Here is a 72,089-nt window from a genome sequence, read left to right on the forward strand (position 1 = left end):
CGGAATGGAAAACCCCAGTAATAGGGTACTTTATGTGATTGCAGATGTGTGGTGATCGGCTGTAGGCTTCACCTTTTTGCCAAGGTGATAGGAGAGAGAACATTAAAAATCTGCACTTTATCCCCCTTATACTCAATGTGGGAGCAATTGCAAGTTGCCAGAGTGAGGGCCTCTTTGCTGTTGTTATAACCTGGGGCAAGGGACCTATGGGCTCTGTCCAGGTTCCAGTCTATATCAACAATATCAGGGTCAAGAAAGTTAAACAGGCCTAGGGGATAGGTACGGAGATTATTGTCATTCACAGTCTCTGACACCCAGCGAATGTTTAGGTTTTGGCGCCTTTCTCTGTTTTCCAGGTCCTCCAGGTGCAGTTGTAATTGTGGCACTGAGTGTTTAAGGGGGGAATTCTCCTCTTCCTGGGCATGCACATACTGAATCATATCATCATATTTAGTTTCCAACATGTCCGTGCGTTCCCCAATCTGGTCTATCCCCCCCCAATTCCTAAGGTATTTTACCAACCTCCTGTGATATGTTGCGGGTTAGCTGGAGTAGCAGGACCTGGAGATCTTCATCCAGCAGCTCAGGGGTTAATAACAATTTGGAGGGGGGCCTCCACACACTGGTTGGGGGGGCAGCATTTTTCTGGTTGTCTCAGTCATAATAGTGCTAATACTCTCGGCTGGGTCATCCTGAGAAATCAAGGCTGGGGATGCAGGCCTAGTAAAGAAGTGCTCCATAGTGTTAACAGGCCATCGCTCAGATTGGGACCGGGGTATGGCTTGCGATAGCCAATTTTCACCATGGAGGGTCCAGATGGGGTTGTGGGCCATAGTCACTCACCCCTGTAGTGAAATAAGGCATTTGTAGCTGTGCAGAGGCCATGGAGAGCAGAGCGGTACCGGAGCTCACTTAAGGTGCTTCCGCCATCTTGAAGAGCCATGCAGGCACCCCAGCACACAACCATTTGTTTAAATGGCAGGCTGTACACTGCACCTGGGATGCCTGGGCAGATGAAATATACCAGCAATGCTGAACGGGGCCAATCAGCCTGTGTGCAAAAGCTTATAAGCGAATCACTTACAATACAAATGATGGTCTTGCATTTTTCTACCTGTATTGTTCTTCGCAATGCTATGTTCTTTATTAATAAAATTATTGAATGAATACATATCTCCTTTTCGATACCCCTAAAAAATGGTGTTTAAACCAGAACTGTGTCAGGCACACTGGAGACAGCATGAATATAAGCACATTTATCAACAACATGGTTGTCCAGTGAATGGTGTACTTTCTTCACGTGTCTTTGTATAGACTCTATTTTATATGTGTATTTTTTTTTTCCTTTTTTAACATGTATTAATACAATTATGCTTTTTAATTAACAAATTTTGGTGATCTTGTCGCCCTAAAAGCCCCATTTCCAAATGGGGGATATCTTGTTTTCTTTAACATAGAGAACATAGGATTGATATCAGAGTATATTATACTTGCCCGTCTTCCTTTGTAATTTAGGTGATCAAATGCCCATGTGGGCTTCTCTATGTGGGTGAGACTGGACCAAAAGTTAAAGATCACATAGCACTCCATAAAAAAATGTAATAAGAAATAATATAACTCGATTACCACTGGCAAGGCATTTTGTTGATAAAGGGGTGGAATCTGACAGTTAAAATTCATGGTCATAGAAAAGGTCAATAGTAATAGGAGAGGTGGCAACTGTGAATAAATTCTAATGCCCTGTACATACGGTCGGACATTCTGACCACAAAATCCATCGAATTTTTTCCAATGGATTTTGTTCAAAACTGTTGTTGCATACACACGGTCGGACAAAGTTGTTGGAAAATCCGATCGTTCAGAATGAGGTGACGTTTGTTGAGTACGACGGGACTACGTAGAGGCAAGTAGCCAATAGCTTTGGTCTCATAATTTAATCGGCGCATGCATGGCACTTTGTCCGATCAGAATTCTCTACAAACGATTGGAAAAAGTCAGAAAATTTTAGATCCTGCTCTCAAATTTTTTCTGTTGGAATTTCCGATGGAAAAAGTCAGATAGAGCCTACACATTTTCCGACAATATAATCCGGTTGTACCTTTTCCGTCGGAATTTCCGACCGTGTGTACAGGGCATAAGACACAAGGATACAGAGGATACATTTTTTAGATACTTTACATCTGAAAGACTTATCTGATATGGAATTCTACCTGTTTGTGTAAGTTAAAGCGGGAGTCCACCGGGACTCCGAGTTTTTTTTTTTTTTAAAAGCCAGCAGCTACAAATACTGCAGCTGCTGACTTTTAAAATAGTGACACTTACCTGTCCAGCGCGCCCGCGATGTCGGCACCCGAAGCTGATCTGTAGATCGTCACCCGGGTGCTGCCGCCACCATCTTGGGTATGGGAATCAGGAAATGGAGCCTTTCGGCTTCATTTCCCGGTTCCCTACTGCGCATGCGCGAGTCACGCTGCGCAATAAGGACGGTCCCCGCTGCCTCTGGGATCTGTGTGTTTCCCAGCAGGCAGCAGGGCACTTGCGGAAGGGGACGGGCACTTGCGGAAAGGGGCGTAATCTACGTCCCTTTCCGCAGACAGCTATCCCGGAAGTCGGTGCAGTTACCTGGATTATCCAGGTAACTGCACCCCCCTCCCCCCTGAAAGGTGCCAATTGTGGCCCCGGAGGGGGGGGGATTCCGATGAGCGGAGGTCCATTTTAGGGTGGACCTCCACTTTAACCATTTTTACCAATTTAGGATAATTTTTTCACATGTAGTCAGGGCTGTCTTTAATATTGATTGGACCCTCATCAAACATTTTCTGGGCCCTCTCGAATCTACTTGTGAACTATTTTCAGGCAGTGTAGGCTCAAGGAGCAGCAGATTTGGGCCCCACAGCAATGAATGGGCCTGGGGGAACTGCCCCTTTTGCGCTGCCTTAAAGATGGACCTGCATGTAGTTTATTTATAAGGATTGTATGGTAAATCTTTTCCATCTGAAAAAACTTTTTTTGTTTTTGCGACTGAATTCCATTCTAGCTTGGTTTGCATACACACGATCACACAAAAGGCACCCCATGTTAAAGGCTGGCATAGACACTAATGCCCCGTACACACGAGCGGATTTTTCATCGGAAAAAAAATAGTTTTTTTCCGATGGAATTCCACTCAAACTTGACTTGCATACACACGGTCACACAAAAGTTCTCGGGAACTTTCGACCGTCAAGAACGTGGTGACGTACAACTCTACGACGAGCTGAGAAAATGAAGTTCAATGCTTCCGAGCATGCGCCGAATTGTTTCCGAGCATGTGTAGGAATTTTGCGCGTCAAAATTGGTACAGACGATCGGAATTTCCGATTGGAACTTTCTCCGCTCGAAAAATTGAGAACCAGAATTTTTGACCAAAAACTCACATCAGAATTTTGCTGGCGGAATTTCCGATTGTGTGTAAGGGGCATTACTGGTGTTTGGTTTGTGTGTTTTTGATTTTTGGATATATATATATATATATATATATATATATATATATATTTTACAGTATATATTTAGGGGAGTTTATCTTGGTATAAATGAATAATAATAATTGGAAATCACTGAAAGTGTACTGAATATGAAATAAAGAGTAAAACATCTTTATTTGATCATTTACACTGCCTGATATAGAGTTTATACTTCATATTTCAGTTACTATTCTTCTGTTCTTTGTTCTGTAGTGTAAAACGATGTCAGTCGATGTGTATAAAGCTCCGGTGATTGTGTCTCCTCCTGGGCAGAGCTGCCGGTGACATGAAATGTTCTCCTCTGTTCTGTGTCTGTTACCTGCTGATACCCATTCTTCCCATCACTTCCTATGGAGAAGTATTGCCCCAGAACTCAGCACCTGCTTGTAGACTTCATATGCAAAAGCCATTGTTTGAGTATGAATATTACCAGGAGGGAGATGTGATTATCGGAGGATTAATCTCTGCTCACGTTTTCTGTGACTATCAGAGAAATGTGGAAAATGGCGGTATCGGGTACCCTAATGCATCTAAGTCACCTATACGCTTTTCCTGTTGTTACTAGTAAGTCTCTGGTTATCTTTGCTCTCTGCATAACTCAACATACAGAAAATATGTTTTTTTCTTTAATTATATTGTATAATTTTATGAAAATTCACAAATGTATCTACTGATATTTTATATATTTTCTCATTATTTGATTACAGTCCACAATACAATACAGTCCACAAGTCACCAATATACAATTAATACATTTTGGCTTCCATCATATGTTATTTTCTTTATTTTTTTAAATCTGTTTATTGAATTTTAAATCATTAAACAGAAAACAACATACATTGGTTATGAGGGGTATCAACTTTGGCTCTTACAGGAAACATGACATTCGGTAATCCAGTACATGAAACACGACAGGATTCATGGAGTACCATGATGATTGCAATAGGCTGGCTCCTAAGGTAGTAAGATAGTGTGGAGCTACACCTCAGAACAATATATTACACTTACAATTGTAAATAGCTGTCAATTAACAGAGGATATCGGGGTTAAGTCTGGTGCGGGTCCGAGGCTGTGGAGGGGTCCGCCAGCCATTTGGACCAAACTTTTGTCAAATTTTTGAGGGCATTCTCTGTTAGCATAGCAATCCTTGTATAGAGGCAAGCTGTTGTTAACAGACCAACTGAAGGCTATGGCTTTGTGGGCATAAAAGAGAAGTAACCCGATCAGGGTACAGCTTGCCACCATGGGAATTAGTTGCTCTTTCAGGCCCAACATACATATTGCCATTAAGAGTTGGACTGGTATGGTAGTGACTTGGGTTATGACCTTCAATATCTCTTTCCAAAAGTCGACAATGGCCGGGCAAGTCTAAAAAATATGAGCAAAGTCTCCTGGTACTGTTCCAAAGCACCAGCACCCTGGGGGGGGGGAGCTGGCTTCATTATGTGCAATTTGTGTTGGTAAAAGTATGCGCAATGGACCATCTTGAAATGGATTAGCTGGTCTCTCAGTGAGACCAGGGATCTGAAAGGGAAGTCCCATATGTCGTCCCAATCATCATTGTCAAAGATGGGAATGTTCTGTAACCATTTGTTTCTAAGTTTCTCCAGGGAGGTCATTATCAAATCGGAGTATAGCCGCGAGGTGGGCTTATTTGCACATCCGGATCTAAGGAGATCTTCCAATGTAGACTGGACCATTAGGAGGGGAGAACTGCAGAATTGGTGACTGAAGGCATGGGAGAGATGTAGGTATTGAAAAAAAAAAATAGGTCTGTAGGATGTTGAAATCAGAAATCAGTTTGAAAAGTGGGGCCAGGGATTGGTTGGATATTACTTGGGCCACTGTTTTGATGTTAAATTTGGTCCAGGTGTGAGCTTCGGGCAATTTGTAGATATGCTCTAGGGAGGGGTTCAGCCATAGGGGGGCAGTGGAAGAGAATGCATTCCAACAATTGCACCACCGCTGCCTCAACCAAGGTAGCAGGGTTTGTCGTGTCTGGAGTGAGCCACCAAGCTGTCATAACCAGCTGGGTGGCCAGAAAATATTTATACAAATCAGGGCATGCCAGGCCTCCCTGGGAGGATGGGCACACAAGTGTTGACCATCCATATCTGGGTGACTGGGTTCCCAAGATAAAGGAGGTGAAGAGGCTGTGCAGCCGGGTGAAAAAAGATTTGGGATTCCATTGCAGGGAGTGGCGTAGCAGGTAAGTAAATTTGGGTAGGATTTTCATTTTTACCAGGTTTATTCGACCCAGTAATGATAGGGGTAGCGACTTCCATACCTTCAGTCTCAGCCATGTCTCCTGGACCACTGGGGATAAATTCAGTTTCAGGAAATCTGAAGCCTGTCTCGTGATCACCACCCCAAGGTATCTGAAACTCTCAACCCACTGTAGGGGTACATCAGTGGGGGTGGTGGTACGAGCTGTGGGATCTATAGGGAACAGAATGGACTTTGATCAGTTAACCTTGAGGCCCGTAACAGTGAAGAATGAGTTTAGAATCTGCAGTGCCCCTTTGAGAGATGAATCTGCATCGTTAAGGAAAAGGAGGAGGTCGTCCGCAGAAATTACCCTCTCTTTCGGCCAGCCAACATGCAGTCCCTTAATGTGTTGAGAGGTGCATAAGGCCTCCACCAGTGGTTCCATCATGATGGCAAAAAGGGCCGGAGAGAGGGAAGCCCTACCATGTACCTCTGGACAAAGAGAAGGACCGTAACAAGCCCGATCCAGCTTAATGGCTGATGTGGGGTGCCTGTAGAGTGCCTGTAGCCACGTGCTACATAGCAAAGAGAATCCCATTCTTCAGAGGATCTCCCATAGAAAAGGCCATTCCACAGTTTCGAAGACCTTATCTATGTTATCTTATCTAAGGAAACCACCACCCGGGAACCGTCGTTGAGGTGTTGTGCGTGTATGTTGGTAAATAGGCATCGTAGATTGACATCAGTAGCTCTATTGGCCATGAAACCAGTTTGGTCAGTCTCTATTACAGACAGTAGTAGGGGTTGTAGCCTCATAGTGAGGAATTTGGTAAGCATTTTGAAGTCTGTGTTAAGTAAGGCAATAGGCCTATATGAAACACAGGATGTGGGGTCTTTAGGAGCTTTGTGGATTAAAATTACATGTACATGACTCATGGAGGTGGGCAGGGCACCCTCAGCCAGACAGTGAGAATAGAGCTAGGCCAATTTGGGGGCAAGCAGGTCCCCATGGGTCTTGTAGAACTCTATAGGGAGACCATATAAATCCATCATCAATCACACTGCCCACTGGACCCAAAAAATCCAAAAACGTAAAAATGCTCCCACCTTCTGGGATGCCTCCCACCGAATGCCTCCTCTCCGCTTTGATATTTCTTATGTAAGGATGACCCCACGCCCACTTGACATCACATGCCCAGTATGCACCACTCCGTGATGCCAGAAGGAGCGGTGCCGCCAGGTGATGTAGCTATGTGGCTCCACCCCTTGCCTAAATAAGAAATGTCAAAGCGGAGAGGAGGCATTTGGTGGGAGGACTCTCAGGAGGCAGAAGCGTTTTTAATTTTTGGGATTTTTCAAGTCTGGCAGGCGCCATGATTGACGTTGTATTTACATCGAGGGACATGCCCGCTCATCCCACCCTTTCCTTACCTGCCAGGCTACATGCCCAGATAAGGGTCTGGGATTGATTTGGGGGGGCCTCTTCCTTTTTTTTTTTTGACGTGGGGTTCCCCACCAAATTGTATGGGTGGGGAGGGGGCAAGACTTTTTTCTTTATCTTTCAAATAGCCAGGTGCTGGCAATTGTAACCGCAAGTCATTGTAAATGGGATTTTACTTACTTACTTTACTTTACTTACTTTTTTTTTCCTTTCAAAATGTAATTTTTGCTGCAGCATGTGGTATGCATACTACAGATTCGGGTACATTGTACCCCTACTTATTCACCGAAAAAGTGTCAAAACATAATAATCACAAGAAACCACAGCCCAGGGTTGTCAGGAAGAGGCCTTGTCCTATCTCCTTCCCCATTTTAGCTTGAAATGCTTTAATTTTATTTATCACACTTCTGCTGTTTGTTCAACATTTCTTCAGTTGGCTGTGTTTTTTCTGTAAGCGTATTCCAATCTGCTCTGTGGAGTTTCACCCTGTCCCCCCGCAGATGTCTTCCAGCACTTCTAATCAGTACTGCTCACCTTTACACCTCATGCACCCTCTTCCAATACTGCTCACCTCTACACCTCCTGCACCCTCCTCCAATACTGCTCACCTCTATACCTCCTGCACCCCCCTCCAATACTGCTCACCTCTACACATCCTGCACCCTCCTCCAATACTGCTCACCTCTACATCTCCTGCACCCTCCTCCAATACTGCTCACCTTTGCACCTCCTGCACCCCTCCTCCAATACTGCTCGTCTCTACACCTCCTGCCCCCTCCCCCCTCCAACACTGCTTTCCTCTACACCCCTCTTTCAGTACTGCTCACTAGGGATGGGCTTTATGTTCGGGTCGAACATGAGTTTGACTCGAACATTGGCTATTCGCCCGTTTGCCAAATAACGAACCAATTGGGGTGTTTGCAGCAAATTCGAAAGCCATGGAACTTCCTTTAAAAGTCTATGGGAGAAATCAGAAGTGCTAATTTTAAAGGCTTATATGCATGGTATTGTCATAAAAAGTGTTTGGGGACCTTGGTCCTGCCCCAGGGAACATGTATCAATGCAAAAAAAAGTTTTAAAAATGGCCGTTTTTTTGGGAGCAGTGATTTTAATAATGCTTAAAGTGAAACAATAAAAGTGTAATATTATTTTACATTTCAGACCTGGGGGGTGTCTATAGTATGCCTGTAAAGGGGCACGTGTTTCCCATGTTTAGAACAGTCTGACAGAAAAATTAAATTTCTAAAGGAAAAAAGTCATTTAAAACTACTCGCGGCTATAATGAATTGTTGGTCCGGCAATACACATAAAAGTTCATTGATAAAAACGGCATGGAATTTTCCCACAGGGGAACCCCGAACCAAAATTATAAAAATAAATGTGTAGGGGTCCCCCTAAATTCCATATCAGGCCCTTCAAGTCTGGTATGGTTTTTAAGGGGAACCCTGCACCAACATTTTTTTTTTTAAATGGCGTGGGGTCCCCCAAAAAATCCATACCAGACCCTTATCTGAGCAGGCAACCTGGCAGGCCGCAGGAAAAGAGGGGGGACGAGAGAGCGCCCCCCCCTTCTGTACCGTACCAGGCCACATGTCCTCAACACTGGGAGGGTGCTTTGGGGTAGCCCCTCAAAGCACTTTGTCCCTATGATGATGAGGTCAAGGGCCTCATCCCCACAACCCTTCCTCGTTGTTTGTGGGGTTCTGCAGGTGGGTGGCTTATCAGAATCTGGAAGTGTGAATTGGTAGTGGGGTACAAATGTACCCCTTCCATTTCACAAAAAAAGTGACAAAAAAGGTTAAAAAAGACAAGAGACTTTTTTGACAAGTCCTTTATTAATTTCTTCTTCTTTCCCCGCTTCTTCTTTTTTTTTCTTTCTTCTGGTCTTCCTTCAGTGTTCTTCTTCTTCCCCATCTTCTTCTCCATCTTCTTCTTCTCCATATTCTTCTTCCTCCGCTCTTCTCATCCGCCATCTTCCTCCGGCGGGGAAAGAAGAAGAAATTAATAAAGGACTTGTCAAAAATCGTTTCTTGTCTTCTTTAACGTTTTTTGACACTTTTTTTGTGAAATGGTAGGGGTACATTTGTACCCCATTACCGATTCACACGGGGGGTGGGATCTGGGGGTCCCCTTGTTAAAGGGGGTTTCCAGATTCCGAATAAGCCCCCCGCCTGCAGACCCCCACAACCACCAGGCAAGGGTTGTGGGGATGAGGCCCTTCTCCCTATTTGGGGCTATCCCAAAGCACTCTCCCAATGTGGAGGGCATGTGGCTTGGTACAGTTCAGGAGGGGGGCGCTCTCTTGTCCCCCCTCTTTTCCTGCGGCCTGCCAGGTTGTGTGCTCAGATAAGGGTCTGGTATGGATTTTTGGGGGGACTCCCACACCATTTTTTTTTTATTTTGGTTCGGGGTTCCCCTGTGGGGAAATCCCCATGCCGTTTTTATCAATGAACTTTTATGTGTATTGCGGACTGACAATTCATTGTAGCCGCAAGTAGTTTTAAATTACTTGTTTTCCTTTAGAAATGTCATTTTGCTGTCAGACAGTGCTAAGCACGGGAAACACGCGCCACTTTACAGGCTTACTATAGACACCCCCCAGGTATGAAATTTAAAGGAATATTTCGCTTTTATTGTTTCACTTTAAGCATTATTAAAATCACTGCTCCCGAAAAATCTGACGTTTTTAAAACTTTTTTTTGCATTGATACATGTCCCCTGGGGCAGGACCCGGGCCCCAAACACTTTTTATGGCAATAACTTGCATATAAGCCTTTAAAATTAGCACTTTTGATTTTTCATGTTCGTGTCCCATAGACTTTAACGGTGTTTGCGTGTTCGAATTTTTTTTGCCTGTTTGCATGTTCTGGATGTGAACCGAACGGGGGGGGGGGGATGGGTGGTGTTTGGTTGCTCACCTTTACAGCTCCTGCACCCCTCCTCCAATACTGCTCACCTTTACATCTCCTGCACCCCTCCTCCAATACTGCTCACCTTTACATCTCCTGCACCCCTCCTCCAATACTGCTCGCCGCTACACCCCTTCTCCAAGTACTGCATGATGCCTCTCCATTTCTTATAACACTGTTTCCTCTGTACCCCCCCAAGCACTGAGCAAATTATTTATTGCAGGTACTTATATGTACTTATATAGTGATTTCAATTAATGCAGCACTTTATATATATATATATATATATATATATATATATATATATGGGGGCATGGCCTGGTGATGTACTAGAGCAGATGTGTGCTCTGTGAGCTCCGAGGCCGACACTGAGAAAAGTACTTAAAATCATCCAAAAAACTATATTTTTGCTACCTGGACGATGGGCCGGCGGACGGGCAAGTCTCTGTCCAAGAAAGGTGCCTCGACGGGGTCAATTAAACGATTCCTTTCCGTGGAACCGGACGAGGTGGAAGAGCAGGACGACCTAGGCCGCAAGCCGCGGGGTGGAGTAGATCTCGCATCCCGCGATGGGCCGGACCGGAGGTCGCGTTCGCCCGAGTCCTCGGCGGGCTCGGGCGATGAAGGGGAGCAACATCCTTCCGCCGGAGCGGCGCCGAGAGTGAGCGGTCTCCCTACCACCTCCGATCTCGCCTCCATGCTGCTGAACCTCGAGCGGGTCATTAAGAAGGAGGTCTCCGCAGTTCGTTCGGATCTCTCGCAAGTATTGGTTCGTGTCAAATAGTCGGAGCAACGTCTAGATCGCCATGCGAACGCTATCCGATCCTTACAGGCGACTACACGACAACTTGCCATTTCGCATCGTACGACCGTTTACAAGATCGAAGATCAAGAGAATCGTAACAGACGTAATAACGTTCGGATTAGGGGACTTCCCGAAGCGACTGGAGACGACGACCTGTTACCGTCCGTTCGGGGCATTTTCAACAGTCTTCTGGGCCGAGCAGCTGACGCCCCCTTGAAGATTGACCGGGTGCACAGGGCACTCCGACCACACAATCTTGCTACAGACGTCCCACGGGACATCATTTGCCGGATCCACCATTATGCTGAAAAGGAACTGATTATGCAGAAAGCTAGGGGAGCTACTCCGTTTGATTTTCTTTCAAAATATTTTATTTTGTTCAAAAATGTACAAGAACAGAGAAATTGAAACATCAAGAAGAGCAAATCAAGCTCAAGTAATAACAACAATAGTACGAGAAAACATACAACGGTACAGTCAAAAAAAAAAAAAGGTTATTTTGAAACACCAGTTAAGGAGGTTTAGTGACGTAACTACAGGGAAGGGAGATCAAAACTCGATATGTCACTGTATCTCCTAATGGTAGAGGGGGTGTCGGTGAGATCTACCGGAAGTAACAGGTAGGGCATCTTAAGATGAGGGTAGAGTTACATTATAGCCCCAGAAAAATAAAACCTGGAATAGGTATCAGAGGGGAACCAGATCCCGTGCCCCAAATGGGATCACACTGCACGAGATCTCGGATCCTCTCAGCAAGGCTAAGAAGAGGGAGCCCCCTCCGTGTTGAAACTGTATCCAATTATAGAAAATTGTTGTTATGGTTGATCAAAATCCCTGAGAGAAAAGGAGGAGAGCCCTCCGCAGAGACAGAGAAAGAGAAGGAAAGGTGGAAAAGGAAAGTAGAGAGAGTAGCAAGGAGATAAAATATTCCCAGTGATCACTCTAACTTAGTGTTTGTGCATCGGGGATCCCAGGAATTAAAGAGATCCCAACATATTGAGCCCAGGGTTCCCAGGTTAGTTCAAAACTTTGCTTCTTATCTAAGAGAGAACTAGCTAATTTTTCTTGGGACATAATCCATGAGATTTTTCTAATGGCGAGTCTAATGGAGACCTTGGGTTGTTTCCAAGACTTAGCTATGGTTATTTTAGCCCCTAAAAGAATAAAATGGATTAGCTTCCGCTTATATTTGGAGATGAGAGGAAGATGTGCATTAAGTAGAGCAGTTTCGGGTAGCTTGGAAATCTCGAGACCTGTAACTTTTTTTATGATAATGAATATCTTTTTCCAAAACTGTCTAATTCTAGGGCACTCCCACCATACATGAGATAGTGTGCCCTGCAGATGGCAACCTCTAAAACACAAAGGGTCAGCTGAAGGAAACATCTTGGCCAACCTCGTAGGAGTGAGGTACCATCTTGAAATTACTTTTACGCTAGCTTCCGTTAGAGAAGTATTTATTATTCCTTTAAAGGCCATAGAAAAGGCCGAATGCCAGGTTTCCAAGCTCCAGTGGAACTGAAGATCTTCCTCCCAAGACAACATATAAGAGGACTTCCCCGTAGGGAGTAGCAGCGATGTGTAGATAATGGAAATCCCCCCCCTTTGTTCCACCGACTGACCACACCAGAGCTCATACTCTGAAAAACAAGGGGGGTTAGGTTTTTCTAGCTCCGTTTGATTTTCATGGAGCGATGTTATCCTTTTTCCCGGACCTAGCTAAGGAAACCTTGGATCGACGCAGGGCCCTACGACCCCTCACGGAATTGCTTCGGGCGGCGTCCATTAAATATAAGTGGGGCTTCCCTGCGGCCTTGATCGCCTCTAGAGATGGCAGAACCGCAATACTTCGATTCCCGGAGGAGCTGCCCAAATTCTGCACGGATATGTCCGTTCCTATCCCGGAGCTGCCTGGATGGCAGGACGGCATCCTGCCCCTGCCCGCTGGGGCCGACCAGGGCTGGCAGAGAGTGAGCCGTGCCCGCCGCAGTTCTACACCTGATTACCGCCCTTGAAATGGCAACCTGCCCTTCAGCTTGTTTACCTGTTCAGGATGTCTACTTGCATTTGTGGGACATACCGCCTGAACGCAATTGGGGGGGCTCCCTTACCAAGTTTGTGCGAGGAAGCTGACCGCCTCTGGCGGCAACGAGTTTTTGCAAGGCTACGGCTGAGTCACCTTTGGCCGTGTGGCCCATACCCCGGTACCTCCTTGGGGGCCTCAGTCTGGAGGTGAACATTGCTGTTCTTTTGCCTTATTTAATGGCGTGTTATTTCCCTCTCTGTGCCTTTGGAGCGTGACTGACACTCGGTACCCCCCCCCCATTATGTATCTTACCGCCTTAGCTTCATACCCATATTGTTCTTTACAGGCGTTTTACCGTTTTATATTTTGGATTATGTTATCTCTAGATTTTTATGCCTTGGTGTCGGCACCGGACCGCGGGGCGCTACTTTGGACCTTTATGGTGTGGTTTGCGCCCGGCTGCCTGAGTCCCGTCCCCCCCTTTTTGAGTGGGGGCTGCCCGGGGCGTCCGTTCCCCTGTTGGGGTGGCGGGCGTGGGGGCCCTGTGGCGGTCACGCAGCCCGCTCTCGCACGGCATGGAAATGCGTGCACTACTAGCTGTTCTCCGACAGCACCTTTTTTGGTTCATTTTGTTTTTCCCACTAAGGTGGGGTCTTTCATTTTCTTGTCGCCTTTCCTTCTCCTTTCCTTTTCTCTTTCACCTTTCTTGTCTATTGCCTCCACCTCCTCTGATCCCCTCCCCCCTATTTAGCGGCAGACCACCTCTGTATTGCATCGGTAATGTTGTGGTGATCGCGGTTCCTCCTCCTGAGACCCCATGGCTACTGTGAACCTTGTATCTTTTAATGTACGGGGCCTTCACGCCCCGGGGAAGAGACACAACTTATATAGGGAGCTGGACCGTTTGCGGGGGGACGTGGTCTTCCTCCAGGAGACCCACCTCACGCAGACGACTCGAGTTAGACTGCACTCACCGAAGTACCCCACGTGGTACTACAGCCTCTCCGACATTTCTAAAGCAAAAGGTGTGGCCATTGGGATTCGTAGGGGAACCGCGTTCACGTTTGAGGAAATGATGTGTGATCCTGCGGGACGTTTTCTGTTTCTGCGGGGCACCCTGGGCAGCATGCAGTGTACTTTGGCCACCTTATACTCCCCTAACAAAAACCAGGTGCGTTTCCTGGCTTCCACACTCAACTCCCTACGGAATTTTGCACGTGGATGCATTCTTCTAGCGGGCGATTTTAATGTTCCCCTGGAACCTACTTTGGACACCTCTAGAGGTGGTTCCTCGCTTTCCGGCAGGGGAGTGAGGTATATACGTTCTCGACTCCATGACCTACAGTTGATGGATGTCTGGAGAATTAATCACCCGCGGGAAAGAGACTTTACCTACTACTCTCCGGTGCACCAAACATACTCTAGAATTGATTTATGCTTCATTGATCACCAGCACCTCCCGCTCATAGTGAAGTCAAGCATTGACTCATCCCCCATTTGGGACCATGCTCCGATTTCCTTAACCATTAGAGTGGCGTCCGTACCCCTGAAATCCACTAACTGGAAGTTGAACGAGGAACTTATAGCCGAAGAGGCGGATAAAAAGGTGATGGGTGACAGTTTGGAGTTTTATTTGAAGACTAATGTCAGTCCTGAAGTTTCGCCGGGAGTGCTATGGGAGGCCCACAAGGTGTATATTAGGGGAAAGTTCATGGAATTGGGTTCTAGGAAAAAGAGAGAGCGCTTACTACAACAGTCCGACTTGTTGCGTGACATTACAGACTTAGAACGCCGGCATAAGCTGAACCAGACTCCGGCCCTTTTCCACGCCTTAACGGAAAAACGGGAGACCCTGAAGTCCCTCCTTCATTTAGATCAAAAGCGACGCTCGCGGATAGTAGCTCACCGATTTTATGAGTGGGGAGATAAGCCCAGTAGGCTGTTGGCCAACTCGGTGCGACAGCGTAAAAACGCGGCGTTTATTGCCAAAGTTAAGACCCCCTCGGGAGACCTGGTGTTCGAGACCCCCCGTATAGCCAAGACATTCAGTTACTTTTATCAGCGTCTGTATCAGGTGCACCAGGGTGTCCATGATAGAGAGGCTCGGGGACGCCTTATTGGGGACTATCTGGCCCGTGCCGCCCTCCCGAAGCTCTCCGAGGAGGTTTTGGCTTCCTTGGAGGGGGAGTTTACGGCTGCGGAGCTTCTGGGCGCCATGAAAGCTATGGCGCGCGGTAAGGCACCGGGACCAGACGGCCTCACGGTATCTTATTATAGAGCGTACGCTGACATACTGTTGCCGTATTTGACCAGATACGCTAACGTGACCTCGGACGGCGGGGACCTTCGCCCGGAGACCACTCATGCCCACATCACGGTATTACCCAAGGAGGGCAAGGACCCTAGTGACTGCGCGAGCTACCGCCCTATTTCGCTCTTGAATATTGATGCGAAGATTTATGCTAAAGCCATAGCGAATAGGCTGCTCCCCTTGGTGCCACAGTGGATTTCACGGGATCAGACAGGATTCATCCCCGGGAGGGAAGCGCGGGATAATTCTCTCCGCACACTTTCCTTGATGGCTTATGTGCGGCGGACTTCCCAGCCCACCCTGTTACTTTCCATGGATGCTGAGAAGGCGTTTGACAGGGTGGACTGGGACTTCCTTATGGCTACGCTGGCACACTTGGGTATAGGACCCACTTTGCGCTCCAAAATAGCGGCGTTGTACCACTGCCCCACAGCTCAGATACGGATTAACGGTACCCTTAGTGACCCCTTCACCCTATACAACGGCACTCGCCAGGGTTGCCCGCTCTCGCCGATTTTATTTGCGATCTCCCTGGAACCATTTTTATCCCTTATTAGGCGAAACCCGAATATACGTGGCGTAACAATAGGTACGACGGAACACAAATACGTGGCTTACGCGGACGATATTTTGTTTTATGTGCAACAGCCTCTGATCACCCTTCCAAATCTTATGTCCGAGTTTTCGGCCTACGGCGCGGTGTCAAATTTTAAAATCAATATGTCCAAATCGGAAATGTTAAACATCTCTGTCCCCGCCAAACAGGTATCTCACCTGAAAAAGAACTATCCCTTTACCTGGCAGTTGAGCTCCATGAAATATTTGGGCATTCAACTTACGCCCTCCCTATCGTCCCTGTTCCGTGCTAACTTTCTGCCTTTGCTCAACACACTTAGGTCAGATATCCAAAAGTGGTCCCAGCTACGACATTCTTGGCTGGGCAGAATTGGTCTGGTTAAGATGAACTTGCTGCCCAGGGTGCTCTTCATGCTTCAGATGGTCCCGTTTGGGATACCGGTGGGGTTTTTTACAATCTTGACATCTTTGGTATACCGGTACATATGGAATAGGAGAAGACCCAGGCTGAATAGATCTCTCCTCATCCGCCCTAAGTGTAGCGGGGGTTTAGCTGTACCAGACTTTAAGCTTTACTACAGGGCCGTTGTGCTGACTAGGCTCTCTGACTTGAAGTATTGCAAGGACACGAAACTCTGGGTAAACTTGGAAAAGGACCTCTGTGGCGCTGAATCTTCCACACTGATGTGGATCCCGAGGAAGTTCCGGACCCTTTTGCCTACCACGTCACCGCTTACACACTCCTCCTTGATGGTGTGGGACTCTATCTGTAAGATGTATGGCTGGTTGTATAACTCCCCCCTGATGCCCTTGGTGGGTCACGATTTTTTCCCACCGGGTAACATGGACCCTCAGATTCACCCGTGGTGGCTGGGCACTAACACATGTCTACATCAGTTCACCGGCCCATCCGGGGTGTTGCCTCTTTCTTCCATCATGGGTGACTCCCCCATATCCTACATGGATCGATGGAAACATCATCAACTATTGAACTTTGTTCGCATGCTCCCAAAGCCCTTGCGCACCTTGGCGGAGCTTACACCTGTGGAAACCGCATTTGCCGAACCTGGCCCGATTGAGCGGCCGGTTTCGTACTTTTATCAGGCATTGTTGTCCCTCACTTCTACGGGTACTCCCTCCTTCCTACGGTACTGGGAAAGGGAACTACATACGGCTCTGTCTCCGTCCCAGCAGTCACAAATCCTAACCCTGGCTCATACCTCCTCTGGATCCTCTAAGACATCAGAAATGGCGTATAAACTTTTGACCAGATGGCACTACACACCGGTTGTTTTACATAGGTTTTCTCCTCAGTCCTCCCCACACTGTTGGCAGGAGTGCGGGGAGGTAGCCACTCATGCTCATATTTGGTGGTACTGCCCGAGGATCCGCCCATTCTGGCTGGCGATTTTCTACACGATTAAAGAAATCCAGGGGTGGGAGGTACCTAATGACCTGTGGTATGTTCTGTTCCATTGCACGGGGAGGCCGACGGGCCCCTATAAGAGGTCGATTACACCACACCTCTTAAACGCTGCCAAAACCCTCATTCCTCAGTTTTGGAAGCTGAAGACGATCCCTACGCTCCGGCATTGGTTACTCAACGTGGATACCACATATTACATGGAGGACATGACTCTCTCCCTCCGGGGTAAATCTGAGTTGGCAACGAAGATCTGGGCCTGTTGGGTTGCCTTTAAATATTCATCTAGTTATGCAGCCATAATGTCTCAACCAGTGTGATGTGATCATAACTCTTGTTCTTACTATATCTACTGTAATTTTGCAATTGTTTATCTGAGGGTGGTCTGCCCTCCTTCCCCCCCCCCCCCGTCTCCCACATCCCCCCCCCCCTTCTTTCTCTTTTTCTCTCTCTTTCTGTTTATTTTCCCTTTCCTTTACTCTCCCTCTATTTCTGTCCACTATATTCCCTCTTTCATAATAGAAGAGGTGGGTGTATTTGACTGTTCCATTGTAACTAACGATATAATGTTGCTGCCCTTGATATTGGTTTATGTATTGATCGTTATGCTTTGTACACGCTTCTCTTCTTTAATAAACATTAATTATAAATATATATATATATATATATATATATATATATATATATATATATATATATATATATATATATATATATATATATATATATTGTACATTCACATCAGTTCCTGCCCTCACGGAGCATATAATCTAAGGGCCCAAACTCACATTCATACATACACATACTATGGCCAGTTTAAACAGTTAACCTCCCAGAAAGTCTTTGGAATGGGGGAGGAAAGCAGAGTAACCCGGAGAACACCCACACAGGCACAGGGAGAACATGCAAGCTCCAAGCAGGTGGTGTTATGGTTGGGATTCAAACCAAGGACCCTAGTGCTGATAACCATAAGTGCTAACCACTTATCCAACTAGAGCTTTGTCAATTTAGAAAAGTGATTACATTTTACTGAATATCATTAGAATTTTACTGTTTGCAATTTATGGTGTCAGCAATTTCATTTTCAATTAAAATTATTCTGTGAAAGTGTTCGTTTTGTGGGATGCGGTCAAACTGTAATCTCAGAAGTAACCCTTTTGTGCATTTTGAAAAATATCCTGCAGTGTTGACCTTGTAGAGTACAAAAGCATTGTGACGATGATGAAAGCTGTCAATGAGATTAACAAGGACCCCGATCTTCTGCCCAATGTTACTCTGGGCTATCGTATATTTAGTACTTGTAATGATCCTATGAAAACATTGGGATATGCCATAAAGATATTGTCTGGAGAAAAAGAAGCTCCTAACTATTACTGTAAGGGACGTGGAGAAGTGGCTGGTTTTATTGGTGACAGTAATTTCCATTCAAATCATGCGCTGGCTCAGTTACTTAGTCTGTATCGGTATACACAGGTAAGTGATCACTGCAATATATTATGTATGTAATATGGTGTGTCCAATAGATGGACAAGTGGCAAAAGTGAAATTTGGATAATTTCCAAACCTTGTTTGGATAGTAAAGTTCTTTAAACGGTGTAGAAACATACAGTAATTCTGTGTTTTGAGGTTGCCACCATTGAGGGCCTCTGCTTGTCCCTCGGTTACCTGGAACGCACGCCTGCACTAATATAAGGAAGAAGTGCTATGTGTTCCGGGTCGGGCGGGCTTGCTTCCGCACATGTGCTCTCCCACAGTCACCCGATGCGTTGACATCTCCGCCCCCTTTCGCACCACACTGGGGAGCAATGTGACCCGCTCCACAGTGTGGGGGCAGTTCCTGCACCATTGCTACACCACCCGATCTGTCTCCTCCCCTCCAGCATACTACACCAGAATGCCTATTGACTGTAATTAATAATTAATAATATTAAAAATAAATATAAATATAAAAACTCAAATTGATTATATACTATATAGGAATTGAATGTCAAATAATCTATATACAATCACTCTAAAGATAGTGGTGATGACACCGATATTATTAAGCGGAGCTCCAGCCCCGCCCCCCCCTCCAAAAAGTAAAAGTCATCAGTTACAAATACTGTAGCTGCTGACTTTTAATATTAGGGCACTTACCTGTCCAGGGATCCCGTGATGTTTCCGATCGGCTCTGGGGTGCTGCACCATACGTGGTGAGGGAAACCAATAGTGAAGCCTTTCGGCTTCACAGCCGCTTCCCTACTACGCATGTGCAAAGCACGCTGTGCTTTCTAAACTGGCCTGGTGGCAGAGGAAGGAGGGGGGGGCGGAATTCTTGGAGACATCGCCACATCTCGCCGCAGTCAGGTCTCCGGGAAGTGGGGACAAGTACCTGTCAAAAACAGGTACCCATTCCCCCCTTTCCCCCGAAAGGTGCCAAAATGTGGCACCGGAGGGGCGGGGAGGAAGCAAACTTTTGAGTGGAACGCTACTTTAACTCTTTCATGCCCTATATAGGCACTGTTCCTCATGGGGACATTTGCAGAGACTATTTGGGTTTGCCACTGTAGTGGAGGGATGCAAGCATGCAAATTGCCATGCCATTTGCCACATGTTGACATGCTTACTGCACCTATATACATTCAAGCGAATGTCGGCACGCACATGTGTACACATACCTCCACATGCCTGCAGTTCTCTGTTTAGCTGCCTTTATCAGTCATTTGCTATTTGAATTGTCTGTTCCTTTTGTTATCACCAAGGCACCATGTCTTACCCCACGCATGCTTTTTCTAACCTGGCAAGGGACCTTTAAATCCAACAAAGTCACCTATTTTATTAACTGTCAGTGGCTTCTACATAATCGCAATGCAGAAGATATGGAAGGTTTTTGGCAATCTCAAGCTTCTTGTTCACCTTAATGTCTCTTCAGTTGCTGTCAATTAATGCCCAAGGTTTAAATCACCCAGATAAACGCTTTTCCCTGTGGAAAGAAGTCACAAAATCTAAGGCCGACATTGTGATTGTCCAGGAGTAGACATGGGCGCCGTCAATAAATTTGTTTAGTTTCGTTCTGTTACGGTTCGTATTAGAATTAATTCGTACTTCGCAATTCGTGTCCGAAATTCATTTTCAATTTGTACGAAATACGAATTGTTGTTGGGTTCATTAACTTGTATACGAATGTTCTTTCTTGATGAATTTAAAGGCAAAAATATATATACACCTCAATATGACAGTCGATGCTGATGGAAGTTTGGTTTTTATCCCCTGCTGTGCTCGTATGTCAGCACAGCACAGGAATGGTGGAAGCCCCTCATAATGAGCACAGCAGGGATACAGCCTCAGGAGGAAGTCAGCATAGCACAGGGATGGTCGGAGCCCCTCATAATAAGCAGCCCCAGGAGGATGTCAGCATAGCACAGGGATGGTGGGAGCCCCTCATAATAAGCAGCCCCAGGAGGAAGTCAGCACAGCACAGGGATGGTGGGAGCCCCTCATAATAAGCAGCCCCAGGAGGAAGTCAGCACAGCACAGGGATGGTGAGAGCCCCTCATAATGAGCATAGCACAGGGATGGTGGGAGCCCCTCATAATAAGCAGCCCCAGGAGGAAGTCAGCACAGCACAGGGATGGTGGGAGCCCCTCATAATAAGCATAATGAGTCATCAATGATGACTGATCCGAAATTCGTAAACAAAAGTTTGTATTTCGTACAAAATTCGGACGCATGGCAATTTGTATTTCGGATCCTCCCGAACGTACAAATTTAGGGAAATTCGTGCGAATTTGAGATTCGTACAAAATGAATCGCAGATTTGCACATGTCTATCCAGGAGACCCACTTCAAGGCGTTAGCTGCCCCGAAGTATCAACATAAAGAGTTCTCCTTTACCTTTTCTGCTGAATACTGTTCGAAGAAAAGAGGAGTTCTCATAGCTATTAAGAACTCTGTCTCTTTCAAGCTCCATTCCTCGGTATGTCATACTGGTATTCGCGATTAACGATAAGGCTTAAACAATTGTAATAGTGTATGCACCTAATTCTAAATCAGGGTAGTTTCTTCTGCAAACTTTTTAAAAGTATTGGTAACATAAACAGGGTGACTTGATAGTGGGTGGTAAAATAAAATCACTTATCCATCCAGACCTGGATTCTGCTTCCAGTAGTAAAAACCATACCTCCCTCCTATCCAACTTCTTACTAAGCCCTTGTACACGCGGTCGGAGATTCCGACGGAATGTTTCCTATCGGACCGTTTTGTCGGAAATTACGACTGTGTGTGGTCTCCATCGGACTGTTTCTGTCGGAATATCCGACGGACCAACTTGCCGGTAAAATTTCATGTGTAGCCTACTCTGACGGACAAAGTGCCACGCATACTCAGATCAAATTCCTAGACCAAAGCTATTGGCTACTAGCCTGAACGTAGTCCCGTCGTAACAAAATAACGTCATCACGTTATGTACAATCGGATTTTCCGACAACTTAGTCTGACCGTGTGTATGCAACATCACTTCCGGACCTCTTCCGGAATGAATCCGTCGGAATTACTCCGACGTATTTGGTTGTCGGAATCTCCGACCGTGTGTACAAGGGCTAAGAGAGGATGTTTATGATGCCTGCCATTGTTTACACCCCTCAGAGCGTGAATATACCTATTGCTCCTCCCGGTTTAACTCTAAAGCCCCATACACGCGATCAGAAATTCTGCCAGCAAAAGTCAGATGAGAGCTTTTGGTCAGAAATTCCGACCATGTGTACGCTCCATTGGACTTTTGCCGGCAGAATTCCAGCCAGCAAAACATTGAGAGCATGTTCTCTATTTTTCGGTCGGAAAAAGTTCTGATCAGAAATTCTGATCGTCTGTAGAAATTCCGACACGCAAAATTCTTACGCATGCCCGGAATTAATTTGACGCATGCTCGGAAGCACTGAACTTAATTTTCTCGGTTTGTCGTAGTGTTATACGTCACTGTGTTCTTGACGGTCGAAAGTTCAGAGAACTTTTATGTGACCGTGTGTATGCAAGCCAAGCTTGAGCGGAATTCTGTCGGAAAAAAACATCCAAGTTTTTTTCCGATAGAAAATCTGCTCGTGTGTACGGGCATTACTCATGAATTGATCACTTCTTGGTTGCTGCAATGGATATCTTCCTCCAACATTGCGGATATCAAGTTGTTCTGACCATGCGGCTATCTCCATATCAATGTCGAAGAAAGATATCTGCCAACCTACCCTAATCTGGCGGTACTATAACAAACTTATCAAAGAAAGGGAAACTGATGATGTACTGTTTGTGATTATTTTATCATAAACTATACCCCTGACACTGACATTTTTACCCCAAAGAATGCAAAGCATACGCACGTGGTATCCTTATTCAGCAAGGGGCCCAGGCTAAATGAATGAAATCTGCAAAATTGCATTCTACGTTGACTAACTTATATGATTTAGAACAACAAAATAAATCCAACCCTAACCCACACATAGCATCGAAATGTGCTAAACTCTGTCTAGAAAGGCATTCCCTTCTGCAGGATAATCATGACTTTCTGCTCCGACAGCTTAGACTGCGGCACTACTCCTCACACAACAAAGAAAGGATATTTCTAGTCTTCTGTCTGAAATCCCGCAGAATCAAATCTAAGCCCTTGTACACACGGTCGGAGATTCCGACAACCAAATCCGTCTGAGTAATTCCGACGGATTAATTACAGAAGAGGTCCGGAAGTGATGTTGCATACACACGGTCGGACTAAGTTGTCGGAAAATCTGATTGTGCATAACGTGATGACGTTATTTCGTTACAACAGGACTACGTTCAGGCTAGTAGCCAATAGCTTTGGTCTAGGAATTTGATCAGAGCATGCGTGGCACTTTGTTCGTCGGAGTAGACTACACATGATCGGAGTATGTCTGATTGGAGCATTTTGTCGGAAAATTTTACCGGCAAGTTGGAAAAGTTGGTCCGTCGGATATTCCGATGGAAATTGTCCGATGCAGACCACACACAGTCGGAATATCCGACAAAATGGTCCGATAGGACACATTCCGTCGGAATCTCCGGCCGTGTGTACAAGGGCTAAGATTTATTTTCTCTTCCACCCCTCTACCAAACAGGAACTAACCAATCCAAAGCACACAGCAGATGCATTCGCAGACTGCTATGGGTCACTTTACAACTTAGAAGATGACCCTTTAGTCCCTCAACCCTTAAAATATACAATCTCATCCTTTTTAGATAAACTTAAAGTTACCCTCACTGAATCCCTCTGATCTAGACAACCTGAATCGCCCATTTTCTACCCAGGAGATACACAAAGTAATCCAATCCATGCCTTGTAGGAAATCTCATGGCCCAGATGGGTTCATAAATGTGCACTACCATACTTTTGCCTCTATTCTAAACCCCTATTTAGCCAAATTGTAGACTCTAATCCTACAAAATCCCCAACTTTGTGCAAGTGTACAAAGCATTCAAGTGTTATGCCCCGTACACAAGATTGGACTTTCCGCTAACAAAACCGTGGATTTTTGTTCGAAGGTTGTTGGCTCAAACTTGTCTTGCATACACACGGTCACACAAATGTTGGCCAAAAATTACGAACGTGGGAACGCGGTGATGTACAAGACATATGATGAGCCAAGAAAAAGGAAGTTCAATAGCCAGTCTTCTTCTGCTTGATTCCGAGCATGCGTGAACTTTTGTGTGATGGAATTGTGTACACACTATCCAACTTTCTGACAACAGCGTTTTGTTAGCGTAAAATTTGAAAACCTGCTATCAAATATTTGTTGGCGGAAATTGTGACAGCAAATGTTCGATGGAGCATACACACACACACACGGTCGGACTTTCCAACAACAAGCTCACATCCAGCATTTCCCGTTGGAAAATTCGACCATTTGTACGCGGAATAAGAACTGATGATGGTTGAGGTCGAGTTCATGCTTGTACGAAAAACACTCCGACATTGGGAGCTCACATCACATGACTTGTCAAAATCAATGTTTCCCTATGAGAGCCATCTTAATTGGACCGACACAAGTTGGTCCGACTTTGAAAATGCTCCCTGCACTACTTTAGTCCAACTTTAATCCTACTTTAGCCCATTGAATATCACTGAAGTCGGATCAAAGTCGGATCGCCGTCTTAACTGATCCAACTTTGGTATGCTGTGACTTGTGCTCAGATGATCTTGAAGGGGAACTCTACACCAAATTTAGAAAAAAAAACCTGGCATGGGTTCCCCCTATAAGAGCACACTAGGTCTGGCATGGATATATATATAATATATATATATATATATATATATATATATATATATATATATATATATAATCTCGAGTGCTGTAAATCCATAATTACTAAAGCAACCAGATACTCATCAGTATTTGTAAGCAATGTCTGCCTAATACTGAAAGAAAAGAAAAAACTTTTGACCCCTTCCAATGTGTCCCCACTCATTACACTCCTAGCTGCTAATGGCACCTCCCTGAGCTGTCATTGGAATGTAAACACAGGGGTGGGGATGGAGGCTGGCATCATTATCCAAATATGGCCATCAGTGATGTCAACCAACATCTCTGTGTCATGCTTACCCCAAAGGCAGGTGGTTAGACACAATAGCTGGCTACTGTTTTCTTCACCAATAGCAGCCCCCTTTCCCATAACACAAGCAGGCCTACTGGTACTCGATTGCTACCAGGTCCTATATACAATGCTATAGTGCCTGCAGGTAGACAAAGACAAGGAGAATGCCATAGCAAAAACCCAAATGCTGGAATAAGGAGCAGGAACACGAGATGCTCCTGACATCCTGCCCTTTGTTTACATGATCATAGATTCCTGCCCATCATTAGACTGGGCAAGCTGATGTTACCTGCTGCTTCCTTAAGAGATGAAGCTGTGACATATTGCATCGGTAGAAATAATGTTATAATATATGGAATTTTGGTCCCAAATTAGTATTCAGGCTGAATGCTGATCTCATCCATAATCTTGGATACAGGAGTGCTCAACTAAACATGTTAAGCATCATTACAGGGAGTCCTTATTAACCATTTTGTTGGCTAACCAGCAGATGACATGGACAAGGAAATTACAAGATTATAAAATTGGATTTCTACAAGTTACACCGATGGTTACATATACACAAACACATGTACAATTATTAACCACTGGTCATCCTCAGGCCAATTCTAAATGGCCTGGACTTCAATTGCTTAAAATAAGCTCAGGATCTTAGTATCATTTTTTCAGTTGGCTTCCAGCTAATTTAGCTGATCTTTTTCATGGTACTATAAATGCGTTCCCCCCTCGCACAGGGCTCCAGGGCTCTCCACTCTCCTTTGTAGAACCTGGGACCATAGTAAATGGTGTCAGGGTAAAGAGTGTAAGCGATGACAGAACATCCATTCCCCGGTCTGCTTTGTGATCAATGAACCCAGAAGTGCTTAGCTCTGAGTGTTTCTGGGTACCGTATTTTTCGCTCCATAAGACGCACCTGACCATAAGATGCACCTAGGTTTTAGAGGTTGAAAACAAGAAAAAAAATTCTGAACCAAATGGTGGACTAAAATATTTTCCAGTACTCATGAAATGCAGAGCGACCATTACCATAGAAAATGCAGAGTGACCATTACCATAGAAAGTATTGGCAGGGTATGGCAGGGTATTGGCAGGGTATGGCAGGGTATGGCAGAGTATTGGCAGAGTATGGCAGAGTATTTGCGGGGTATGGCAGAGTATTGACAGGGTATGGCAGAGTATTGGCAGGGTATGGCAGAGTATTGGCAGGGTATGGCAGAGTATTGCATTGAATTGGCAGGGTATTGCAGAGTATAGGCAGGGTATGGCAGAGTATTGGCAGGGTATGGCAGAGTATTGGCAGGGTATTGCAGAGTATTGGCAGGGTATTGCAGAGCATTGGCAGGGTATTGCAGAGTATTGGCAGGGTATGGAGGGATGGCTGTGACTGCACTTGTCACAGAGCAGCGCTGTGGGCACTACAGATGAAGCCCATAGCGCTGCTGCCATCTCTCCCCTCTCACACTGTACAGATCTGTACACAGAGGGGAGAGAGGAACCGGTGTCATCATGACGCCGGTTAGTTTACAAGTGATTGCTCTGTCATTTGACGGAGCGATCACATTGCAAATTGCCGGGTGCACCAAGATGGCCTCGGCTCCAGAGCTAGGCCGAAGCCGCAGCCTTTCCTAAGGCCAAGGCCGCATAGCGCTCCAGAGCACGGCGAGGGGGCGTTGCCAATCGTATATTTGCACCATAAGATGCAGGCACATTTCCCCCCATATTTCTGGGGGGGGGAAAAAGTGCGTCTTATGGTCCGAAAAATACGGTAATCATGTGCTTGAGCAACTGCAGTGGTATACAAAAAAAACCTTAGTGGAAAAAAATTCCTGCGCTAGTGAAACAATAGCAGTAATAGAGTATAATTAACCACTTAACAACCGGCCCACAGCCGATTAATGGCTTCAGGGCGGTTGTTTAACTCTGAAAGGCCGTTAATTAATGGCCTCCCAGAATTCTGCTCTTGCGCGCCCCCTGGTGTGCGCACACGAGAGCATCCGTGACCGCCTGGTCCACAGGACCCGGTGCATCACGGATCACGGTAAACGGCCGCTCATCGCAGCAGTTTACCACGTGATGGATCCATCAAATGATGGAGCGATCACTTGTAAACAAACCGGCGTCATGTTATGACGCTGGTTCCACTCTCCCCTTTCTGTACTGATCAGTACAGCGGAGGGGGAAGAGATCGGTGTCAGCAGCGGTGTGGGCTGCATCTGCAGTGCCCACATCGCTGCTCACCGAATTTAACCCCTCAATACCCTGACAATACTCTGCAATACTCTGCCAATACTCTCCAATACCTGTCAATACTCTTCAATACCCTGCCAATACCCGACAATACTCTGCAATACCCCACCAATACTCTGCAGTACCCCGCCAATACTCTGCAGTACCCCGCCAATACTCTGCAGTACCCCACCAATACTCTGCAGTACCCCGCCAATACCCGCCAATACTCTGCAATACCCAGCCAATACTCTGCAATACCCAGTCAATACTCTGCAATACTCAGCCAATACTCTGCAATACCCAGCCAATACTCTGCATACCCTGCCAATACCCGCCAATACTCTGCAATACCCCGCCAATACTCTTCAATACTCTGCAATACCCTGCCATAAATTGCCATACCCAGCCAGCCATACTCGGAGATACCCTGCAATACCAAGCCATAGATGCCCCCCTCGCCTCCCTCCGGTGCTTCTACCGACTCGCCAATATGATCAACGCCAGAATCTTTTTTTTATTTTTATTTTTATTTCAGGCTTCCCAGCCTATAGGTGAGATGTGGGGTCTTATTGACCCCATATCTCACTGTAAAGAGGACCTGTCATGCCATATTCCTATTACAAGGGATGTTTACATTCCTTGTAATAGGAATAAAAGTGATCAAAAAATTTATTTTTGGGGAAAAAAATGTCAAACTAAAATAAAGTAAAATTAACAATAATAATAATAAAAAAAAAAAATTAAAGTGCCCCTGTCCCCATGAGCTCGCATGCAGAAGTGAACGCATACGTAAGTCCCACTCACATATGAAAATGGTGTTCAAACCACACATGTGAAGTATTGCCATAAACGTTAGAGCGAGAGCAATAATTATAGCCCTAGACCTCCTCTGTAACTCAATACATGTAACCAGTAAAAAAAATTAAAGCGTCGCCTATGGGGATTTTTAAGTAGCGACGTTTGGAGCCATTCCACGAGCGTGTGGAATTTTGAAGAGTGACATGTTAGGTATCTATTTACTCAGCGTAACTTCATCTTTCACATTATGCAAAAACATTGGGCTAGCTTTACTGTTTTGTTTTTTTTAAAGCAGCAAACTTTTTTTTTTCCAAAAAAAAACGCGTTCTAAAAATTGCTGCGCAAATACCGTGCGAGATAAAAAGTTGCAATAACCACCATTGTATTCTCTAGGATCTTTGCTAAAAAACATATAAAATGTTTTGGGGTTCTATGTAATTTTCTAGCAAATAAATGATGATTTTTACATGTAGAAGAGAAATGTCAGAATTGTCCTGGGTGCTCCAGAACGCCTGATGGCGCTCCCTGCATGTTGGGCCTCTGTATGTGGCCACACTGTGTAAAAGTCTCACACATGTGGTATCGCCGTACTCGGGAGTAATAGCAGAATGTGCTTTGGGGTGTAATTTGTGGTATGCATATGCTGTGTGTGAGAAATAAACTGATAATATGACAATTTTGTGGAAAAAAAAGGAAAATAAATCTTGATTTTGCAAAGAATTGTGGGAAAAAATGACAACTTCAAAAAACTCATCATGCCTCTTACTAAATACCTTGGAATGTCTTCTTTCCAAAAAGGGGTCATTTGGGGGTTATTTGTACTTTTACGGCATGTTAGGGTCTCAAGAATTGAAATCGGCCGTCAGTACTTCAGGTGTGATCAATTTTCAGATATTGGCATCATAGCTTGTGGACTCTATAACTTTCACAAAGACCAAATAATATCCACCAATTTGTACTTATTTTTACCAAAGATATGTAGTAGTATAAATTTTGGCCAAAATTTATGAAGAAAAATTACTAATCTGCTAAATTTTATAACAGAAACAAAGAAAAAAATATTTTTTTTTACAGAATTTTCGGTCTTTTTTCTTTTATAGCACAAAAAATAAAAAACCCAACGGTGATTAAATACCACCAAAAAAAAGCTCCATTTGTGTGAAAAAAAGGGCAAAAATTTCATATGGGTACAGTGTTGCATGACTGAGTAATTGTCATTCAAAATGTGAGAGCACAGAAAGCTGAAAATTGGTCTGGTTATTAAGGGGGTTTAGGTGCCCAGTGGTCAAGTGGTTAAGTAAAATACATTTTTTTTGATCAATTAAATATTAAACATCCCATTAAAATATTTTCCAACGTATTGTCTAGATCAATTATCGAGCCACTGACCTTCACCTGAGCGATGGAAAAAGGTATCCAACTTTATTCCTAATGACACCAGACTATCAGGTCCGTTTTGCAGCTTTTGTAAAAATTTTGCAGCACTTTGGATGGAACTGGGTCGGAATATTAATATCAGGGGATGGCAGCGGTGATGATGAGTCTAGAGAACTGAGGAACATGATGAGCCAACATGGGATCTGCACAGATTATATCATTAAACTCACGGAAAATAATGTAAAGGATATTCATACGCTGAGGATTATTCGGGAATCAGCAGCTAAGATTGTCACAATGTGTGGAACTTCAATGTCAGACTTTGTTCCTTTATGTAATAATATACTCTCTGCTATAGAAAACATCACATTTATTTTCCCACCTTCATGGAGCAAAATAACTCATATATATAATAAAGTCATTAAGACCACCGAACACAGCTTTGCATTTCTATGGCCACAAAAAATTTACCTAGACAATATTTATCCAGGAGGTTTCAACTTCTCCAGCTGTTTATATGACCCAATAATGGAAGATATTTGGATTCATTGGACTGAGTGTCTTTCCCCAAACCAATACAAAAATGACTATTATGAACTCATCAATAGGCATTTTGCAAAGAATTGTACAGATGTAAAAGATATGTCATGGGTGTTTGATTTATTCACAACTCTGCCCTCCTATGCATACAGGGCTATGTATGTTCTGGCCAATGCTCTACATGGAATGTACATGAAGAAAAATACATCTGAACAAAATAGATTGCGGAACAGAGTGAGTTAAATAATAAGTATGCCTATATATCAAGAATAAGTGAATGTGAGAGATGACATCACTAAGAGAGTTATGGAGGAGGTGGAATCCTTATGGGTAGAGCTCCAAAGGGATGAAGCTAAGGGGAAAAGTAATACTGGGAGTATGCTATAGGCCCCCTAATCTGAGGGAGGAGGGGAGACGGATCTCCTATCACAATTTGGATTAGCAGCAAGGATGGGAAGTGTTATCATAATGGGGGATTTTAATTATCCAGAGATAGACTGGGTGAAGGGAACCACGCATTCATCTAAGCCCCTGTACACACAGTCGGACATTCTGCCAACCAAATCCATCAGATTTTGTCTGTCGGATTAAGTCCAAAACTGTTGCATACACACGGTCGGACAAAGTTGTCGAAAAATCTGATCTTTCAGAACGTGATGACGTTATTTCGTTACGATGGGACTACATTCAGGCTAGTAGCCAATAGCTTTGATGTAGGAATTTGATCTGAGCATGCGTGGCACTTTGTCCGATCGGAATTCTCTACACATGATCGGAGTATGTCCTATAAGACCAGTTTGTCGGAAAATATTTCCAACAAGTTGGAAAATTTGGTGCGACGGATATTCCGACGGAAACAGTCCGATGCATACCACACACAGTTGGATAATCCGACAACACGGTCCGATAGGACACATTCCGACGGATTCTCCGACCGTGTGTACGGGCGCTAAGGCTCGCCAGTTCCTAAATGTCTTGGAAGACTGAGGAAGGACATCTCGTTACATAGGATGGGGTGATGGCTAAGGTATTGAATTTATTCTTCTCCTCAGTCCTCAAGAGGAAATCGGGGGGCTTCAGTAACCAAAACTGCAGTGTTTATCCTCTTGACACATCACAGGAAGCACCTCCATGGTTAATGGAGGACAGAATTAAAATTAGACTTGGGAAACTTAACATGAATAAATCACCGGGATCAGATGGCTTGCACCCGAGGGTACTTAGGGAACTTAGTCAAGTAATTGCCAAACCATTGTTCCTAATTTTTACTGCCAGTCTACTGACTGGAATGGTACCAACTGATTGGAGAAAAGCCAATGTAGCTCAATATTTAAAAAGGGGTCCAAAATATATCACTGGGAATTACAGACCAGTTAGCCTAACATCAATAGTATGTAAACTCTTGGAGAGGATGATAAGGGATTATATACAATATTTTAGTAATGAGAACGGTATCATTAGCAGTAATCAGCATGGGTTCATGAAGAATCGTTCTTGCCAAACCAATCTATTAACCTTCTATAAAGAGATGAGCTGCCATCTAGATAAAGGAAGGCCCGTAGACGTGGTGTATCTGGATTTTGCAAAAGCATTTGCCACAGTTCCCCATAAACGTTTACTGTACAAAATAAGGTCCGTTGGCATGGACCATAGGGTGAGTACATGGATTGAAAACTGGCTCCAAGGGCGAGTTCAGAGGGTGGTGATAAATGATGAGTACTCACCTACTATGTAACTATTTATCTATGTAAGTGTTATTTATATATTTATACACATTTATATTCTATATATTTACATACTATATTTATTTGTGTATACTTATATTTAGAGTATATGTATTTCTAGTTTAAGTGGTTGTAAACGATCATCTTATAAAACAATCCATTCAGTTTAAAATAGAAATGAAAGGCGACATTTTTGTATAGATATAAAAATAAATATATAAATAGAGTATATAACAGTTTAACAACTGTGCAAGACGCAGTACATTGTGGGGCGCACGGCAGGTAAACATCCTTCCAAGCTCCCCGCAAATTTGTGTGTTTGCTTAAAGGGCAAACAGGCGATGTTTAGGCCAAACTTTTGCTCAGCTCGAACTGTTCGGCCAATTCTACTTGTTTTGCTGCAACTTGTCATTGCATGCTATTGCATGCTGAGTCTGTCATCAGCTAGAATCCCTCCAGATCCTTTTCTATCTGTGATTTCTCCTGGGGTTCTCCCCTCTCAGCGTGTAGCTTGCATACATTGAATCTCGTTCCAAAACACAAGAGGAATATAAAACGTTTCCAAGTTAGACGCATCCAAGTGTGGAGTTATTTAAATCAGATGAATGGTGGAGGAGATGAAGAATATGGCCTTAGGATCTATTCCATGAATTGTGACTGTTGAACAATATCAAGGACTTAGAAATCTAAACTGGAGGAACATTTTAGATATAAAACCCTCAGACAAAGGAGGAAACATTGTGATAATGAGTAATGAACAAAAATGAATAAATAAGGATGGGTATGAAAATTCTTCAATCACTTCATATGAAGTTTTCTTTGTTCTCTGCTTCTCCCTCTTAAGCCTCATACACACGATTGGACTTCCATCGGACTTTTCCGTGGATTTTGGTCCGAAGGACATTGGCCGCGAAACTTGTTCTGCATACACACGGCAGAACATTTTCAGCCAACTTTCACCAAATCATGTGGTTTTTCAGCTCTTTACCGCCACCCTTTGGGCAACTTCTGCTATTGTTGTCTGATCTTTAGCATTGGTTCTTAGTATGCGTGTTTGTACATTGGACTTTAGTTCTATGGACTTGTGTACACACGATCGGATTATCCTCCATCTGACATTTGTTGCCGGAAAGTTTGAGAGCATGCACAGCAAACATTTGTCTGTTGAAAAAACGAAAACGATTGTCCAATGGAGCATACAGGCGGTCAGATTGTCCGATAAAACAGGTCCGTCGGACTGTCGTTGTCAAAGAGTCAGATCGTGTGTATGGGCCTTTACTGATAGGATTTTCCGACAACAAATGTTGGATGTGAGCTTGTTGTCGGGAAGCCCGACCGTGTGTATGCTCCATCGAACATTTGTTGTCAGACTTTCTGCCAACAAATGTTTGAGAGCAGGTTCCCGAATTTTCCGACAACAAGACTTGTTGTAAATTCCGAGCGTGTGTGCACAATTCCAACGCACGAAAGTCCATGCATGCTCGGAATCAAGCAGAAGAGCCGTACTGGCTATTGAACTTAATTTTTCTTGGCTCGTCGTACGCGTTGTACATGTAAATCAACAACAGAATGGCTTAAACAGAAGAAAATACGCCTTCTGGAGTGGCCCAGTCAGAGTCCTGACCTCAACCGGATTGCGATGCTGTGGCATGACCTCAAGAAAGCGATTCACACCAGACATCCCAAGAATATTGCTGAACTGAAACAGTTCTGTAAAGAGGAATGGTCAAGAATTACTCCTGACCGTTGTGCTGTCTGATCTGCAACTACAGGAAACGTTTGGTTGAAGTTATTGCTGCCAAAGGAGGTTCAACCAGTTATTAAACCCAAGGGTTCACATGCTTTTTCCACCTGCACTGTGAATGTTTACATGGTGTGTTCCATTAAAACATGGTAACATTTCATACTTTGTGTGTTATTAGTTTAAGCAGACTGTGATTGTCTATTGTTGTGACTTAGATGAAGATCAGATCACATTTTTTGACAAATTTGTGCAGAAATTCATATCATCCCAAAAGGGTTCACATACTTTTTTTGCAACTGTATATCCCCAGAGAGCCCCCCACTTACATCAGGGTCCCCAGAGAGCCCCCCCTTACATCAGGGTCCCCAGAGAGCCTCCTCCTTACATCAGAGTCCCAAGAGAGCCTCCCCCTTGCATCAGGGTCCCCAGAGAGCCCCCCTTACATCAGGGTCCCCAGAGAGCCTCCTCCTTACATCAGAGCCCCAAGAGAGCCTCCCCCTTGGATCAGGGTCCACAGAGAGCCCCCCCCTTACATCGGGGTTCCCAGAGAGCCCCCCTTACATTAGGATCACCAGAGAGCCTCCCCTTGCATCAGGGTCCCCAGAGAGCCTCCCCTCCCCTTGGGGACCCCTGCAGAGACTCGAGGCTATGGGCCCCAGATTCAGGGCTATAGCCCTAAAAGCCACCCCCTAGCGACGCCACCGCTGCCTAGTAAAATAAATTTAACCACTTTGTATTTTTCTAAGCAGACTTTAATTCCAGAACTCTTTTAACTGTATATACTGTAGTAATGTGTGTATTTTTGTCTTTTTTTAAAAAGCTGCACAAATATGTGAGAAATGTTAATTACACTGAGGCAGATGGAGACAAGATCTACTTCAATGAGAGAAGAGAAGTTCCCACCAGTCTTATTTTATGCAGCTGGATTGGGGTTGACCGTTTTCATATGTATGTTTACCCACTATTCTTCATTAATGGTACAGACTTTGTGCCTTATTCATTTGTCAATATGAGTAATCCTTTCTACTGGAAAAGAGGCAAAGTAAGAAATCACTTGATTGTTTTCTGCTGATATCATTTACTGAGGAGGTTCATCATTAGGATTAATAGGGGATTTTTAGACTAATTAAAAAAAAAAAAAATACCCAAAATAGCCCATTCATCTTGCACACACCCCTCTCTAAAATGAATATCAAGCTGTAGCACCCCAGGATCTAGAAAATGTAGTTACAGATTACATAGATTAGCTGTATTCCCACTACTAAGGCTTAGTACTTCACTCTACGCGTTACGTCATCAAATTCATCAGCCTTGATAGAGTTGAGGACAGAGATGTCCCACCAGCAGTGGTTCTGATTAGGGCTGTTTCACACTGATACATTTTTGGATGCCCTTTTAATGCCTTGACTTACAATAGAAAGTGCTTTTGAAAAACTGCACCAAAGGTGCAGCATGTAGAACTTTAAAAAATGCAGCACATTTGCAACGTGAAGAGTTCCATAGAGTTTAAGGGGTACATTATTCATGCATTTTACTTTTGATTTTTAAACCCCAAAAACTGATCAGTGTAAAAGAACCCTTAAGTGAAGTGATGGTGAGCCATCGGCCTGATTCTGCCTGGAACAATGAGTTTATCTGGAGTGCTCTGCCTCCTTCATTATGGAGTTTATTACATTTATTTTTTTATGTGAGTGAGATTTTAACCCCATACAAATGAATACGTTATAGTAACAATCAGTTACAGTAGTCTCTTACAGAAATCACATAAAATACAAGGCACTAACAACTCTAAGCCCTTGTACACACGGTCGGACATTCCGATGGAAAATGTCCGATCGGACCATGTTGTCGGATAATCCGACCATGTGTGGGCTACATCGGACTGTTTCCGTCTGAATATCCGACCGACAAAGTTTTAGAGCTGGGCTATAAAACTTTCCGACAACATGATCCAATCGGACTTCGTCCGATCATTTGTAGAGAATTCCGATCGGACAAAGTGCCACGCATGCTCAGGTCAAATTCCTAGACCAAAGCTATTGGTTACTAGCCTGAACCTAGTCCCGTCATCACGAAATAACGTTATCACGTTACGAACGATCGGATTTTCCGACAACTTTGTCCGACTGTGTGTATGTAACACCAGTTTCGGACAAAATCCGCCGGACAAAATCTGACGGATTTTGTTGTCGGAATGTCCGACCGTGTGTACAAGCGCTTACATCAGAGAAAGGTATCTGCTTCAATGCAAGGCATATATCAGAGCTACGGACTTGTGTAAGGGGAGCATGAAGCTCTGGGATCCTATGAGGAATGCCAGAGGGACCACAGTTTCCATACAAGGTCAAAGGAATGGAAGGATTTTTGTTAGAGGGATATAGATTTTTCCAAGAGAAAATGTTGGTGGGTAGTACTTATCGCTTCCGACCTTTGAGGCCAGGTCTTTTTCCAGTTTCCAGTGCCTGGTGATAGTTAGTTTGGTGGATAGTAGAATATTAGCTACTATGCCACGTTATATAGCAGGAAATTTGTTGATACCTAGGTTAAGCAGGGCCAGTGCAGGATTGGCAAGGGTTAAAATGCCTGTTAGTTCTAATATTGTTTGAAACAATTTTGGCCAAAAGCTACAGATTTGCTACGGATGTTATTGCAAGACCACATTCACGCCAACATAGTGAAGAGCATGTGGTAAGCATTCTGGCCAATCTACATGGGGTGAGATATCAACTGAAGGAGACTTTTAAGGTTTTAAGGCTAATTCCCAGTAATGAATAGCCTGGGTCTATTGGTAATCAGAGAAGGAAGCATGGAGATCCGATTCCCATTAGAGCATTAGCTTTATTTTACTAAACTAATGGGCCCTACACGCCATCCAAATATCGTACGACAGATCGTACAACCTTTTTCATCTAATAGTCGCAAGTAGAAATTGAATAGGTAAATAAAGTCACGAAAATTCTCGTACATCAGGAAAAAAAATCGGAAGTGATGTCATGTTTTGTAATGTATTTGTAATGTAATGTATTTGTATTGGATTTTCGGAGGACAACTATACTGACTAAACGAAAATCAGACAATCTGGAATCGTACGAGGAACATTTTCGTGCATGTTCGTTTGAATAATATCGTATGAACTATCGTGATCGGCTGTCGAAAGTAGTGTACACACGATCCTAAAATCGTACAATTCTTCCTCGCATGACAGTTTTCGTATGATATTCGGATATGGGCCATGTGTTTTATCTTGTAATATATTATAAATGAAGGAGGTTCCTTTAGTAGATTTTGCAGGGTTTGAGAAGTGCTGCCAAAGTTTGGGAAGTATGTTAATAGTAGGTGGTGGAAAGACAGCTTCCGTGATGTCCGGGATGAAATGTTTTAGTTTTGCAAGTTATGCTTTTATGACAGGGTAATATGAGGATGGATAAGGGGGATTTATGATTGTCCTCCAAGCTTGGATGGACATCCTAGTGGTAGGTAGTCTAATGCTTTCCAACCATCAGCATACAGTAAGGAGCAGAGGTTAGAAGTTTTGTTGACCTCTTTCTCTATATCTGACCATAAAGGTTTTGCAGATGGGTTGAACCAATGTTTCAAGTGGTCTAGGTGAACTGCCGTGAAATAGTCTTGTAAATCAATCAAACCCATACCACCCACTGTTCTGTGTTTTGTCAGGGATACATGGGAGCAGCGAGCCCTCTTTCCCTTCCAGATAAAGCCTCTCAATATAGATTGAGATTGATTAAAGATAAAGAGTTTTCATATATGACTGTTTTAGAGGGATATGGAGGGACCTAAATACTGTACGTACAAGATTTTTGGGAGGATATACCTTTTGTAGGCCACTAACCTGCCCACCCAGGACATCTCTACTGCCTCCACTTTGGATATTAGAGGTTTATAGTTAGCTTCTTAAAGTAAGGCATAAGAAAGAGTGGCTGATATACCAAGATATTAAATACTTGATTTGTCCCATATGTACAGCAAGGACTCTTTTAATTTGGCTATGACAGGTTTGGGGATGTTTAAATCCAATTTTAGAGACTTGGAGTGATTTACCTTGTAAATTGAAAGCCTGCTAAATTCAGTTATGAGTTGAGCTTGTGGGAGAGAGGTTTGAAGATTTGTTAGCATTATGATGATGTTCTCTGCAAAGACATTAATAACATGAGGTCTTTCCCTGAAAAGGAAACCTGTTATCAACGGGGGAGATTGGATCCTCTCCGCTAGCAGTTCAATAATCAGATTGAAGATCATTGGGGAAAGTGAGCACCCCTGTCTTGTGCCATTGGATATGGCAAATGGTTTCGAACAGAGGTGCTAGGACACAGGGTGGTCCTAAGCAACTAATCACCAGCTTGCTAATATAAAAAATCACTGTGCCAGCTCCTGCCCTCTATCCAGAACTGTGCTGCCTCCCTTCCAAACATTTTAAACTAATCGCTTGTTACAAGGTCCTCTAATGTTGTGATACCAGCACCTGTATTAAAGCTAGGAATTTTTTGGGGGTAAGGACAATCAGCATACGGAACAAATAGAGGAGTTTGGGTAATACAATCATTTTAAGGGTGGCAATTCTGCCTAGTCTAGAGAGGCCTACACTGCACAGCAATCTCAAGAGAAGGGGTAGGCTTTGGGAAAAGGTGTGGAAGTTTAGGTCTACCAATTGGCTAGTACAGGGGGTTAGTTGTACTCCCAAATATGAGATGGAAGTACTGGCCCATGTATATGGTAGGTTGGCTTTTAGGAGATCAATCATTCTTGATGGGACATGCAGGGGGTATAATGGATTTTGATGACATTGAGCTTGTAGTATGACACTGAGCTAAAATTATGAAGGAATTCTTGTATTGCCTGCAAGGATTGAGAGGGATTAGTGACCATTAATATCACATCCTCAGCGAATAGACTAACTTTGTGATAAGTTCCATTACATGAGATACCTAAGATGCGTGAGTCTGCTCTCATCTTCATAGCCAGCGGCTCCATCAGGAGAGCAAAAATGATTGAGGAAAAAGGGCATTTTTGTTGTGTTTCATTTGTGATTTCGAATTAAGTGGATAGGGCCCCCCGTTAGTGCTATTTCTGAAGGGTTAGTGTATAGAGAAAGGATTGCAGCTTGAAACTACCCTGTGATATCAAATTTAGTAAGCACCGACTGTAGAAATTTCCAGTGTACCCTATCAAACACCTTCTCTGCATCAAGGGACAGCAGCAAAGAAGGCATTTTAGTATGGGTAGCATGGTGAATGAGGTTAAGTGCCCATCTCGTTGGGTCTGGGACTTGTCTGCCTGGGACAAACCTGACTTGATCTGGATGTACTAAAGATGGGATGTACTCCATCAATCTATCGGCAATTACTTTGGCTAGGATTTTGATGTCAGTGTCCAGGAGGGAGATTTGTCTGTGATTTGAGGTTGAGGTGGTATAGTATAGTATAGTAGATATTATAGAGCGTATCATATTGGTTGGTAAGGAGCCTGAGGAACCTGCAGTATTGAAGAGGTTTGTCAATTTAGGAGTCAAAATGGTGGACATTTTTTGTAGAATGCATTTGAGAACCCAAATGCATAGTTAAAAGCACTCCTGCCTTGTTGCCCAGGGCATACAAGTTTGTTTTAGAGTGAGCAAGCTTACATTCATATTTATACAGGAGAAGGGAGCAGAGTTTTTGCCTCAGCTCTAATAATTTAGAGGCCAATGTATGAGAGGGGGCAGTTTTGTTTTGATTTTCTAGGTGAGTAATTTGGAGAATGATGTCTTCAAACTGCTTGGTCCTTTGGCGTCTAATTCTCGTGCTCAACTTAATAAAGTTCCCCCACATATATGCTTTGTAGGTTGACCAAAGTGTAAACCTATCAGTGTCATGCAAGTCATTCAGTTTGAAGAAAGATTGGTGTTCAGACTCCATAACTTGTTGAACCATGGTATCAGACAGCAGAGAAGTGTAAAGACGCCAGAACATCAGCGGTCTTGGTTGCTGGTCTCCCAGGATTATGGAAACAGGGGCATGGTCAGACCATATAATAAGGCCTATGTCTGAGGGAATAATGTTCTGGAGGGTCCATTTATCGACTAGGAAAAAATCTATGTGAGAGTAGGATAGATGAGGGGAGGAAAAGTAAGTGTAGTTTTGTTCTGACCCATGCTGACATCTCCATACATCAAATAGATCAGAGGCTTTGAGAAAAGGGTTCAGGAAAGGTCGAATGTGGGAGTGTTTTGAAGAGGCATCCATATCTGGATCTTTAATGGTATTGAATTTGCCACCTATTATGATGTCTCCCTGCTTTAAGCTTTCAATTTTCTTATTCAGGCATTTGTAAAAGTGAAGATGCCTGGTGTTGGGGCCATACACATTCATCAGTGTGTAGGTGGTTTGAGTGATGGTATATACTAGTAGTAGGTAGCGGCCTTATGGGTCATTATAAGTGAGGTGGTGCTGAAACTGGAGTGTGTCTCTAATCGCTGTTAGGACACCATTCTTTTCTTAGAGCCAGATGCAAGGAAAACTTGGTTGTATCCTTTGAATCTAAGCATTGGGATTTTGGATAAGGCAAAGTGCATTTCCTTTACAAAGATAATATCAGCGTGTTGCTTGATTGCTTCTTTTTGGAGAGTAGACCTCTTCTGGGGGCTATTTAGCTCTTTGGCATCCAAAGATTGCAGATTGAAAGGCATGGTGCTGTAGTCAATGTAGGCCTTTAGTGACAAACTGCTGGTACAGGGTTGCAAGTGGTGAGTGCTCTAGGGTTAACCACTAACTGTGTACTGTGGATAAGAACTGTGATGTGCCAGTTGTAAAAGCAAGGAAGAAAAAAAAAAGAGATTTGGTGCTGGTGCAGAACCAAGGGGAGAGTGCATAAAAAGGGGAAACCGTGAACAAAACAGGTTCAATGAGCAGAATAACTGCTAACAAATTTCAGAGCGGAGGAATCCTCCAATGGCGTCTGGTAATTGTGGACATGGTGGAGCAAAGAGAAGACTTTTAGCAGAAAAGGGAGTCCAATTTAACCCAGTTTAATGACCGGGCAAGGGCTCCAGGTCGAACAGGGTTTATCAGGCATCTTGGAGGGACCAGTCATTCCCAATTTAGGAGGAAGCAGAGGTAGCTGGTGCTGGAGCATCCTCTGGGATGGCTGCTGGAAAGTGTCCTGACAACATGTGTTTTATCTTGGTGGGGAATTCCTATTTGTACGTTATGTGATGATTTTAAAGTGCCTTGGTGATGGTAGTCAGTTGTTGTCCATTGTAGCTTTAGAGAGCTCCCCACAGGATTGGAGTGCTTTTAACTGCAATCATCACCTTCTCCTTTACGTTGTAGAAGTGACTGCGAGCCAGCACGTCTCTCAACTTTTCTTCCGGGAGATAAGGCTGTCTTGGCAGCAGGGCCATCTTCAATATTGATCGGACCCGGGGCAAATAAACATTTTCTTGGGCCCCCTCTTCCACGCAATTTCACTCTCCACATGCTTTGAGACATACGATAAATAGCAGCTAGACTCAAAATCAGTTTAATGAATCAGATCAGGCAGCGATTGCAATTGGTTGCCAGAGGGTACAGTGTATCATTACTGCTCACTGACTGGCTGCTAGAGGTTACAGCACACATTATGGCTCACTGTTATTTTCTAGAGGTTACAGCACATGATTTCTGCTTGTTGATTGGTTGCTAGAGATTACTGTACATCAATACTGCTCACTGATTGATTGCTAGAGGTTACTGAGCATCTTTACCACTTACTAATTGGCTGTTAGAGGTTACTGAACATTATTACTACTCATCAATTGGTTGCAAGAGGTTAGTGCACAGTATTACTGCTCACTGATTGCTAAAGGTTACAGCACATTATCTCCTTACTGGCTGCCTGCGTATTCACATGCACCAAAATTCAATGCACCATGTTATTTTGAAGAATCCACCTCCAATTTGCTTACTTTTGCAGAACAGGCTGATGTTAGGCTTAATGATCACAGTTGTAGGCAAGACTTTCAAGCATGTTCCAGTGGGCAGTATTCAGCAGAAGTGATGGTGGATGTGACCTCAGGGAGGCATGATATACATATGAATGCTGCCTCTATTTACATATCAATTCCATGGTCCACGACTATTTACATATCAATGCAGGTTATTTACATGTAAACACAGGGTCTGCAGGTGAGTCATCTGTACATGGCAGTAGGACAGAGCAGCAGCAGAAGTTTACACTGAGATATCGGGACACAGCACAGGACCAAAACTTCAAGGGAATTTAAACTGGGATAGTTGGCAAGTATGAGGCAGCTGCTTTGGGCCCCACTACAATGATAGGGCCCTGCCTTAAAAATGGTCCTGCTTGGCAGTCTATAAACACTGTCAATTTCCAGGTGTCTGTCTGTCAAGTCTAGTACCAGGATGTGCATCAGAAACTGCAGATAGAGTACCAGTTAGGGTTGCTATACTGATTTACTGACATTACAGAACTTTATTACATAATTTTATATTGTTCCGGCGAGACCCGTCTTCTAGGTCCGCCAATTTGACTTTGAATTATTGCATGTCATCTTCATGTTCTGTGCACATGTCTATCAGATAAATATGCGCAGTAAAAAGTTCAGACATCTTAGACTCCACATGTTGAAGATGCTGATTATGTTGCTGCACTACCTTAGCTAGGCAAGACACTGTGGCTGAAAGATCTGTGTATAGTGTTTGTCTTACGGAGATTAGCATATTCTTCATGGTCTGCTCTGAAATAGTATGGTCAGAGGCAAGAAAGGCATCCATGGCTGTTGGATGCTGTGGATTAGGAAGCAGTAGGGCTATTGGGAAGATATGTGCCTGCACTGGGGCTCCCTCATCTCTCCTGGGTTTTGATTTCACTGGGCTGACTGAGGAGGGTGAGCAGGGGGAGAGTACTCATTGCCAGTTGCTACACAGGGATAGAAACCCGGTTGCTGGGCTGTGCTGTGTTCAGCGTTAGGTGAGAGAGGCTGTCCAGCATGTCTGGGTAGGCTGCCAGTGCCATTTTGGCTGTATCATGGTCCCGCAGTGGGGAAGAAGTTTGTCAGCTTCTGGGGAAATTTGAACTGCTTCCTCCATTTCGATATCATGCCCTGAGGTAGCCCTATGCCTTAGGGATTAGGCTGGGTATTTTTTATCCCTGTTCGAGGTGGTGTAATGTTGCTGTGTGTCGGGTAGTGTGCAGAGCTGCTGAATCAGGCGGCCATCTATGATGTCGGCAAGCCACGCCCTTAAAGCCTTCTATTTTTAAAGAGAGGCCTTGCACCAAAAAGAACAGTTTAACGTGAAATAGAGGCCTTATCAGTATACAATAAAAATAATTAAACCCCTAAATGAATGAAAATCTCAAAATATTGCCCCCTGAATGAATCTCAAACCTACAGAATTCACCCTGAACCCATGGTAGATGCAAACCAGAACCTTCTTCCTATTCATAACATTTAGTTTGTATAGCCTCGTGAAAAAATGATGGAACTTCCCATAATAATAATAATAATAATTTGTGATTTTAGATCACGGTTTCTCGATGCTCAGATCCCTGTTTACCTGGCAGCAGAAAGAAGTTTGGATCTTCAATTCATAAATGTTGCTATGAGTGCGTCTCGTGTCCTGAAGGAGAAATATCCAACATTTCCGGTAGAGTTTGTATTTGTTAGTAAGTTATTATTGGACTGGGCAGAAGTTACTTCTGTTTTTAAAATGTATGTCAGGGAAAAACACATATACAGTATAGGATACATAGAGAGAAATCGTGGATTTTATAGGCACCAATATATTAAAAAATTATTTTTATTATAACACATTTATCCCCTTCCTGACCAGAGAATATTTGATCACCTCTGTGGTTTTTATTTTTTGCTCTATAAACAAAAAAAAGCGACAATTTTTAAAAAAACAAAAACACATTATTTTTTACTTTTTGCTATAATAAATATCCCCCAAAAATATCTACATTTTTATTTTTTATTTTCAGTTTAGGCTGATGCGTATTCTACTACATATTTATGGTAAAAAAAAATCACAATAAGAGTTTATTGATTGGTTTGCACAAAAGTTATAGTGTCTACAAAATAGGGGATAGTTTTAGGCCATTTTTATTGATAATTTTTTTTTTTTTACTAGTAATGGCGGTGATCTGCGATTTTTATCGTGACTGCGACATTATGGTAGACACATTGGACAATTTTTACACATTTTTGGGACTATTGGCATTAATACAGAGATCAATGCTAAAATATTGCATTGATTACTGTAAAAATGTCACTGGCAGTAAAGTGGTTAACCACTAGGTGGCGCTGTAGGGGTTAAGTGTGTCCTAGGAAGTGATTTTAACTGTGGGGGGGGGGGGGGGGGGGCTATGTGAGGGACTGTGTGTGACAGTAGGGATGGGCTTTATGTTCGGGTCGAACATGAGTTAGACTGGAACATTGGCTGTTCGCCCGTTTGCCGAATAGCGAACAATTTGGGGTGTTCCTGGCAAATTCGAAAGCCGTGGAACACCCTTTAAAAGTCTATGGGAGAAATCAAAATTGCTAATTTTAAAGGCTTATATGCATGGCATTGTCATAAAAAGTGTTTGGGGACCTGGGTCCTGCCCTAGGTGACATGTATCAATGCAACCTATTTTTTTTGTAAACTGACTTTTTTTGGGAGCAGTGATTTTAATAATGCTTAAAGTGAAACAATAAAAATGTAATATTCCTTTACATTTCGTACTTGGGGGGTGTCTATAGTATGCCTGTAAAGTCGCGCATGTTTCCCGTGTTTAGAACAGTCTGATAGCAAAATTACATTTCTAAAGGAAAAAAAGTAATTTAAAACTACTAAACCCCGAACTAAAATAAAAAAAAAATGCATGGAGGTCCCCCTAAATTCCATACCAGGCCCTTCAGGTCTGGTGTATATATATATATATATATATATATATATATATATATATTTTTTTTTTTTTTTTTTTTTTTCATTTATTCAGTGTAAAATATTGATAAGCTCCTGAAGAAGTGTTGCATCTCCAAACATGTAGTGCTTACATCTCTGAAACACTACTGTAGTACAGTTGTATTTTGTTATTGCTACTACAGTAAAACCTTGGTTTGAGAGCCTTTTGCAAGACAAGCAAAATGTTTAAATAAATTTTGACTTGATATACAAGTAATGTCTTGATATAAAAGTAGCGTCATGTCACAACTAAGTATAAAAGAGAAGAGAGGAGCCTCTAATGCCCCGTACACACGGTCGGATTTTCCGACGGAAAATGTTCGATGGGAGCTTGTTGTTGGAAAGTTCTACCATGTGTAGGCTCCATCGGATATTTTCCATTGGAATTTCCGTCACACAAAATTTGAGAGCTGGTTCTCAAATTTTCTGTCAACAAAATCCATTGTCGGAAATTCCAAGCATGTGTACACAATTCAGACCCACACAATTCCACGCATGCTCAGAATCAAGCAGAAGAGCCTCACTGGCTATTGAACTTAATTTTTCTCGGCTCATCGTACGTGTTGTACGTCACCGTGTTCTTGACGTTCGGAATTTCCGACCAACTTTGTGTGACCGTGTGTATGCAAGAGAAGTTTGCCCCAACATCCGTCAGAAAAAAAACATGGGATTTTGTTGTCGGAATGTTCGATCGTGTGTACGGGGCATTAGTGTAGCAATATGGTTACATCTCTTCTCTTTTATACTCTGTAGCCCCTGTTGGATTTTGTTTCTAATACCCTTGTGGAAGCTGCCATTTGTGGATGGACATTTTATGGTTACACAACCTCTAATCTTTTTATTAGACATGTGCATTCGTTTTCGTCCGAATGCATTTTCATCCGAATTTCGAGTATTTTCATTATCGTTTTAGCAAACAATAACGAATGTACAGAATCCAAAAAGCGAAAGATCCAACATAAACAAATTCTTTGTTTTCGTTGCAACAGTTCGATATAGATAGGAGATTCGACATGACTTTGACAATAGCGATCTGTGTCTATCGAACCTGTGGTGCCTAACCTTAGCTCTATTAGTCCAAGATTATTCTACATAGAGAGAAAAGATTTGACATTATAGAGACAATAGTAAAAAAGGTCGAATGTGCCTAACCTAACTCTATTAGTCCAAGATTATTCGACATAGAGAGAAACGATTCGACATGAAGATTGGACAAAGCAGTCGCCACGAGCGGACATTTATGGTGAAATGCTCCGCCTATAGGCTATAGAAGAATTCTAATGTTGTTTGACTAATAATAATAATTCATAAATATAATTATTACTAGTAGTGTCATCCAACATTAGAATTCTACTATAGCTTGTAGGCACAACATTTGACCGGAAATGTACAAATGCGGCTTCGTACAGTTTAGCTGCTCCGTTGAATCTTCTTAGAACATTCGACCGACACCATAAGCCTTCAATGACAGATTCTACCTTAATTATTTCGGATTTTTGGACGAATGCATTTTTTTAATGAAACAAAATAAATAAAAACGAATTTTGGGAGTAATTAAATAAATTTATTTGTCGGACGAAAACGAAATTCCGAAACAACATATTTCAGTGTCTACTTTTTATATGGACTATAACCTGAAGAACCTATGAATAAATGGTTGCGGAATGAATCATCTGAGTTTCCATTATTTCTTATGGGGAATTTGATATACAAGTGCTTTGGATTACAAGCATGTTTCCGGAAGAAATTATGCTCACAATCCAAGGTTTTACTTTACTACTATTACCAATACCACTTCTGACGGCAATAAAAAGTCATTTTTTGCATGGTATAAATAAAGTTGGCCTGTCATAGTCTTACAAGTCTGAATGAATATGCCTACCTGATATGTCACAATGCACAGTATTGCTGACCCCAGCTATTACATCTAAAAATACATTACTCTCTCCCGCCTCATTGAACCTTCCCACCTACCCCTCCTAACCACCACATCTAGACAACCTTCTCTACTTGTCTTACCCACTTTTGTTCCCATCACCCTCATAAATACAGACTTCTCCTCTTCCTCCACCTCCATCCAATACTTCATTGTCTCTGACCTCTTCTATCCCCATCTCACCCCACCCCTTATCTACAAATCTCTGTAATTACATAAACCCCATTCTGAATACAACACCCCAATATCTCCGAACCCCCCATGCCTGGCAACTCCAATGGATAGTGGAGGACTAGAAGATGAAGGAAACCTTTCCACCATTTACTCCTCCCCATGATCAGACCAATCCAGAGGGAGCGTTGTATCCTCCAATGGTCTGTACTCTTGTATGGATTCTATGCATGAACGAAGATTGATTTTCTTATGTTTGTCATAAGCTTGTACTTCATCTCCAATAAATAAAGACTAGAATAAATCAAAAAAACAAACATTGTACATTCCCTTTAAGCATCTTATATATTTATCACATCCATTTGATGTCTGGTCTCTTTCTGTCCCTTTAAAGCATCCACCTACCTTACCAGCATTGTCCATTTTGTACAGATGTGTGATCTACGAGGTGAGATTACTAACAGGGAGAAAGTATTTACACGACTTTGTCTGTTCCACTCAGCGTTAGATCCATGAGAAGACCTCTGCTGAATCAGAACTGAGCAGGAACGATGACCACTTTTGTGACATGCATGGCAGTTCAAACCATCCCCCCCCCCATCCTTTTTTCTACAACATAGAGTCTAATCACTCTGTAGCCTCAAGACAAGAACTAGGAGGGCTAATTAGACAGTGCAGAGATAACATAGGAAGTGTGCACAGGACATCTCTGAATTTCTGACATGATTAACAGGTGTTTTTTTTTTTGTTTTGTTTTTTTTGTGCACTTATTGAACAGATATATCACAATATGTTCCTAATGGTGTATTTAACCTTCCTGGCAGTATGATTATTTTTGGATTTTAGGTGCTGAAAGCGGTACAATTATTTAGCATGAAAATTTGGCGTTTTATATTGTAGTCCTGTAATTCTTACGAATAACTCACTTAAATCTGTCCAATCCATAAAGTTTGAAAAATGAAATAATAAATTATAATATAATAAATAACTATAAATAAGTATACCAAATAATAATATAACAATAATAAAAATTATTCAATAATGTAATCAAATCAAAAACACTGAAATTTGCTCAGTTGCAGAATTGTCACTGTCATTACTTTTCAGTATTTGATGACGGATCTCCCCACAAATTGCTATCGCTCAATTCTGCGAGTGATTACAATTTATTATCGCTGTTTTCTAGCTGGTCTAAAACCTCTTTTGATGTAAAGGGACAGTTTTGGTTGCTATGGACAATCTCTAGTTTCTAGGCAGAAAGAACAGTTTTTAGAATATAAAATTGCATGCAGGACACTGGACAGACCACTAGGGACAAAGGGGATGTGAAATAATTACATACAGCAATGTAATCTGTAAGATTACATTATACTGTATGTAATGTGTGTGTTTTACTTTTTGAATTTGGCGCCGTTCTCCTTCCCCGTGCGTTGCAACGCTCACAGGGAACGGAGCTTGGTGATGTGATAGATCGAGCGGAGGATGGCTCGCTCACACATCAGGGGGGGTATCGCTGGATCCAGGGGAGAAGGTAAGTAACCTCTTCCTGGAACCAGCGATGCAGTCCTGAGTCTGGCTCAGGGTTACGGCTAATGGTACAAAAATGTTCACCCCGAGCCAGACTCGGGAATACCACCAGGGAGGTTAACAGCAAATAAAAGAGGATCGTTATCAGGATTTTCAGACAATTTACATTGAAACTCCCCATTATAATTTTTCTGCCTATAACACGCTTCTTGTGCTCATTGTGTTTGTATTGTCCTTCTTTCAGACAGCGAAAACTGCATGCAATGTCCCAACGAAGAATGGCCAAATGAGAAGAAGGATCGGTGTGTTCCAAGAGTGATGGACTTTCTCTCCTACACTGATGATTCCATTGTTGGAGTATTTTCATCTGTCTCCATCCTCTGTTGTCTTCTGACTGCTATAATATTGGGGATATTTATACATTACCAGGACACCCCCATTGTTAAAGCCAATAACCGGGACCTGAGCTATCTTCTCCTGGTCTCCATCATGTTGAGCTTCCTCTGTGTCTTCTTGTTCCTCGGCCATCCAGTAGATGTGACCTGCATGCTGCGTGTGACCTCTTTTGGTGTCATCTTCTCAGTTGCCGTCTCTTCTCTACTTGCCAAAAGTATCATGGTGTGTATTGCTTTTAAAGCCACTAAACCTGGAAGTCCCTGGAGGAAATGGATGGGAGCCAAACTACCCAATTCTATCATTTGTGTCTTCTCACTGGTTCAAGTCATAATCTGTGTCTCTTGGTTGTCTATTTCTCCCCCCTTCCAGGATCGGGACACTCACTCTTATCAGGGGAAGGTCATCATTCAGTGTAATGAGGGTTCAGTTATCGGCTTCTACTCTGTCCTGGGATATATGGGGCTTCTGGCAGCTGTGAGTTTCATTATCGCTTTTTTAGCCAGGACATTACCGGACAGTTTTAATGAGGCCAAGTACATCACCTTCAGCATGCTGGTGTTCTGCAGTGTCTGGATTGCCATGATCCCGGCCTATCTGAGCACCAGAGGGAAATACATGGTGGCTGTGGAAGTTTTTGCTATAATGGCATCAAGCTCTGGACTTCTTGGCTGTATATTTTTCCCAAAATGTTACATAATTCTGTTCAGACCCAACCTGAATATAAAAATATTTATCCACTAATATGTATGGAGCAACACTGGATTACCAGTAGTTATAACATTATCTCTATTATTGTTAATTTTGGTATTTAACTAGTATATTGAAAATGAACACTGTTATATATAAGCACTCATTCCGCTTCCTGTTCCAGACTCCATTGTATCAGTGGATTTGCGTTGACTGACCAGAGTCTGCAAATCTTTCTATCCCCGCTGTAGAGCTCATTAAGGATAAACAAGTTCAGAATGTCATTATAACAGTTGTTACCTTAACCTATCAGTTGCCACACCTGGAATAAAGACCACACATAGATTGCAATAAGCCCCAATAACCATAAGGTACACATCTACAAGCAAAAAAAGAACCAGCGGGGGCAGGATCATGAATTGAAGGAGCACAATGGACACATTTCAGGCATAGACTTGGCTCCTAAAAGTGATCATATAGTGATCTGTGGAACTGATCGCAAAGCTTATGTGTGGAGCCAAAAAGATGTGGTATGGAAACCTATATTGGTTATCTTGGATATAAATCTTGGATATAAATCGAGCTGCAACCTTTGTTAAGTGGTCACCTTTGGAAAAAAGTTTGCAGTGGGGAGCGGAGCAAGACCTATATCTGTGTGTTACTTTGAGTCAAAAAATGGCTAGTGTGTGAGCAAACACATCAAGAAACCAAGCCTGAACTGGCACCCAAATAATGTACTTTTGGCTGCAAGATCTTGTGATTTCATAATGGCTTATAAAGGTGCTCATCAGCCTAAATCTAGCCTATATATCCCTCTACAGGATACATTCAAGACGATATGTAAGGAGAAGGACACATCTTCACAGAGTCACTAACATAAAATATATAAGAAATATTAAACAGTATCATTGAAAACAACAACATCCTAACCAAGAGGATAGCACCCCTAAACCTGACCCTAATGCTGAATTCCCCACAGTGGCCCCGCCAAGATATTATCATGAAGGAAATGCTCCTATCACTACGCTCATCTCTCCAAGAAGACATGCTTGCCTGCTTCCAAAAGTACAATGCTGAGATACAAGATACAAGGGAAGGAGAGAGAGTGAGTAACCTAGAGGATTCAATGGGGTTCTGCATGGAATCCTTTAACAACATGGTAGATGCACATGCATCTCATTCAGAGAACATTGATTGGTTAAAGTCAAAGGTAGCAGACTTGGAGAACCACTGCTTAACAACCTAAAAAAACTCAGAGATATTCCACAGTCTGTACAACCATCTAAACTTCCTCACTTTGTTCACTTTGACCTCTTCCAAGCTGTAGTACCATCACTATTCTCAGCAGATCTCACAATAGATTGCATCCACAGGATCCCCAAACCTTCATCCCTACCTAAAGAAGTACCAAGAGATGTCCTTCTACGGTTGCTCTGCTTTCCAGCGAAAGAAACCGTCCTCAAAACTTTCTGCGAAAAAGATCACCTTCCTGAGAATGCTGTGGCCATTCAATTGCTTCCTGAACTCTCTGTCCATACCCTACAAAGACGTAAGAATCTAATATCCATCACCAAAGCTTTGAGGAACCATGACATAGGATATCAATGGAAATATCCTGCTGCACTCAAGATTATTTGTGACAGCTCAACTTCAACTATAATCACACTCAGTGAGGGGTTACACATACTGATAGTATGGACAGATATCCCGGTAGATCCACCTGAAGCACACTCCTCTCACTTCTCCCCAAATCCCACCAGAGAAGGAAATCGGTGCTTGAGTAAGCGCAGCAATAAGAAGCATTAAGCACTGAGGACACCAGCTAAAGCTCACTGTCACTGTTCAGGCCATATCCCCCAGGAGAAGCAATTCTCCTTGTGTACTCACTAGCAAGTTTTCCCCACATACAGCAGTTGATCTGAATTGGAATTTTTTTGAACGTATTATGTTAGTATTACTTTTATTTTTTCATCCTTGTTCATACATGGTCTCTAAGCTCTTGTACACACGGTCGGAGATTCCGACAACCAAATCCATCTGATTTTGTCCCTCGGATTATGTCCGACGGATTTTGTTCGAAACTGTTGCATACACACGGTCGGACAAAGTTGTTGGAAAATCCGATCGTTCAGAACGTGATGGCGTTATTTTGTTACAACGGGACTACCATCAGGCTAGTAGCCAATAGCTTTGATGTAGGAATTTGATCTGAGCATGCGTGGCACTTTGTCCGATCGGAATTCTCTACACATGATCAGAGTATGTCTAATCGGAGCATTTTGTCGGAAAATTTTACCAACAAGTTGGAAAAGTTGGTCCGTCGGATACTCCGAAGGAAACAGTCCGATGGAGACCACACAGACGGAAAATATCCGACAAAATGGTCCGATCGGACACATTCCGTCGGAATCTCCGACCGTGTGTACAAGGTCTAACACTATTCTCATGGTTACCGTTCCACGCCATCTGCATTTATAACTTACTCTCATTTTACTTCCACCAAGGCACTGCGAGGCTATTAGCTTCTACCATCACTGCTCTAATGTTAGCATGTTAAACCACCCCAAGGCATTTTTGTTACAGACTCTTACTGGTTTCCACATATCGAGTCCACACTGTTCAAGATCTGGAAGAATAATGTTGATACCAACCATCTATACCACCCCAATGTCCGTTAAACTACTATCCATCAACGGCACGAACTCCAAAGCCGACATAATTATCATCCAAGAGACACATTTCAAAAGATCTGCAGCTCCAAAGTACCAAAACAGAGAATTTCCCATTTTCGTTTTCTGCTGAATTCTCCACCAAAAAAGAGTTCTTAGCCCTTGTACACACGGTCGGAGATTCCGACGGAATGTGTCCTATCAGACCGTTTTGTCGGATAATCCGACTGTGTGTGGTCTCCATCGGACTGTTTCCATCGGAGTATCCGATGGACCAAGTTTTCTAACGCATGCTCAGATCAAATTCCTAGACCAAAGCTATTGGCTACTAGCCTGAACGTAGTCCCGTCGTAACGAAATAACGTCATCACGTTATGTACAATCGGATTTTCTGACAACTTTGTCCGACCGTGTGTATGCAACTCTTTTGGACAAAATTTGCGGACAGAATCCGTCGGACAAAATCCAATGGATTTGGTTGTCAGAATGTCCGACCGTGTGTACAAGGGCTTATTGCTAAAGAATTCTGTAAACTTAAAACTTCACTCCTCTATTATAGACAAAAATGGTAGATATATCATTCTAGTGTGTACAATAAACGATAAGCACTACACGATTGTGGGAATCTATACTCCCAACTCAAATTAAGGTAACTTATTTTTCGCAAACTTTTTAAATGCATTGCTAAACACAGACAGGGTAATTTGATTGTATGTGGTGATATGAACTCAGTGGTTGAACTTGATCCCCTTTTAGACTCCACATCCAAAAGAAAGCATCGCTCCTCTCCCCTATCACTCCCCCAGGTTCAATTCCTATTCATGTATTGATCTATGTCTAGTGGACAAATGGCTTTTACAATGGATATCTTCTTCCGAAATTGCTGATATCACATGGTCTGACCATGCGCCTATATTGATCATGTCTGCTGATCAGCGCTGTTCACCTCCTTTGATTATATGCCTATATTGATCACAATCTCAGAATCAGATTCCCAACGTCCTACCTTGTTGTGGTGATGGAATAATAAAATAATCAAAGAAAAAGAGACAAACGCTGTGCTCACTCAACATCTCCATAATTAATTCCTTGTTAACAACACTCCTGACACTAATATTTTCTCCCTAGGGAATGCACACAAAGAATATGCCCGTGGAATATTAATCCAATTAGGTGCCCGATCTAAAAGAGCCTACACCATAAAACTACAAAACTTATTAAATAATATACAAAACCCATAATGCCTAACAAATCTAACCTGATACTCAGTAATGCAACTACCCTGGCCAAACTCAGTTTAGAGCCTTGCTCCCTCTTACAAGAGAAGCTTAAGCACATGCTCTGCCAACGTAAACTACAATTTTATAAAGCAGGGAAATTTTTGGTCCCCTGTGTGAAATCCCAAAGAATTAAAGCTAAGCTCCCCTACCTCTTTCACCCAAACACTTAATGAAAATTGTCCAACCCCCAACTCATAGCGGATGCATTCGCTGATTACTATGGGTCTCTCTACAACCTAAAGGAAGACCCTTCAGTTACCCAAACTTCAACTCACCTTCTTAGATGAGCTTAATCGTCCTTTCTCGGCTTTAGAGATTCAGAAAGTAATTCAATCAATGCCCTGCGGGAAATGTCCTGGCCCTTATGGGTTCATTAATGAATATTGCCATACCTTCTCCTCCCTCCTAAGCCCTTACTTAGCTCAGTTATTCAACTAACAAAATTCTCACTCGAGATCTTAAGAGCCCACATTGTTACCATTCCCAAGCCAGGGAATACCGCTGACTGTCCAGCAAATTTCCGACCACTCTCCCTTCTAAACGCAGATGTTAAACTGTATGCAAAAATGTTAGTGCCAAGGCTGCAAAAAGTTTTACCTTCATTAATACAGCCTGACCAGGTGGGATTTGTTCCTGACAGACAAACATCTGATGCCACTAGACGTGTTCTTAATGTTGTACATTTTGCTGAGCCTAGCACTGTCAGGTCACCTTGAGGCAAGGTGACAGATGCACACCGTAGGGATCAGGAGTGCACCGCAAGGTTGTGGACCCTACGGCTGACTGCTGCAGACGGGAGACAGATCCCACTGGGGTTAGAGTGTAAGATTCCCTGGGGTGCGGAGTCTAAGAGCCAGCAGGTGTTCACCAGCGCCTCTAGTGGTGAGGATGGACTTGGCTGCAACTGGCTCCAGGTCGCGACCCCCAGGGTCCCCCAGCCCACACCCACAGTAGGCAACAAGAGAATAGGGAAAGTGAGGGACAAAGCCAAGGTCGGGGCCACAAGCAGACAGGAATAGTCAGGGACACGCCAAAAGGTCAGGATCACAGGCAAACAGGGATTGTCAAGGACACGCCAAAGTCGGTAATGGAAAACAACAGAAGAGCACACGGCAGGTAACAGGAAGCTAACACACAAAGGTTGATTAGCCGCATTGGCCTGCAGTGCACAGGTTAATATAGAGTTCTCTGATAGGAGCTAGGGTGGAGTCATGCCAGAGGATGGATTACAAAAGCAGTCAGGTGAGGGTCGGCTGGTCTCTAGAGATAAACACATGGAAACAGGTAAGCAGACCAAATCTATTGCATAACCATGACAGTACCCTCCCTCTTACGAGGCCTCCCCCTCCCCCGCCTGGGTCCAGGCTTAAAGGGAAACTCCAGATGGAACCTCCTCAACAGACTAGGAGCAAAGACCTCAGATGCAGTGACCCTCCTCAGGGCCAAACCCTTTCCAATGTATGAGATACTGAAGAATGCCTTTACGGAGCCGGGAATCCAAAACTTTACTATTCTCATATTTTAGATTATCCTCAGAGACTGGAACCGAGGTAGGAAGAGGATGAGAGGACTTGAGGACTAAAGGCTTTTTAGGAATGGGTAAGGGCATGAGAAGATCAGGAGTCTGAGCAGGGTCCCCCACACCCTTAAAGATGAGCTGGGCATCCATAACAGGACCACCAGACTGGGCAGAGGTCAGTGGATCCCAGAGGTCAGGTTGGTTAGAAAGTGACATGTCACAAGAGTCAAGCTGGATAGCTGCAACACAAACAGAATGCAGAGAACCCTGAGAAAAAGATTGAAAACCCCACCTGGCCGAATGAGGTATTCTATCCAAGGGATGGATTGAGCCTCTTAAACGGGTTTGAACGGACATAGTAGCAGTAGGGTGAGACCAGGTCACCGAAGGTGCTGAACAAGAGGCAGGAAGCTCATTGGGCATGGGCTGGACTGGCATAACTGGTCCAGAGGTCGACTGAATAGTATTTTCAGGTGTAGCGACCATCTCGATTGCATCACAGGGCATAGCAACTGTGGAACTGGCAGACAAGTTAGCCTGGCTGTGCGTCCAAGGGAGATTAGGGACAGACAAAGCTAAATGGTTATGCGAACTGGAATGAATGATCGACTCAGGTCCATAGGTGGGTCCCTCATCCAGAGTAAAACACGACCCAGAGAGCGCATCAGTCCGACTATTGCAGGACACATCCCAGAGATTGCTATATACAGCGGGAAGAGCAGAAGATACTGGGATGGTGGTAACAGGAAGTTTCTCCTTTGGGGTACCCTTGAGTAGGCAGGAAGAGGAACAAGAGGAACCCCAAGCCAGGATCTGTCCAGCAGACCAGTCAACGTGTGGAGAATGGAGCCGTAACCAAGGAAGACCTAATATGATAGGAGATGAAGTCTTAGGTAAGACAAGGAAGGATATCCACTCCTGATCTAGTTTCCCTACTGACATCTTAACAGGAAGAGTCTGAAAGCGGATAGGGCCCCCTGGGAGAACAGTGCCATCAATCGCCAAGACCACCAATGGCGTTGTAAGGGGCAAAAGGGTAAGTCTCATGGAGGATGCAGTTTGCCAATCCATGAAATTGGCAGCGGCTCCGGAATCCAGATGTGCTGAGACCGAACGAGAGGAAGCACCGACATGAAGCAACACAGAAAGGAGAAGACGAGAAGGTGAAGGTGATATTTCAGGGTCTAATACTCCACCTTCCAGATGTATTAGCCCTGAGCGTTTTTCCAGATGAAGAGAATAAGTGTCACGGAAATGACCTTTGGCCCCACAATAGAGGCATAGGCCCAGAGTTCTGCGCCTAGCGCGTTCTTCGGGAGATAACCTTGTCCGGCCCAACTGCATAGGTTCCTCAGCAGGCAGGGGGTGCTCCTCGGATCGAAGAGAAGGGACTGAGAGCTCAGGCTGTCTAAAGAACAGGGAGTGCTGGCATCTCTTTTCCAAGGCCCTCTCCTAAAAACGAATATCGATCTGGTTACACAAGGTGATGACACTGTCCAGATCAGCAGGAAGGGATCTTCCTGCTAATTCATCCTTCACTCTATCAGAGAGGCCATGTAAAAAGGTTGCAACTAGGGCCTCATTATTCCAGCTCAATTCAGCTGTGAGGATACGGAACTGAAGAGCATACTGTCCCACAGAAGCGGACTCTTGACAAAGACGTAAAAGAGCGCTAGCCGCTGAGGAGATGCGACCCGGTTCCTCGAAGATATTCCGAAAAAGTTTCAAGAAATCAGACAGGGTAGAAACCACTGCATCATTCAGTTCCCACAGAGGGACAGCCCAAGCTAGTGCCTCGCCGGACAGGAGGGATATAATATATGCTACTTTTGCCCAATCGGAAAGGAAGTTTTGGGGCTGAAGTTCAAAATGAATTGTGCACTGGCTAAGAAACCCCCTGCAAGCCTTGGAGTCCCCAGAGAAACGGGCCGGAGCTGGTAGTTGTAATGAATGTGTGGCTGCGACTGATGCGATAGGTGCAGCGGCAGATAGCGGTTGAGGTTGTTGAACCGGGGGTCCTAATGAGACCTGAACCTGTTCAACACGGGATGCCAAATCCTGAAGGAATCGCATAACCTGGGTCTGATGCGATTCTTGGGTCTCAAGTCTGCGAACTAAGCTCTGCAATGGATCATCTGCAGGAATCGGCACATCAGCCGGGTCCATGGCTGATCAAACTGTCAGGTCACCTTGAGGCGAGGTGACAGATGTAGGGATCAGGAGTGCACCGCAAGGTTGTGGACCCTACGGCTGACTGCTGCAGATGGGAGACAGATCCCACTGGGGTTAGAGCGTAAGATTCCCTGGAGCGCGGAGTCTAAGAGCCAGCAGGTGTTCACCAGCACCTCTAGTGGTGAGGATGGACTTGGCTGCAACTGGCTCCAGGTCGCGACCCCCAGGATCCCCCAGTCCACACCCACAGTAGGCTTGTTTGAAGACCACTTTGCTTCTCTCCTGATCTGACCCCTGGCTTGTTAAAACTGACTTTCTGCACTTAGCCTTGCTGGCTCACGGACTAATACCTGTGCTTGACCCTCGGCTTGCCTCTGGAATATCCTTTATCTCACGGACTGATACCTGTGCTTGACCCTCGGCCTGCTTCTGGAATATCCTTTATCTCACGGACTGATACCTGTGCTTGACCCTCGGCCTGCCTCCGGAATATCCTTTGTCTCACGGACTGTACCTGTGTTTGACCCTCGGCCTTTACTCCAGGTGTTGGAACCCCTGGCAGGCGTTTACCTCTACCAGTTCCAAGATCTTCTGCACGGGCATCTCTTCCTTCAGTAGACCTGCTGCATTCCAGTCACCTGCTGGTAACCCGTGCCTCTCTGTGCCCTGTACCCACTGTTCCATCCTCAGGGGTACTGTGCACCCAGCTGCAAGGGAAGCCGCTCTCAGCACTTCAGCTTTGGTGAGTACCTGACAGTACAAACCAGCCATGTCAGAAGCCGACAGGGCTGGCTCACCTTTAGAGGCTCTCTGCCAGCAGGTTGCAGCCCTCACCCAGGCCGTACAGCGACTCCAAGATGGCTACTTCCAGATTGAGGGTCGCCTTCAGCACTTGGCAGTCGCTCCCAGTCTACCAGATTCTTCATCCAGCAGACCTTCTGCTTCGCAAGCCCAAGGCGATGCTACACCTGCGGTAGTCATGACCCTTCCGGAACCCAGGGTCCCTACTCCTGAGCGTTTTTCGGGCAGCCGGAAGAAGTTTAGGTCATTTAAAAACGCATGCCTCCTGTATTTGGCCTTGCAGCCCAGGACCTTCCATTCTGAGTCGGTAAAGGTGGGTTTCATCATTTCCCTGCTACCCGATGAGCCACAGTCCTGGGCCCATAACCTCCTAGAACAGAAGAGCCCCCTTCTTGATTCAGTAGAGACTTTTTTTGAAGCTATGTCACAACTATTTTTTGAAGCTATGGCACCGCTACGGCTGAAGCAATCCTGCATTCCCTTACCCAGGGAAAGAGACCAGTAGAGGACTACATTGTGGAATTTCAGAAATGGTCTGGGGACACTAACTGGAATGAGGCTGCCCTTAAGTATCAGTTCCGTCTGGGCCTGTCTGAGACCTTAAAAGATGAACTTAAAAGATGAACTAGCCAGAGTAGACACCCCTACATCCCTGGAAGATCTGGTCCAGTTGGCTACCAAACTTGATCGACGTCTACGGGAGCCTCCAGTCACCTAGACCCATCTGGATGCTACCCCGGGTACCCCCGGTACCCGCACCTGTTCCAGCTCCCACCTCCTCTACTGATGGCGAACCCATGCAGCTGGGCTTGGTCCGGGCTCCACTCACCCCTAACGAGAGACTCCGTCGGCGTCAAGCCAACCTTTGTCTATATTGTGGTGAAGCGGGCCATTTCCTACGCAGCTGCCCTGTGAGACCCAGTAAGTGCCAACCTCGTGTTGCTGTGAATTCCCAGATTGCGGTTTCCACCCGGTCTCACCTTGTCCTCCCGGTTTCATTACAGGTGGCGGAAGAGGAGGTTCGGCTGGGAGCCATCATTGACTCCGGGGCCTGCAGTTGCTTTATGGACATAACCCTAGCTCGGAGCCTGCACGTTCCCCTCTGCTCCAAAAAACAACACCTTCAGATTCATCTGGCCGATGGCTCCCTACCCTGCTCCGGTCCTGTGACCCAGGAAACAGTACCAATCTTGACATCCACAGACTCTGGTCACTGCGAATTTCTTCGCTTTGACGTTATCCACTCTCCTATGTTCCCAATCATTCTGGGTTTCCCTTGGTTACAAGCCCACGACCCACAGATCAACTGGAACAAGAAAGAAGTACTCTTTTCATCTGCCTACTGTTCACAGCACTGTCACCTGCCGACCTCCTACAAGTCCACCTCCTGCCTAACCATACAGACCATTCCTGATAACCTACAACATGTCCCTTCAGCCTATCATAATTTTTTGGACATCTTTGACAAGAAGAAGGCTGATACTCTGCCACCCCATCGGCCCTATGATTGCCCGATAGACTTGCTACCCGGTTCCGAAATTCCGTTTGGTCGGATCTTTCCATTATCAGAGACTGAACTAGAAGCCCTACGCTCTTACATAGATGAAAACCTGGAAAAGGGATTCATCCGACCATCCTCTTCTCCAGCTGGTGCAGTCATCTTTTTTGTCGAAAAAAAGGACGGTTCTCTCAGGCCTTGCGTGGACTACAGGGAACTTAATAAAATTACCATTAAGAACAGGTACCCGCTTCCACTCATCCCTGAACTTTTTCAACGCCTAAGAACTGCCAAGATATTTACTAAACTAGATCTTCGGGGAGCATATAACTTAGTCCGAATCCGTGATGGGGATGAGTGGAAGACGGCTTCAGGTCTAGATTCGGGCATTTTGAATATCTAGTGATGCCCTTCGGGCTCTGCAATGCCCCGGCCACATTCCAGCATCTGGTCAACAATATATTCCGTGAGTATCTAGACAACTTCGTGATAGTATATCTTGACGATATTCTGATTTTTTCCAATTCCTTAGAACTGCACCGTACTCACGTCAGGAAGGTCCTCCTTGTCCTCAGAGAACATGGGCTCTACCTAAAGGGAGAAAAGTGTGAATTTGAGAGAGACACCATCCAGTTCCTTGGATTTATCATCTCCACAGGAGGAATCTCAATGGATCCAAGAAGATCAAAGCCATTCAAGAATGGCCGGCACCTTCAGACAAAAGGTCTGTACAGCGATTCGTTGGCTTTGCCAATTTCTTTCGCAGGTTCATCCAGGGCTTCTCCACGATTATTTCCCCCATCACCCAACTAACCCGCCAGCAGGTCAAATTTCGATGGTCTCCACAAGCACAGGAAGCCTTCGATGAATTAAAGAGACTCTTTATATATGCTCCTATCCTCCTACATCCAGATCCAAGCCTTCCCTATGTGTTGGAGGTGGACGCCTCTGAATTCGCATTAGGTGCTATCCTCTCCCAAAGAAGTGGGCCGAAGGCTCTCCTTCATCCAGTTGCCTTCGCCTCTCGGAAACTCAGTCCTCCGTAGAGGAATTATGATGTCGGAGATCGAGAACTTCTTGCTATAAAGTTTGCACTGGAAGAATGGAGGTACCTGCTGGAGGGTGCGTCTCAACCCATCATGATCTTTACAGATCACAGGAACCTGGAGTACCTCAGAGCTGCTAAACGCCTCCGACCCCGACTAGCACGCTGGGCTCTCTTTTTCTCCAGGTGCAATTTCCATATCACCTTCCGTCCCGGTTCCAAGAATGGGAAAGCAGACGCACTCTCCCGAATGTTTCCAGAAGCCGAAGAACCACCTAAACCCACAACTATTCTGTCTCCACACAACTTCCTCCAAATTATCCAGCCCGATCTAGAAACTGCCATCAAACAAGCCACTAACCAACTCTCCAAAACTACAGCATCCTCCCTGGAAAGGAAACACTGTTTGCTATGGGCACACAACAAGGTATTCATTCCTCCTTCAGTAAGACCTCAGATTTTGCAAACCTTCCATGACCACAAGATGGCAGGACATTTTGGGATCCAGAAGACTGCCGATCTAATCAGTCGTTCGTACTGGTGGCCGGGTTGGAGAAGGGACTGCAAGAACTATGTCCAATCCTGTATCACTTGCCAGCGTAACAAGGGGGCAAACACCAAGGCCTGGGGACTTTTGAGGTCCTTACCTGTTCCCGAACGCCCTTGGAGAGAGATCTCTATGGATTTTATTGTTGACTTACCACCTTCTGACCAGTTCACTACAATCCTAGTAGTGGTAGATCGTCTCTCGAAGATGGCACACTTTTTACCTATGTATGGCACCCCTTCTGCTTCAGCTACAGCAAGTATCTTTATCAAAGAAGTTGTGAGGCTACATGGCGTCCCTTCCAACATCGTGTCTGATAGGGGAATCCAATTCACCTCCAAATTCTGGAAAGACCTCTGCAAAGCACTAGAAATCAAGTCCTCACTATCCTCCGCATACCACCCGCAAAGCAACGGGCAAACAGAAAGAACAAATCAGACACTAGAACAATACCTTCGTTGCTTCTGCTCCTGCTCTCAAGACAATTGGTCCTCTCTCCTGCCCTGCGCGGAATTTGCGTATAATAACTCTGTACATTCCGCCACCAACCAAACTCCATTTTGGGCGAACTATGGCTACCACCCTTCTTTCTTGCCAGATTCCGTCCCTGAAGTCTCCGCTCCTGCAGTCCAAGAACGGGTAAAGTCAATTCAGGACAATTTCCTACAGATTCAGGAGGCCATGAAGAAGGCTCAAAGAGACTATGAGGTATACTACAATAGAGGAAGAAGAAGTTGCCCAAATTTCAAGATCGGGGATAAGGTTTGGTTATCTTCTGCCAACCTGAGATTGCCATACCCGTCACGGAAGCTCGGTCCCAAGTTCATTGGCCCCTTTGCAATCAAAAGGGTGGTAAACCCAGTAGCTTTCGAACTGGCGCTACCTAAAAATTCACCCGGTGTTCCATGCATCCCTATTAAAACCAGTTCACCGGAAGACAAGTGGCACCACCTCCACCCGTCCAAGTCGAAGGCGAGGAAGAATTCGAGGTTGAAGCCATAATGGACTGTCGAAAAAGGGGAAGACAGACCCAATACCTGGTAAAATGGAAAGGATATCCCCCTGAAGACAGTTCTTGGGAACCCTCCAGCAACATCCACGCTCCTCGCCTGATACGGGATTTTTACCGGAGACACCCCAAGCTACCAGCCAGATTGGGCATCCGGAGGCTGCCCCTTGGGGGGGGCACTGTCAGAGAATCACCAGACTTCAACGTCGGCACTTCCCCGTGCGCCTGCGGGGAAGAGCTGCACAACGACGCATGCATATGCGTCGTACGACACAATGTCGTACACGCATGTGCAAGCCTATGCACACGGCTATGGGCCTTACCTGATTGGCCTGACAGTCCTATAAAAGGCATCAATGTGCTCTGTGTCTTTGCTGGTTTGTCTCCTCAGCTCACCTGTGTTCCTGTGTTCCTGTTTCCTGTTCCTGTTGACCACTTCCTGTTGTGACCCGGCTTGTTTGAAGACCACTCTGCTTCTCTCCTGATCTGACCCCTGGCTTGTTAAAACTGACTTTCTGCACTTAGCCTTGCTGGCTCACGGACTGATACCTGTGCTTGACCCTCGGCTTGCCTCTGGAATATCCTTTATCTCACGGACTGATACCTGTGCTTGACCCTCGGCCTGCTTCTGGAATATCCTTTATCTCACGGACTGATACCTGTGCTTGACCCTCGGCCTGCCTCCGGAATATCCTTTGTCTCACGGACTGTACCTGTGTTTGACCCTCGGCCTTCACTCCAGGTGTTGGAACCCCTGGCAGGCGTTTACCTCTACCAGTTCCAAGATCTTCTGCACGGGCATCTCTTCCTTCAGTAGAACTGCTGCATTCCAGTCACCTGCTGGTAACCCGTGCCTCTCTGTGCCCTGTACCCACTGTTCCATCCTCAGGGGTACTGTGCACCCAGCTGCAAGGGAAGCCGCTCTCAGCACTTCGGCTTTGGTGAGTACCTGACAAATAGTCAGGGACAAGCCAAAAGGTCAGGATCACAGGCAAACAGGGATAGACAAGGACACGCCAAAGTCGGTAAAGGAAAACAACAGAAGAGCACACAGCAGGTAACAGGAAGCTAACACACAAAGGTTGATCAGCCGCGTTGGCCTGCAGTGCACAGGTTAATATAGAGTTCTCTGATAGGAGCTAGGGTGGAGTCATGCCAGAGGATGGATTACAAAAGCAGTCAGGTGAGGGTCGGCTGGTCTCTAGAGATGAACACATGGAAACAGGTAAGCAGACCAACTCTATTGCATAACTATGACATGCACCTAATCTCACTTCTGAATCATCCGTCTGCACTATAAATTCTTGAGTGAAAACCGGGGTAAGTAAAACAGGGCTATTATACAGGGCTGTCTTTAGGTTCTGGAAAGCTTTCTCAGCTTCTGGGGACCAAGTTACCACTGAAAACTTTCCGTCCTTAGTAAAATCTGTAAGGGGAGCAGCCAATGTAGCAAAATTGGGGACAATTCTTCCGTAGTAGCCTACTAACCCCAAAAAAGCCCTGACCTGATTTTTTATTCAGGGGTCAACTTTAGATGCATAGGCTTGGTGGGGTTTAAGGATGTGATCCATCACCTGATGAAAAGTGCCCAGGGTCCCATGTAGGCCAAACGGCATCCTCTTATACTGCCAATGCCCCTCAGGAGTGGAAGAGGCTGTCTTCTCTTTCACATGTTCTGTAAGTAATATTTGCCAATACCCCGTCATAAGGTCCAGGGTGGTGATATATCAAGCATGTCTTAGATCAGGGATATGCAATTAGCAGACCTCCAGCTATTGCAGAACTAAAAGTCCCATGAGGCATAGCAAGACTCTGACAGCAACAAGCATGACACCCAAAGGCAGAGGCATGATGAGACTTGTAGTTTTGTAACAGCTGGAGGTCCACTAATTGCATATGCCTGTCCTAGATGCTCAATTAGCTCATCTAAATTGGACATTGGACGAGTGTCAAATTTTGACACCTCATTTAGCTTTCGAAATCATTACAAAATCGGATGCTTCCATCCGGTTTGGGAATAAGGACGATTGGACTACACCACTCACTATGGGATTCTTCTATTACATCAAGATCCAACATCCTCCTTATTTCCACTGAGACTACTTGGCGCCGAGCTTCTGGGCTGTGAAAAGGTTTTAAGTTAACTTTCACCCCTGGTTCAGTCACAATATCATGCTTTATTACTGAAGTTACCCCTGGAAGATCAGAGAACACCCTATTTCTTAGCATAAATCCCTTGGTCTCTTGTTTTTGGCTTATTGACAGGGCCTTGGTGATCTCTACCCCAGGCATGGTAGAAGGACCTGCAGTAGTCATCGCCAAGGGTGCTTGGACCATAAGAGATTCTCTGTCTTTCCAGGGCTTCAATAGATTGACATGGTAGATTTTGTAGGGCTTTCTTTTGCCTGATGTACTCTAAAGTTAAGTTTCCCACCTGTTCTACAACCTCGTATGGCCCTTGTATTTCGTAAGAAATTTACTCTCCACCATAGGTACCAGCACAAGAACTCTGTCCCTGGGATTAAAGGTTCAGATCTTGTCTGAACGGTTATAGACTCTAGCCTGAGCCTGCTGAGCCTGTTGCAAGTGGGATTTAACATGCACAATCTCCTACAGCTGACTGCAAGCTCTATTTAAAAAGAGCAATATAGCTAGCTATATAGGTGGATATAACGGTGTATTCTGCGGTCAGAGCACGCAGACAGCACGCACAATCTCCTACAGCTGACTGCACGCTCTATTTAAAAAGAGCAAGATAGCTAGCTATATAGGTGGGTATAGCGGTGTATTCTGCGGTCAGAGCACGCAGACAGCACGCACGATCTCCTACAGCTGACTGCAAGCTCTATTTAAAAAGAGCAAGATAGCTAGCTATATAGGTGGATATAATGGTGTATACTGCACTAAAGAAGAGCAAGAATGCAAAATCGGCCGATAACGAACGGTGTATACTGTGTTGAAGGTACACAGAACACCCACTAACTCCTACAGACACCAACACACTACACAAGGCCACCGCGCTGGCGGCCTTATATAGTGTGGGGCATGTACTACACAGCCTGAGCTATTGATTAGCCACAGGCATCCTGCCTGTGGCCAATCATGGCTCTCCTCGCTGCCGGCGCTGTGATTGGCCAAGCATGCGGGGTCACAGTGCATGCTTGGCCAATCACGAGCCAGCAATGCACAGCGATGGTGCAGTGCATTGTGGGCCGTGAGCGCCACACGAATTTGGCACGACCGGCCCATAACGTTCGGTATTCACCGAACCGGCGAACAGCCGATGTTCGAGAGGAGCGTATAGAACAATATGGTAACCGGGGTAGTTGGCGCTACCTACAAATAAAACTCCTTACAAATAGAGTGAAGAAAAATCTTTCTGCCGGGATTCCTCAAATCCTATAAGATCCTAATTGTTTCCAACAGGATCAAGAAAAACGGCAACAGAAAACAGTTCCTACTAGAATCTATTACAATCATAAAGATAGTCTAATGTGTCTCGGCCACACCCTGCAGAGTAAGGTCGGTATATATAAAAAATATATATATAATCCCGAATAGATCATGTATTCATCCTAAAAAATATATATATAATAAAAAAAGGGTATATGCCAAAAAGTGCTGCTATTATGCGATTTTCCAAGTTACAAGCTACTCAAATGTCCCAAAAAACAGCAATATTCCTACTGGAAATTAGTTCCTGAGATTAACAGATAGATCCAATAAACGAAGGAGAAAGGAGAGAACTAAAAACCAAACAACAACAGACAAAAGACAAACAATTGTATATGTGTATCTGTTGCTAAGTGCAATATTGCCTAAAATCGCATTAACGCCAAGATATATTTAAATCAGCAAATTCCCAGTAAGAGGCGTATATAAATGTGCTTATGAAATTGTAGTCAAAACTTAAATATACAAGCTATAAGTGCAAAATGCTAGTATAAACATATATATAAAAAATATATTATATATATATATAAAGTGCATCAAAAAGTGCGGGTGAAGAAACAAAAAATCAATTAGCCAACAAGTTAAATAAACAATCCATAATGAAAAAATATATAAATATAAAAAATATATATAAAAAGCAAACAAAAATAAAAATAAAAATAAAAAAATAAAAATGCAAATAAGAATAAAAATACAAAAATAGTGTCCAATTGTCCAAAAAAATCTTCAATAGTGCAAAAAAAGGTGCAAAAAAAGGTGCAAAAAAAGTGACTTTAGTGCTTCTTGTGCAATCTTGAACGTGACTTCTGTGTTCCCCCACAAGGTACCCCACTCACCAGAAGAATGTACCCCTGCAGGGGTAATTCGCCTTGAGATCAAAGTCTGCCGATATCCAGCTCCTCAATCGCATCCGGAGAGAGGTTTCTCAATCCCTGCCGATATCCAGCTCCTCAATCGCAACCAAGGGAAGATTTCATATGTCCTCATAAGAAAAAAATTGTAGCCTCCATAGTGTGATTTGTATAAAAAATCAATTTATTGCCACTCGACTCGAACACGAAGCTCATCCCTACCTCCATGCAAGGTCCCAAAACTTGTTCAGAATTCTCTGAAATTCAGGAGGGCTAGCCCCTTCCCAAGGACTCTTTCAGGGCAGTCCCACAAAGACAGTGGCCTCAAAATGTCCGAGTCCAGAACTCTTAGGTACAGCTCACGCCGAATCACTGAGCCCACCTCAAGAGCAGGTATCTGCCACTGTCTCAGTACCTTTAATGCCTGTGGGACATAGGACGGGAGAGACCCATATGATCTCCTCAGGTCACCGGCCCATCCCCCATCCTCCCACTCTCTCAAGAACAGCAGGAGCAATCCTTGCACGAACGCTGCCACAGAGAAGGCAAGTCCTCAAAAATGGACTGTACTAGTTGTATTCAAGAAAAATGGTTGTGTCTACTACTGGGTTAACCATGCCTAACCCACCATGCCTTCTCTGTTGGTATGTGACCTCCCTCTTGATCAGGTACAGTCTGTTTACCCGCAATAGCAGGAAAAACAGACCGTAGACCTGCGCATAGAGGGAAGCTGGCAAAAGACAGACGTAACCGACTTTGTGAAACTTGGGCAGCAAGTTTGTTTTGACCAAGCTCACCCTTTCTTTCAACAACAGTTTCCAGTCCTTCCAGGCATTCACTTTCTGAGTGGCACCTAGCAGCCTACACTCCCAATTTAGTTTGGGATGATCACCCAGGCCGAATAGGATGCCCAAGATCTTAATTTCTGGCTGGGGCAAGGGGAAAACGTCTGGGAGGAGAAACTGTTCACCCTCCCCATCCAGAGAACGTCACTCTTATTCCAGTTGACTAGTGAACAAGATGCCTCAGAGTAGCCCCCAATCTGTGTTTCCACAAAATAGACCTCCTCTCGGCTAGACACCACCGCTGAGATGTCATCTGTGTAGGTGACCACCCTCACTGCTTCACTGCTGAAACTGGACCACTGCAGGACTCCACCGAGACCCCCCTCAAACGCTTGCAGTCAAGCCTCCTTATGAAAGGATCTACCGTGAAGACGTAGAGAAGAGGACTCAGTGGGCAACCCTGCCTGACCCCAGAGTCCACAGGAAAATATGGACCCACCCAACTGTTTATAAGAGGGAAGCTCACCACCCTATATAACACCTCCAGCCAATTGACAAATTGACTAGGTAGGCCGTACATTCTCAGAAGAAGCCAGAGATACTCATGGCTCGCTCGGTCAAAAGCCTTGGCCTGGTCTAGCGCCAGTAGATATAGCCCATCGCCTCTGGCCCTGCACCTTTCCATGGCCTCCCGGACATTCAGGATGGCACTTAATGTACCCCTGCTCGGAATTGAACAGTGCTGTGATGCAGACAGTACCCTATCAGCAACAGCAGATAGATGCGTATACAGGATCTTTGCCAGTATCTTTCTATCTGTGGTGAGAAGGGCAATAGGACGCCAATTCTCTTCCACAGACAGATCTTTCCATTTCAACAGAAGGATAGGAGCTGACCTTTTATTTTAAGGAGGTAACAGACCTTCACCCAAACAGACATTAAACACCTCCTTCAAATGAGAAGCCCAGAGGTGCCTGCTCAATCTTTGGACCTAATGATCATGTTAAAATCACCTCCGAAGACCACCTGCTGGGACTTAAAAAGGTAAGGCTTGACTGCCATAAGGAGGCTTTTCCTATTCTTCTTAGTTTGAGGTCCGTAGAAATTAATCAAACAGAGGAATTGTACCCTCATGACAGCGTCTACCACCAGACATTTTTTCAATCTCCCCCTCAATTACGCATCGGCAAGCCACCAGATTGGATCTTTTTAAGGCCGGGTTCACACTATAGCGATGCGGGAACGCCGCGAATCCGCGGCGTTTACCCGCATCGCACACCTCCCGCCGGCAGTTCACACTGCCCTATGCGGACGGCTGGGAGTGTCAATGTTATGTTAATGACACCCCCAGATCCGTCGGCATATCGCAGTGCGATCTGCCGACTCGCACAGGAATCGGATCGCATGGTGTGAACCCCCATGCGATCCGATTCTGTTGCGGACCCAAAAAAGGGTCCCGTGCGAGTTTGCTGCGGGAGCGCTGCGAATTCAGCCATACTATCTGTATGGCTGTACTCGCATCGCTACGGAGATCGGATGTGATTTGCTGTGCGAATCACATCCGGATCTCCCCCCGCAGCGGTGTGAACCGGGCCTAAAAAGAATTGCAACTCCACTGCAGGGCTCGGCCGCAAGAGACTAGAGGGAAGGCCTACAACTCCAATCCCTCTTTGCTAGATGCATCCCTGCCACAGATGCCAGCCAGGTCACTTGCAAAAATAAAATATCAGCTTCAACAGGGCTGAAAAAAAATCAAAGGCCACAAAACAAGCTGCCCAGAACGCACACTTGCGACATTAATCGTCACAAGGCATGTTGGAGAGGGTACAGCCATCCTTAGTAATTGGGTGGTTTATACTGTCCTCTGTTAAAAAAAACCTTACATGTCACAGTCCTCCTCTGAATTGGAGGAGAAGACCCCAAATCTATTTCCTAACTTGAGTGGGTGATGCCCCTTACCGGTGCCACCCTTGACACTAGGCCCTGGCAAAGGACCCTGCTCAGGAAACTTCTTTTTTTTCTTTTGTTTTTTGGATTCCCATCTAACACCTACCGCAGAGCCCCTGTCACCCTCCTCATCCGTCCTTCTGCTGGACACGGCCTTTGGATGCTTTTGGGGTCCTCTGACAGAAGCAGACATCTCCATCTCCTCCTGGCAATCACAGGCAGGGGATTTGGAGGGAGCCGGGGGGAGGAGGAGGGGGCGAGGAGGAGGGGGATGAGAAGGGGAAAAAAAATTGGGGGGAGGGGGACGGGGAGGAGAAGGGGAAGAGGAAAGAAGTTTTGGGGGATGAGGACAAGGGGATTTCTTAGTAGCACCACCTGCAGATCCCTAAACAGGACCCGAAACCCCAGGAGCAGAGGAAGCCTGAGAACCCTGCTGGCCAGCAGCAGGACCACCTGGGGTCTCTTTCTGCCTACACCTTGTGACTTTTCCCTCTGGGGAAGTGGGCCGCCTGTCCCCAGGGTCTCGTTGTTGGACCCAAGAGGCCGCAGCCCCACCTCCTACCACTGGGTCTGCCACATTCTGATGTTCCTCACCACCAGTAGGGGCATTGCCAACAGGGGCATCACCTCTAAAGGCTTTGGGGCACCTGCTGAAAGGGTGCCCCATCTGGCCACAGAGGTTACAACATATTAGGCTGCAAGAGTCTGCAGAGTTCCTCGACTTTGTTGCATTTTGTGCAATGTATCACAGTGCATTCTGCACTGATATAGGTTTGGCACCCGCACTTAAAATAGCGACAGGGCTGGTCGGGGTAGAACACCAGGATCCTATCCCTACCAATAAAGGCACTTCCCGGGGTATGGGCCATTGTGTTACCTAGCCTATTTAGCTTTATCCTAGCTGCCCACGCCCAGGTCCAAACCCCACGCTCATCCAGATTTTTACGTAGCGAACTTTGCAGCTGGCTGTGTCTCTTAATCCATGTCACATTGTCTTCAGGAGGAAGACTCTCATTCCTCACTAAAATAGTGAGGTTTTTAATCTCCTCCTGCCTAGAAATTGGTATTAGTCGGAAACTTTTCCATGGTTCCTGCTGCCTCAGGAACCCAAAATTTGTGATAAAAAGCTCCATGATCACAAGGGTCACAAAGCTTATGTCGAAATCCCGGGAACCACTGGGGTGGATTACCGCGAATAACTCTGACACCTTGATCCCTAGAGACAGGACCATATCAACAACTGCTCCCTGGCTGGGACACTGCCACTTGAGCTGAACGACGTTCCTTCGTTTTCACTCTGGACCACCTGTACCCCTTGACCACGGGTTCGCCCCTTGGAACTGATCCACTGGGGGAAACCAGAAGTTTCAGGCTCCAAATTGGCCATACAGGTGGTCCAGAGGAATCCGGGAGCTGGCAACATCAACAAATGACTGATGCTCCCTAAGGGCCATCAGGATGTTCAGCTCCGGCATGCATTCCAGGATCCGTCTAGAGAGAGGAGCCCCCAAGGGGGTCCTGCTACAGAAAGATACGCCGAGGAAGAAACCCCAGCCCCTACAACCCCTGCCACCTGAGGACTCACCTCCTTTCTACGGACCACAGGCTGGTCCCCTGGAGGACCCTCTGCCACAGAATCCCCCAAAATGAACTCAACCTGGCTCCCCAGAAGAGCACTCCACTCCTCTGGCCATCCACCTTCAACCACTGTGTGAGCCCCGCAGGAGTCCACCAGAGGCTGACTCAGCACCTGCTGGGGACCCCTCCAGTTGGCGAATATAATTCATCACGGGCAGCCCTCCTGCAGGGGCCCCATCAAACAGTCACCCCACACAGTCTCCTGTGTGGCCTGTAACTCACTAGGCCCATTACCTGTATCCATTTTGTCACTCTCCCCGGCCTCACACACAGGTATCTGGGGACCGGAAGTAGCAGGGGTATCCGACTGGAAATTACCCAGATGGCGGACTTCCGCTTCCGGGTTAGCCACATCCGGCTTAACCACTTCCGGTACAGCCCTCCCGCCGTGGGCATGACGCCCCTCAGGGATGTCATCCCATTGGCTCCTTGTGGACCCAGACCTCCACTCTCCCCCTGGGAAGATGGCGGGCTCCAGAAAACTGTCACCACCGACCCTCCATTACCGCCACCTTCCCAGCCTCACCGGGAATATCAACGGCTGTCATTTTAGAGGCTGTTATACCAGACTGTCCCTCTGAGACTTTACAGTGTCCAATGGCGGACACCAGCCCCTCTCCCATGCCATGTGTTGCTGCAGCAGCTGCCACTTCAGCTAGCCCACCCTGCACCTGAAAACAAGCTGGGTTCACAGGTATCACTTATCAGTTTTAACAATCTTAACAAGTTCCTCTCGGTGGGTCTCTACCATTGTCTTGCCTCTCTGTCCTGTCAGAGTCCTGGCCACTGGCAGCTCAGTGAGCACAACCATGGGATTTTTCACTGGCTTTCCCCCCCCCCCCCCCCCCCCCCAATGCACTCACCACTTGGTCACTGCCTGTGTCATTGGGTTCCCTACCCAGGCCTACCCGCACACCATCACCCCTCACAGGTTGGGACTCAGCTGGTTCCCGGGGATCCTCCACAGCATTACCTCCAAGGGCCGCATCCACTGACCGAGGGCTCACCAAGCCGGTGTTTCTGTTGCCATCTTCCAGCTCTCCATGCTTAGACACAAGAACTGCCATTTCCCCTGATTCCGGAGCCTGAGAAGGCTGTGAGGGATCCATGCCCTGATGCCTAGCCGCCTGGCTCCCCTCCTCGCTGGCCTTCCTCAGCTCTCTCCAGACCTCCAGTAGAAACCCTCTCACCTCCGATCCTCTTTCGCAGAATCCGCCCAGCAGGTCTCACAGCTCCCTGCACTGGGTTTTCAGGCTCTCAATAACCTCTCTATACTCGACTCTCTTGGAGCTACTGGCCCGATCCCTTCTATTTCTTAGGTTGGTCAAAATGGGCATTTTCACACAAAAAGCCTGGAAAGCTTTTCCCATGAGGCTTTTGACTTTCACTCTTGTCTTCTGGACTTTAGCTGCATCCTCTCCAGGCTGGGCTTTTCTTCAGTCAAGGATTTCAAACTGTGTCCCCAAAAACAAAAACTTTCATCCCTGGAGAGGACTTTCACTCCAGGGATAATCTGAGGTCCACTAGGCCGGGAAGGAAGCCCTGGATCACCAGGAGCTCTGCACACACACAACTGTCACCCTCAGAATTGCCGTAGCTTCTGGCACCAAACTTTTCCTCCAATAGATCCTCGTTAAAGGATTTAAAGTGTACTCATTCCAATTACAGGGCCTCGAAAGAGTCCTGTATTGTTATGTTTTCGTCCCTACCTCCCTGAGTCGGGAGTGGGTAATTTGAACGCCTGCTGCCTTCCTTGGATGTGGTAGCCATTTCTCTGATTCCTCTCCAGAATCGAACTCTGATTCCCCATTACCCACGGTCACCATGGTAGGCACAGAAAGTACCATGGAAAGTTTATAAGGCAGACATCCGAATGTATCGTCGCCGTCACGGGGACGTGCGATCAGCCCGAGGTTATCTAGAGTCACCAATGCGGCCGGGGAAGGGGCCGGAGCCCCCGGGCCCCCGGATTGGTTTTGGTCTGATAAATGCACGCATCCCTGGGGGTCAGCGCTCGTCGGCATGT

General features: G+C 44.9%; 1 protein-coding gene and 1 pseudogene across 1 annotated transcript; both read left to right on the top strand.

Moving 5' to 3' along the window:
• The first annotated feature begins 18,420 nt into the window (after positions 1-18,420).
• LOC143986471 (vomeronasal type-2 receptor 26-like) lies at positions 18,421-49,195 on the top strand. The gene is made up of 5 exons (XM_077484815.1): positions 18,421-18,675; positions 34,010-34,231; positions 42,707-42,830; positions 46,634-46,687; positions 48,011-49,195. The coding sequence occupies exons 1-5, from the start codon at positions 18,421-18,423 to the stop codon at positions 48,901-48,903; spliced, it is 1,548 nt and encodes a 515-aa protein (XP_077340941.1). The 3' UTR covers positions 48,904-49,195.
• On the top strand, positions 49,128-49,758 carry LOC143986472 (actin-related protein 2/3 complex subunit 1A-A pseudogene; annotated as a pseudogene).
• Positions 49,759-72,089: the final 22,331 nt, after the last annotated feature.

The sequence above is a fragment of the Lithobates pipiens genome, unplaced genomic scaffold (assembly GCF_037356315.1).
Source record: "Lithobates pipiens isolate NorthernLeopardFrog02 unplaced genomic scaffold, aLitPip1_a1.2 Scaffold_160, whole genome shotgun sequence".
NCBI classification, from domain to species: domain Eukaryota; kingdom Metazoa; phylum Chordata; class Amphibia; order Anura; family Ranidae; genus Lithobates; species Lithobates pipiens.

What these genes read in the sequence shown, in the direction of transcription:
- LOC143986471 (XM_077484815.1), top strand. Translation starts at nt 18,421, where the DNA reads ATGATGAAAGCTGTCAATGAGATTAACAAGGACCCCGATCTTCTGCCC. An exon ending in AGAAATATCCAACATTTCCG is followed by an intron (nt 42,831 to 46,633) that starts GTAGAGTTTGTA and finishes GTCCCTTTAAAG; the next exon opens with CATCCACCTACCTTACCAGC. An exon ending in ACAGATGTGTGATCTACGAG is followed by an intron (nt 46,688 to 48,010) that starts GTGAGATTACTA and finishes TCCTTCTTTCAG; the next exon opens with ACAGCGAAAACTGCATGCAA.